Here is a 72089-nt window from a genome sequence, read left to right on the forward strand (position 1 = left end):
AACTTTTATCCCTGACAGTTGCATTACGCTGCTCCTCTTTCGTCCTGATTTTCAGCCGGGTTTCCATGTTACCACCGGTTCTGCCGCAGGGAATACTCTGATGCCTGGTAAACTCTATCTTGTAATGCTGTCTCTCAGCGGTGATGTCCGCTCCTTGCCAAATTGGGAAACAACTAAATAACTGCGCTTCTTTCCTCGTTTGGATATATATCAGCTCTCTGCCCTCGGCGTACGCCTTTGAATCAAATTTGCCTTGGCCGTCGATTGCTTTCCGGGGTGACGTCTCCTTTGGCCGTCATTTTTTGATTAATTTCAGCTGTCGAGAGACCTGACATGCCGCTCCACCCTCCTCTCCGATCGCGAGCATTTATTGTTTCACATTGGGGATGATCCTGTGCCGTTCTCCACGCACGCCGCCAATGTACTACTCTGTACCCTGTCCTCATAACGCTTCTCTGTCCAGACTGACCTGTTTTCATTACGCGGGGTCTCCACGCCCTCTCATCCATCCAACTCATTGATCCTCGTATTCTCACTCGTAGATTGATCATGATCTTCATTAATGATTTTTTCCAAGTCCGTCCACTCCCTGCACCCGCGCACCGCTCTCCATTGGTTGTCTACCGTGCTGCCACGACCTTTACATCCCCAGTTCGCCATGAAATCAGCCGCGCGATTCCCTTTCCTTCTGACGTGATTTATTATTTTGTATTCAATCCTTTTCAATAAGTCCGCTATCTCCTAGACAATTCCGACCGTTCGCCAGCTACTTGTGATCTTCTCCCAGTCTCTTCCATTGCTGAGCTTCTTCAGCATCTCCACCGCAATCTGGGAATCCCCAACAATTTCTAAATTGGTGTACCCATTTCTTACGGCAATTCGCAGTCCCTGGTGAATTGCCCAAAATTCCGCCTCATTGTTCGTCATTTTTCCACCCCAATCTACGTAAATCCATCTTACCTGCTTATCACTGTCCCAGAAAATGCCTCCAAAACCAGCTTCGCCCGGGTTCCCTTTCGAAGCTCCGTCGAAGTTTAATTTGATGAAGCTTTCTTTGGGATAGCTAAATTTATCAGGGCTTTGGGTCCATGCAATATGTCTGGAATTCTGCTTATAATGAACCATCTCAAATTTTAGATTTAAGTTGTTCAGGATTCCCTCCTCAAACTGGTTTGCCTTCCAATCCTCCACGTCCCACTTCTCAACCAGGATTGTTTCCCTCATTAATTTGACTGCTCGTCCCCAAATTATTTTTGGATCCTTTGATTTATTCTGGAACACTCTGCGATTCCTCTCTTTCCATATCATCCATAGCACGAACCCTGAGATAAGATTCCATGCTCTGCTGACAAGTTTACATTGAAATTTCTCTTTATTCCACTGGAAAACAATTTCATTGAACTCTCTGGGACCTACCTCAGATTTACCGAATATTCTACTAGTATCCATCCAAAGTTTCTTAGCGAACGAGCAATTAACCAGTAGGTGATTTCTAGTCTCCCCTTCAGTGTTACAGAGACATCATCTAGACGGACCACTAAATCCTTTTTTTTGAATTCTATCCCAAGTTAAAATCTTATTCTTAGTTGCAAGCCATATGAATATGGATACTTTCGGCCACCAGTTGTTTCCCCAAATAATCTTCCAATCTAAATTCTCCTCAACTATGGCTTGCGTATCTGCTAAGTAGTATGCCTCTTTGGTAGTGAAAGATCCTTTCATGGAGTTCCCCCACCTAAGGAGATTCTTTCCAGTGCGGGCTCTAATTTTCCTGGAATCCACCTCTTTCATGTAAGCTTCTTGTTGATCTTGACTAAGCTCCCTGTCCCACTCGGTCGGTTCGGTCCATTTTCTCCAGATTCCATCCATGCCATCTGCTTTCCAATAGTCTTTGACACATTTTCGATCTCCTTCTATTCTTTCTTGAAGCTGTTGTACCCCCTGAATTCTACTCATTATTTCTTTCTGCTGCCACTTGTCATCCCAGAAATTGGCTTCCTCTCCACCTCGAATCTCCCAGAATGTATGATTCTCAACCAAATCTCTGTTTTGACAAGCAAGGTCCCAGATTGCTGAACCTTTGGGGGTTTCTCTCTGTCTTAAAATCTCAACTGTTGAGTCAGGCATATTGTATTTAGTTTTCCATATGGCTTTCCACAGATCATTGCCCTCCCTTAACCAGCGCCACCAGAGCTTTGCTCCTAACACTTTGTTGAGTTTTTCAGGGTCCCTCAAGCCCAATCCTCCTTTTTCCTTTCTCTCTGTTAAATGATTCCAAGAAACTAGGGCCCATTTTTTCTGCTGGTTTGTCCCTCCCCAAATAAAATTTCTTATGATCTCTCTAATCTTCGCACAGACTCCTAAAGGGGTCGCCATTATCGACAAGGGGTAAATGGGGATAGCTTGGAGGACTGATTTTGCTAGAACCACCCTTCCTGCTATGTTTAATACTCGAAAGGCCCAGTTTGCCACTTTGTTTCTCAGCTTATCTAGGACTCCTTGCCAGTTTTTCATCTTTTTGGAAGTAAAGTCCAATAAATTTCCCAAGTATTTCGTAGGTAGCTCTCCTCTCTTAAAGCCCAACAATCTTATAAGGTGAGTTTTGACCTGTTCCACTATATTAAAAATGAAGATACATGACTTATCTCTATTAATTTCCAATCCAGAAGCTTCAGCAAATAAATCCAGGATTCTTTTAAGGTGTCTCACTTCCTTAACAGTTGGTTTCCCAAATAACATGATATCATCAACGAATTGTTGATGAGTTAAGGGCAGATTATTTCCCCAAAGCTATAAACCTTTGATTTTGTTCGCTGCTCGTTCTTTTTTAATAAATCGACCCAGACCTTCAGCTGCTAGAATGAAGAGAAACGGAGATAATGGGTCTCCCTATCTAATTCCTCTAGACGCATTAAAGGTTTTCGAGGAGTACCATTAACAAGAATGGAAAAATTCGGAGAAGAAATCAAACTATGAATCCACTTAATCCACCTCCTGTTGAAGCCAAAACTTTCCAGGACTTCTTCCAAATAGTTCCAGTTCAGTCTGTCATAAGATTTCGACAAATCTAATTTAATCATCATACCCTTTTGCTTTTTCATTTTTAGAGAGTGAATGACTTCTTGAGTTACTACTAGGCCATCTAGAATTTGTCTACCTTCAACAAAACCCGTTTGTTCAGCAGATATTAACTTATCTAGAAGGGGTTTTAATCTTTTGGCGATCAAGGATGTTATGATCTTGTAAATAACATTACACAAAGCTATGGGTCTAAAACCATTCGCATCTTCTAAATTATCACCCTTACGAATCAGAGCATAGAAAGTAGAGTTAATGGCAGGCCATACCTTTTGGTTCATCCGGGATTCTTCTATCAGATCTAGGATTTCTTTTCCCAGAAAGTGCCATCCCGCCTGATAGAAATCAACTGTGAAGCCATCCGGACCAGGAGCAGTACCTTTCTTCATTGATTTTACAGTTTCCTCTACCTCTTCTAAGTTAGCATCTCTCATCAGTGCCTTATTTTGGTCTTCTGTAACTAAACGAGGAATGGCCGAACATATTTCCTTTATTGCTCTCGTTCTATCAGCTTGAGGTTCTGTTAGGATACCCTCTATGATGATCCACCAGAACTTGCTCAATCTTAGCTTGCTCCACTACTCTATCACCATTTTTATCTTTGATGGATAGAATCCTATTTCTTTGTCTGTGTTTGATCATAGCCTGATGAAAGAATTTTGTGTTCCTTTCTCCCTCCCTTAACCACTTTATTCTTGATTTTTGCCGCCATAGAACTTCTTCCTGCTTTCTTCTTTCTTCTAATTTTCCAAGAGTTATCCCTTCTTCTCTAATGCTCTCCTCTGTTCGGCCTTCCATTATCATCTTTTGTTGAAGAGATTCCATTTCCCCCTCTAGTTTTTGTTTGTCTTCCATAATGTTACCAAATTCTTCCTTGTTCCATTTCTTAATTCTCCCTTTCAACTCCTTCAGTTTCAATTGAAACGTATGCATCTTTCCTTTTCCCTGCACAGTACTTTGCGTCCACCATTCTTCCACTTTCTTTATGAATCCTGGGTCCCTTAACCAGAAGGTTTCAAATCTGAATGGTCTCCTTCCACGATTTCTTTTGATATCCACCTCTAGTCTAATAGGCCAATGATCAGATCCAAGGGATGGTATGATCTTTGCTTCGACGAAAACATCCTTGTTCATAATAGCTTCTGATACTAGGAAGCGATCAAGTCTTGATGCTATTTGGTTCTTGCCTCCCCTCCTGTTGTTCCAGGTGCAAATCCCATTAATAGTCTGGATGTCTACTAATCTTAAATCTTCTATCATTTCATTGAACATATCCATGAAGTGGTCTAACTTCCTTATCCCTCCTTTTTTCTCCTCTAGGGATCTGATTAAATTGAAATCGCCTCCTATGATCCAAGCAGCCTCTGGATATATTCTACGGATTATTTTCATATTATTTATAAAACTTTCTTTTTCACCTAGAGAAGGAGGGCCATAAACCCCTAAAATGACAACCTTTGCCTTTGTTCCTACTATCCTACCAATGCCTGTAAGGATTCTATTCATGTTGGTCCAGCCTTCTAGGATGATATCGTTTGGATTCCACAAAATTGCAATACCTCCCGCAGAGCCAATAGCGTCTTGCCCCATAACTTCGTATTGCAGTTTATTTTTATCGATTATTCCTTCCAACTGTTGTACTGTAATTTTTGTCTCCTGTAAAATCATTATTACGGGCTTCTCTTTTTTCAATTTCTCTTTCATATATCTCTGTTTACCTTTACTATTCAAGCCCCTAATATTCCAACTGATGACAATCATTTAAAACTTTTGATAGGAGGGGAACAATACCTCTGACAGAGGTATCACTTTGCCCGAGTTTATCAACGTTTCTCCCACGGTCTGAATGGTTTCACTCATCATTTTCCGACCTCTTTTCCTACTGTTTTTGCCAGAGCAGTCCATTCCCACATGTCCATTCCCCTGTTCATTTCCTGCAGTTATCTTCTTATCCATGTTCTCCCCTTTTTTTCCTTATACTTCTAAAATGCTTCTTTATACAGTTGTTTCTGCTTCTCAGGTATGAATCTATTATCTAGATATTTCCATTCCTGAATTAATTGTTTCATGATTCTCTCCTCTTCCACCTCACTTTCTAACTGGTTTTCCACTTCCATCTGGGATTGCATTGTTGCATTTTCTGCCTTTTCTTCAGCCAGTTCCTCAATTGTTTTCCCCAAATTTGCGTCTTTTCCTTTATTTTCACTTACAATTTCCATTGGTGTGTTTCCAGGGTCTTCATCATCCTCCAGATTTACTTCGTAGTCCTCGTTCTCGTTCTGTAGAATTTGAAACTTGTTTTGACTTGTTGTATGGATGGGCTTTTCTTGTGGCTGGGATTTGGGTCCCTCCTTGCTCTGTTTCTTTCTTCTTGTGACCTGTTGAAAACCCCTGTCTGCCTCCTCCATTTTTCCTGAATTTCTCTGATATTCCTCTTGATTTCTCTTTGACTCCTCTTCCTTATTCAGAGGGCATTGCCAATATAGATGACCATACTCATGGCATTTGCGGCACCTGAACGGAATATGTTCATAATCTATTGGCTGTTGCCAGATTTCGTCATGATATTCCAGCTCAATATTCTCTGGGAGGGGTTCCGTTATATTCATGTAGACACAGATCCTCGCGTATGAAGTATATTTGCCTCGTTTTGTTGCTTCTGCAATTTTAACAAAACCCCCAATTGTGTTCCCGATTCCCTCTAGAATTTCAGGGTCCCAGAATTCATCTGGGAGCCCGAACAGTCTAACCCAGATTAGGGCGTCCAGCATTTTTTCCTTTTCTGGGTTATATCTTTCTTCCCAGTATTTCATGAACAGTCCCGCATTATTCATGAAGTACGGTCCTTCTTCGAAAACCCTATCCTTGTCCTCCAGATTCGTGAAGATGGCTGTGAAAAACCCTTTTGCTCCCAGTTTCAGATCTATATGGCCTTTTGGTCTCCACATTTGGTCAATCCATCTGTATAACTCCTTCTCAGTTGGCCAGTAACCTATGAATTTACATATCAGGGCATGGTCCTTCATGTAGCAGTTGTATTCCTCAAGTTTGTTGCAGGGAATGACATATCTAGGTTGTTTTTGTGCCCTTGGTAGGCATTTTCCTCCCATCCTTTTCTGCCATAGGTTGCCCATCACGGGTGCATAGATTTCCTTCTGGTTATGCTGCATTCCGCTTGCACTGGTCTCTCCTGCTACCACATTTTTAAAGGAGGGGATCTCTCCCCTCCCTTGTGGGTTTTCCATTTTCCCTTCAGCTCTTGTCTCTTATTATTTACCCTCACTTCGCTGCTGGAAAACTGTTTGCTTAAGATGCGGGTGTTGCAAAATTAGCTTTCTCAATCTACCTTCTTTGCCTTCCTTTGCCCTCTGTCCCGCGAATTTCGCCTATCAATCCCGTCTGCTGCGCCGTCTGCAAAACCCTAGCTGCGCGCCCCCGGCTCCATCCTGTGCATCAAATTTTTTTTTCTTTTTTTTTCTTTTTCGTTGAATCATTTATTATGATGTGTTGATAAATATACATTTTCTTGAGCTAGCATTTAGTGAAAAAGACTATATATATATATATATATATATATATATATATATATATAGTCTTTTTCACTAAATATATATATATATATATATATATATATATATATAGACACACACACATATTGTTGTGCAGACGTTTACTACAAGTTTGATGAAGCCTTTCAGAATCTTACAATTATTTATATGATATCTCTATTGGTGTTTTGACATTCATTTTGTATATGTTTAAACATTGACGCCATTATTTTATCTAGTTTTTTCATGTATGAACTACAATAAGTAGTTATAACATATGATTCAAATACAAATTGAGCATCAGTATTTGTAGCCGATATTAATGGAATATGCTATGCAAAGCTACTAGTCCATATGTATATTGGCTCTCTTTTCAATATAATTGTTCTTTGTTTCAAAGTACATTGGATTAAATGGATGTAATCACATTTTCTTATACCCTGTTTTTCAAGAAAAATATCAAATGTACATGTCTAATCATGTCACATATTTTCTAGTGCATCAAATATCATCCTTCCATTCACGCTTTTTGTTGTAATATCTAATTTCCAAGGATCAAGTATGTGCTTCTTTCGCATTGGTGGAATTGGAAAATTGACCCTACAATGCATCTACTTTCTTTTCCTACAAGTTTGACGATGATATTGAATAGTTTCCATATTTGTAGGTAGTTTAATTGAATCATATCATGAGTATTTGTAAATTAAACTTTCAATTTCAATGTTTGTGGTTGTTTTAAAGACAAGAGCATTCTTTATCCATATCAATCCATGTTCATGTTGGCTTTCTTGATTTTGTAATTTGTTCGAAAAAATAGTCAATGGCATCACCAAAGTACTTGGATTCATGTAAAATTAACTAGCATAGATTCATTCTACTTCCATAATATCACACACAAGTAATGGGGTCATTTCTAATCAAGGTATCAATATCATCTTCATCTACTTTACTTTCAATTGATGATTTTTTCTCTCAATTTATTTGTTGCCAATAATTTATTAAAGGATCCCAGAGATGTTCAAAACTACTAAATGAAGCAAAGAAAGTTGGTGGAACCAATTTTCATATAATTGCATATAAGTTCTTGTGAAAATGCAAAAATTAGTTTAGAAATGTTTGTATTTGTCTAAGATCCATATACACAATGTTCTATGCCAAGACGCACTTCAAGTTTTATTTTGTTCTAGCATCTTTAGTTGTTAGTTTTTTTCCTTGTAATTGTCATTTTCTCAGTCGAGTCCAAATACAATTGAATACTTGATTGAGGATAATTCACATTGTCTTGTAAAACAAATTCATTATATGATACACAAAATCATGATCTTGATGCAAAATTCCCATCAAGCAATATCATGGTATCTAGAGATTTTTGAAATATTGCCTCCTCAATTTTCCCATAGAACAATGTTGGAAAGCTCTTCACTTTCGAATATCTATCTTTGAATATTCCGAAAGGCCTATAACATTCACAAGGATGAATATTTATTTGATTATTATAAATATCATAAATACTATATGAATCTCTACTTCCATGTAATGGTGTTTTTGTGGTCATATTTTCATCAATATCATCATTGGTTTTTGCATCTATCTCACATGCATATGCATTTTTGTTCCAATCAAAGACTTGTTTCTAATCTTCATTTATTATGACATTCTGTAGTTTGTAAAGTAGAGCTTTACACAATCATTTCAATGCCTTCATGACTTTATGAACACATATTTTCCTAACAACAAATATGATTTTAAACACTAAACATCTTTTAATTGCCACAACCATTATACTAGATTAATTTATATCATGAGAAAGTGAAATTTGGGTTCGAGATGTGTTGGCAAGTACATTGTTTAGTCCACCAGTTAATGCCAATTGTGGTTTTCTAAAACCTTTCCAAGTTCTTGTATTTGCAAAAATGGTAATCTTAGTGATATTATTTTTTCTTTCAAGTCATATTGTTCTTTCATTATGGATATTTGATTATTCTTCATAATACATTCTAGAACTGCAAATTTGATAGTTTTGTCATTATCTAATGCTATTTTGTAGTTTCTGTATATACACTTATTTTTGGACACATTGGTCAATTATTTTTCTATAACATCTTTTTTAAACCAATTTTTATTGCATATTGCACAATCATATACATGCACATCTTGTATTCTTTTAAAATATTGGCGTTCGACCACTATTTCGAATGTATAATAGAACATATGTAACAATTTCTTACATTTATTTGAAAATATTGTATCGTGTATTAATTTTGGTCTCTTAGATGATTTTATAATTAGACCTATTTCAACAAGATCATTGTTTCTTATATGTTTTTTAGGTTTATTCAATGAAAAACATGATCTCTTGTTTCCATTGATAAGCTTTGAATTAAGTTCCATAGTATCTTCATCTATGTATATGTCTTTAAAGCTATTCACATTATGTTTTTCGTAAGGTGCTTCTACATATTTCTTTTCTTTAGTTGCTTCAATGTAACTTAAAGTGTCTTTCCCCTTTCTATTTCTTTCAAAGCTTCAAAATGAAAATGATTAATATTCATACAAAATTGTTATCGCATCCATGATTTTCTAGCTAGATTTTTTTTTTAAACATCCTTGTTTATTATATGTTTTTTCTGTAACTTGATGCAATGATAACCACAATCTCTTGTTTTCTTTGATAAGCTCATTATTAAGTTCTATGATATCTTCATCTATGTTCATGTTTTTAAAGTCATTCACATTATCCCCATTATGTTTATTATAGGGTTCTTGTATATATTGTTTTTCATTCACTGGTTCAATACCCTATAAAATGGTTTTCTTGCATACTATTTCTTTAAGAGGTTCATAATGAAAATGATGTATATTCATTCAAAATTGCATAACATGCAATAATATTGTGTCTTCCTTGAATGAGGAAAATTCAGTTATGAAGGTCATTGTATCAACAAACCATATGTATATAGCCATATTCAAGACATAGAGTATCAAATAATAAACACAAAGGCCACCAACTATCTTTCCTTTTTCATATGGCACTGCCAATTGTATCATATATCCTTGCCAATCTACTATCCCATGGAATTTCATAATTGCATTTTCATTCATGCATTTTCTATGCATTTTAATGCAAACGAATCACTATGCATGATTTCAATGAAAAAAGTCCAGGCAATTATGCATCATAAATAGAAAACATCATATGCAGTATGTTTCAATTGACATATTTCTTCAAAATAACTTTCACCATAAATACTCTTGAACACAAACAATTTCTCAAAGCTATGTCTCCCCCTCATTTCCTCTATTTGCATCCATTTATGTTCCTTTCTTTTGTAATTTGTTATATTCATTATATTTTCATGAACAGTTCTTATTAAACATTTTTCTTACACAAAATTGATTCAAAATGTATAGCAATTGGATTTTGTCATGGAACAATATGTTGTAACTTTATTTGTATAAATTTGAATCAAAATGAAAATAAATTTTCATCCATTTCTTTGACTAAAGTCTTATCAAAATTTTCATCCATTTTGATAACCAATGTATAAAAAATATGTCCCGCGTAGTCCTTGTTCTTCCACATTCATAGAAGTTGAAGCTGATTTTGTCATCATTTCCAAATAAACATTTGGGGTATTTATACCATACATCTCTATCAATGCATATATGTTCAATTTGTGTTGATAAGATAATACTTGTTCAATGTTCCATTCATCAAAACAATTCATGAAATGTTATATTGTTCATTCTTGAAATCCTATTGACATGTATCTAGAATGCAATAAATTTGACATAGCACCAAATAAGCAATATCCTACAACATATGCAAAATATTTTAAATGAAATATAATATGTTGGCTTAGAATTGTATCCATGCACTCTCTTTTTATAACACGCATATGCTTCTTCATTGAGGCCTTAGCAATCATGATTCAGACATGTTCCAAATTTACTATGAGTTATTGCTCCACAATAAGCTCAACATAAAGAACATTAAGGGAAAGGGACAATGTGATATATTTATAGACGAGAAAAATATAAGATAAAAGAGAATATACACATTGATAACATATGTAACAACTAGATTTGGAAGTTAACTGTAAGAAACTAAGGTGTGGTTCTAGTCAGCTCCACTTACCCTTATGTATATTATCAAAATGCTCTAAGGACATGCATTCAAAAAAAAGGAACCACGATGTATCGGATAAAGATATCATAGAATATTTCCATGTCTTTGAAAGAAACTTCTTTGAAATTAACACAAAGTTTATTATTGGTCACTCTGAAAACTAATAAAATGTCAAACTAGTAGAGAACATAGCAAAGCACTTTGGAAGAAACCATTTGTAACAATCTCCCTTGAGAATTAATCGAGCATGCATTAGCAATGTGCATGCCAAAAAGTGCATGATCAACACTTGGCCAACATAATTTCTTCTCCTCTTATTATCCTTGCAATATTCTTATTGGATTTTCATTTGGACATTTTGTAGCATAATGTCCAAACACATGGCAATGAAAACACTTGATCTTGCTAAGATCCTTCCTTTTCTTTCCTCCATTATGACTAGACTTGGTCTTGCCTTAGGCCTTATTTCCCTTGGCTTTCTTCCATTTACCAACTAAAACAAAGTTCTCCTCATCATTTTTCATAATTGATATTATATCCCTCGTGTTACTCCTTATCTCTTCCTACACAAGATTTGACCATAGCCTCTCCAAATCAAGGAGCTTGTCTCTGCCATTCACTACATCTTGGAAACTATGCCAAGATTTGTGAAGCCTAAGAAGAGTAAGGCTCACAAGATTTGTTGGTGGAATTGTCTCTCCAACACCTCCAAGTTTATCCCTCACTTGGGAAAACCTATACATACATACACATATATATAGATATAGATATAACAATGAATGCATTATTTCCCATTCGAATGTTCCTCAATTTGTCCTTCAAAGAATTTTTTCTCGCATCACTACTGCTTTCAAACATATCAGTAAGGGCCTTCCACATCTGGAATGTTGTATTCTTCCCATGCAAATTTGGAACAATATGGTCTCTGACTCCTTCTAGGATCATCCTCCTAGCTTTGGCAATGTCCTTCTTCCATTGAGCCAATTGTTGTGCATCTACTATAGGAGGTTGAGAAATATCAATCTTGATGTATTCCAAAACCCCATTATCATCTAACACAACCTCCATTATGTCCTTCCATGCACAAAAGTTCAAAGTCCCTTCTAGGGCATGCTTTGTCCTCAAAACATAGAATGGCATGGTTTCTACACCTGTAGAATTCCTACACTAATTGATCTTCTGTCCAATGCACTTTGAATTTGATCAAAGATATCAACCTCTATCTTTTTTTTAGGTCTAATACCATGTAGAAAATCCTTGAAACCTTGCAATTTCTAATGAGAGAAACTAATCATAAAAGACACAAGATTTCTCTATCAAAAATCTGCATAGAGAAAAAATTGAATAGAAACACAATCACATATAGAACACAAAATATATTTGGGGAACCCAACTGGGAAAAACCCCTACATGCTTGTTTTGAATCAACTGAGCAATCTGATATATTACATAGAAACTACTTCAAGCCTAAAGCTCCCTATAATATTGATCAACTCTGTACAAGAATTTCCTAATACTTAGGCAGATAAGGCCTCCTAGGAGCCTCTTATTTCCTAGTGTAGATTTTCCCCTAATAAATAGGAAGAACGCCTATTTCCTTGCGTAAAACCCAAGAGAAAAATCTCTTCTTGACTCCCAAGCCTGTACACATAAAATTGTATAGAATAATGATTACAATTGTTTCTTCATTCAATCTCAATAGGAAATTCGAATTGCATGACCTATTAGGGCTAAATTTAGAAGCTACTACTTGTTGACTGAGAGTAAGTTGAGTTAACACAAAGTCAACTACTCAACTAAACTCATGTCTATCTCTATTCTAGAACTAGAGATTAGTTAACTCCACTAGATAGTTAATTTTAGCCATCAACTAGTCGATAAATCATTGCATGGCTTCTAACTTGAATTAATTGACTATAACTCAATGATAGGCCACATCACACGTGTTAATTGAAAGTTAACTCAAGCAACTATGAGATTGAATTCAAATTGGCATCTTTGACTAAGGCACGAGTTAAAGAAGTCATTCCTTGCTACATTTTCAACATCACCCACCCTTATTTCAGATGTACAAACATTGCCGATGAAGGTTTCTATTAAAGAGAAAAATCTATATCCATTCAAGCTTTTTTCTTCCACACCTTCACACTCAAATCCACTTACCATAGTTTTGAGAACTGGACATGGGATCAATCCCTGCGCGAGAATAGGCAATTCCCTACACATAAACAACACCGATACAAACAACAATTGCAATTGCTCTCAAAGTCAAGATTCAAATTTTCGAGTTCAAATCTATCCATTCGTTATGTTTATTAACAATAAATTTTGGAATGAATCTTTTATTATTATTTTAGCTAAAGTCAAATTATGATAAATGTGTCCTCCCACAAATTTTTAAAGAGTTTGCATTGGTAACGTTATCAAATGAATACACTTTTGACTTTATTTCAAATAAAGTTTATGCATGGGTATTGTTATCAAAAAAAATATTTGATTTCCTCTGCATATTAAATTTTGAAACATTGTTTAAGCTTTTTCATAGATAGCATAATCAAAAATAAGTATTTCTGGAAGGAATGTGGTGGTGCATAAGAATATTTCGTTATGATTCCTCCGCACTCCGCACAATGTATCAACGTTACTTCCCCTACATCACCACACGTCACACAATGCATTAGCTTTATGGAACCGCATCAGCTCTTTGCATCATTAGGCAAACCACTAGTAGTATTAGTACTAGTGTTAAAGTAGTCATCGAAAAAATGCTCGTCGCCCTCGCTTAAGCAAAGGACCTACTCAAAGAACAATGTCAATGTTAGTGTCAAAGTAATCACTAACATAACGACCACTCACAAAATTCTCTGTTTTTTTTTTTTTAAATCATTTGTAAGGAACCAAAAAATATCCAAAATAAATCTCTCTCCACTAGGGGAATTATCACATCAAGAATCACTCAACCAATGAAAAATTAGAAATAAAATGTCTATCATTTAGGAAATTATTTTTAAATTTACAGAAAATTTAAAAATATTCAACATTTTCACAAAACTTTAGTTAAAATTACAAAAACTCAAAAAATAAAAAATAATAAAAAAACACTTCTGGTTTAGTGTTCTTGTTTAGTGTTATACCGGACTAATAATATGCTCCTATCAAAAGAAGAACGTAAGCATAGAAAGCACAAGAATTAATATCGAATATTAGAAACATTCTTCGAATCCTCGTTATATTAATTGTGCTTAGAATAGTAATGATAGCCTTTTTGCCATATTTCATGAACCAGAATAAAATTGGAGTAAAATGACATAAGGGCTTGACTTTACCCATAGGCTTTTGTGTTGTCTTTTGTAAATGGATATTAACCTAACCTTGTTGTGAAGGGAAAAAATATAGAGCAAGGCAAGAAATTAAATAGGCATGCGAAGAAGATATTTTGTTTAGATTCAATTGGTAAAAAATGATATCAATTAATCTTATTTTCTCTGAATTTTTATAAAATATCTATATTGTATTATTTTCATGTTAAATAGGATTCGGTTATAAATCTCTATTTCATTATATAAGAAATCACTGATTCTATTCTATTTTCTCCCATCTATTCGGCACAAATACCAGATCAAAGTTGTGGGGTATATTTATAATCCCTTGAAGTCGTAGGTTGCACTCGACATTATGTTTAATTATTGTGTGCTTTTATGACTTCATTGCAGAAATGGATCAACCAAAATTTGGCTTCTCTCGAGAGTCATTATGATAAAAGAGCAATAGCTTTAAAAATATTAAAGAAATAATAAGTATTTATTTACGCCTATCAAAGTAGATTGATTTCTCAATTTTTTTTATTATGTATGATTTAAGACAGTAAAAAACCCTGTAGTAGCTCGTCAGTAGAATAGGTGTAAATAGATTTTTAATTCTATTACCTGCCTAATTGGGCCAATGACAGTTGTGAAGTTTGCATTCGGTTACAAATGCCATAGTTGTTGATATTTAAATTAGAATTAGATCTCTTTAAAGAATTAGATAATTTTGTTGTTGATATTTGACTCAGAACTAAATTGTCTCAAACAATTAGATAATTTCGGTCCTTTTTAAAAGAGGAGATTGTGCTAGTACCTCATTTGGGAGCTAATCTCTGTCAATTATTCTTATTCTTCTGCACAGTAAACCATTTGAGCTCCCTAAGCCTCAATAGTAGGACTCCAGCAATGTGGAGGTTGTGGCAGTGAGGCAGTGAATCATCTAAAGCATTGGGAAAGAGGTGAGGCGGTCACTTCTACATGTTTCTACTAGCATGTACATTTCTTTGTATTATCAACTTCATGTTGAATGCCCATTATAAACTATTTGCTTGCATGCTAAGAATCATTGTTATTCCTGATTCATGAAACTAGCTTCTCTATGGAAAACAAATTAGGATCGATCCTTTAGTGGCATAGTAATTAGGGACTTTCTTTCCTCTCTTCTCCTTTCATTATCTTCACTCAAACCAACTGCTCATTTCTCATTTACAACAAATTGTTTAATTGTCATATTTAATGCTATTTATTTGGATATTATACCACCTAGGCTACCAACTTCATGTCGTGCATGTACATACATGGAAAATTTGGCAAACACAAAGAGTTAGATCAAAGCATACAATTATTAACCATATTACCTATTTCAAGGTTTATGAACTATTCTTCTCTCTGAATTCCTGCAGGTGACAACATGAGATGCTCGAGTTTTTTAATTTTTAGGATGAAGTATCTTTGTGTTCCACTTTCGAGGAGTCCTGAGGTTCTTGTCGTACACACCTTCGGCTAGAGGCCTCACAATAGGCTTCAACCTCGTATAGCTCTGTACATTCAAAACATTTATTGAATTATTCCATTGAGCCACCATCGAAATCATGAGGCATTCTGCATATTCATAAGTCCCTATGCATCTTTTTTTCCAAAGTGATTGTTCATCTGATAACATTTGTGCATTCTATCAGGTCTTTTAATTAATTTAGGGCAAGCTTTGAAATATGAGGTTATTGAGGCCCGCAGAAAGATATCTCTCGAGTTTACCTTGAAATATTACCATGAAAGAACAGACGACAAAAGAAAAATATATGAACTTCCACTACAATAATTTCTACATGCTTATTCTTTACTTGTCGTTTACTTAGATATTAACGATAAACATGATGAACCCTATGGTTTCTCTATGTTTGTTGAGTCTATAAATATTTGTATGGATAGTTGCATATTATAGAAGTAAGTTGTAACATTTTGACTGAAGTTTTTAATATGTATTAATAAACGCTTATTCTCTAACTCTGGCCAAGGATTTTGGGTTCATAATACGTATAAGAGTTTGGTTGATACTACTTAGACGGATACAAAGAGTGAGTGGGGTGGGAAACCAAAGTCTTCAATGTTCTTGACATGGGAGCTCTGTTATTTTCCATATGTTTTTTTCCTTAACACTCGTCCATTCTCAATGTGTTACTTTTGTTTTAAGTTCCGGTGTTTCATAATGTTAAGTCATTTAATGTTAAGTCTCTTGATCCATTTAAATGGTAGCAGACTGGATTCGAGGTCGGATAAAAGCAAATACATGGACAGAAAACTATATCCCAAAACTACCTGCAGTGGACGAGAAAGGTAGAATGGTATGGTCAATGTTGTTACATTTCCTGTTTTTCGACTATTTTTTTGAAGAGAGAAAGAAGTAGACTTTTTTATTCGGACAGGCCAAGAAGAATAGTCGAATTCTAATGTTCTCTAAGATCTAGGGACTGAGGGTACGTTTTTGTAAACCATTTTAAGCTTAAAATACCTAATATTTTGCATCAACAAAGGCATGGCATTCTACGTTGTGAATTTCAAAAACAAGAAAGGAAAAGTCGCATGTGTACAATTGGAGCCGATTGGAAATCCGTCGCATTATAGACATGGTGAAAGGTAAAGAAAAATCTGTCTCTTTTCCAAGTAGGTGTGATGTTTTTCAAAATTTTCACGAGACCCTTCTCATAAAATTTCATGAATAGAAAAATACCTTTGGTTCGGTTCAAATCATAGACAATGTGCACCTCTCTCACAGCTGTGCTTCTATAACCAAAGCTTCATGACTAGAAAACTGTGAGTCTTTGGCCCGGATCATAAACCGTTTGTGTAGTTTCTTTTGTTTGGCCTAGATCATAGAAGTCTCTTCTTCCATACTAAGTCCTACAACTCAAAGAGCCTTATGAAGCCACAACCCATGAGAAGGACATATACACTTGAACTCAAAGCCAAACTTAAACCACATGGTGGAGTCAAAACCTTGGCTGCGAGTCTTGTGTGTAACTTCCACCAATTGATATCGTCGCTAAGTATAATGAATATTACAGTCATCACATTACCATGTATACGACATCGAAGTTCTCGTGAGACTCGTTAAAATGTAAAAGTGGACCAAATGCTACACCATACCAACTTCTTTACTTCATAGCGTTACTCAGGTGGACGTTTTACTCATGCATTTTGCCTAATACTATGTGTATTTCTATGATGGGCGCTTAAGTTTCGTATTTTAAATTAGCAACCCACATCATAAGATATATTCAATTGAGTCATTTGTCACTTGGTGTACAACCTTAAAAAAAACCACCAATTCCAAACTTAAAAGATATTTGCTTTTAAGTTACGTGATATGTTCTTTGACTATTTGATAGGTTACAAAGTGAAAAATATTTACTACCTTAATATGGACACATGACCTCTACCATTGAAGGAGGAAAGCAACACCTCCTTCCTCCGAGAGACATTTTTTAAAACAAATTAACTGAACTCAGATACCTATTGATATAGTTAAATGTCACGGGAGAATATTTACTACCTTAATATGGACACATGACCTCTACCATTGAAGGAGGAAAGCAACACCTCCTTCCTCCGAGAGACATTTTTTAAAACAAATTAACTGAACTCAGATACCTATTGATATAGTTAAATGTCACGGGAGATTAGTATAGATACATCTAAAATGAGTGGAGAATAATTAAATTTATTTAGTTGCAAATTTATTTTAGAGTGTAAGAAATTATGTGTAATTTTTTATTGTTTAAATTGTATTTTTGAATGATATATAGAAATATATACATAATTTTTTAAAATAATGTATAAAATATTTTACATAACACTTAGTTGAGTTATTTTGATAAGTGTAAAATAAAATGTTTTTGTTGTTATTAACATATTTTTAAGTATACATCAATATTATTTCATATTAAGAATTTTATTTATAACCCATATTGCATATTTTATTATATACAACATTAAAATATTTTTTTGAACATTTTTTTTGTATATATAAATATATATAAAGTTGATAGAAACATAAATTGGTTAACATAAATCTTCAGAGAGTTTATTTATATCAAAAATGTTAAAATATTTTTGAAAAGTATAATGTTTAAACATCTTATTCACATGTTTTTTTTACTTCTAATTACTTTACAGAGAATTATATTAGCCTTTAAGTCATATAGATGATTAATTAAACATGCATAGCATATATTTTTTTTGTCAACTCCATATGTGTACATGAACATAAACATATACTACTTAACATAGACATACGGCCTTCATATTACACTGTCAAATAAGTCTTTTGACTCAATGAAATATATTGATATGTACACAAGGCATCTATCTTTGAAGAAGGAAATAAACGTCTCCTCGTTCCCTGAAACAATTTTTTAACAAATTTCGAGAACTCAAAAACCTAGTTATATGTTATGAGTGAGAGTAGTATGTGGCATTTTCTCCTTTTAGCCAATGGTGCAAGTCTCCTCCACATCTCCCAGAGTAGACTCTCGAGTGCGAGGCTAGATATGTGAACAATAAAAAAAATTATTCAACGGACTTGTGCCACACTACATATGTTTATATGTAGTAGGTATTTCATTACAATAGATTTTCTATATATTACAAGTATTAATTTTAAAAATAAAATAAAATAATATTGTTATGTCACTGCGCATATAAAATTATATTGTTATGTCACTGCTTGCGCAGTGACATCTATTTTTGTCGGAGTTTGATTAGTTATGCCCATACAAGTAAAATTTTTCAACATTCCAAAGTTTACCCTCAAGTTTTGAGTTTTTATAACTAATTACATCAGCCCGCCACCGTTTGCCCACACATTATCTCGAGAATGGACGTCAGTGAAAACTAGCGGAGCATACGGTCTTACAAAACTATAAATTCCAATCTTTTCAAAATGCTGTAAGTGATTAACCTGCTGTCAATCCGAGTAGCCACGTAGTTTTTCGTGGGTTGTTTGTTAGGGCTTTATGAAAAATAAGAATATGGAGCGGTGGTTCATCTTCTCAGCCAAATGAGGAAGGTCAGGAAGTGGCCTCCTCTGGTAATGGCGGAGCCAGGCCCCTGTTAATGTTGTAGCAAATGGGCCATGGGGCAGAAATTACAATTATTATGTGGCTTGCATCTCCTCATTTTACTTCAATGATAATATCATAGTTCACTAAAATCCTATTTAGTTTGTTTTCATGTGCTTGTTGCATGACCAAAAATAAACCTGACCTTTTTAAATTGTGATTGAACTTAAAATTCGGTGGAGAGGTCTCACTTATCATTATATGTTGATATATTTGTGAAATTTTCTCTCTTCATCCTGTAAGTGATTTCTTCAGTATCAGTTTTTCCTGATATACCACTTTTGTTGCAGTTACAAAATCTTTACAATTCTAATATATGTTCATAACATGACCAAGCCTGAAATAATAATCCTTACGCCAGGATGATTTAAACAAGTATTTCTGAAATTAGCACCTTTTAAGTTTTGAGTTTTAGAACTATGGCTTTATGGTCAACTAGATTACTAATGTCGCCTAGGTATTTTTAAACTTAAAACCACATGTTTTACTAAGAAGAATTGAAATCTGATAGGGTCTTGTCCTCTTATTTGATTTGTTGTCTTTCTGAGAAAGATGTATGATAACCTATTGCATTAATTTGAATGTAATCCTAGAAAAAATTATCGAGAAGTGTGAAAGTTGAGCTTACTGTAGTGTTTAATATTGCTTTTGTTAAGGTGGTCGAATCAACATGGACACAACGGGGCTTCTGCTGCAGAGACCTAACCGTGTATAAAGGGTTATGAAGAACTGCATTCATGTGTTTCAAATCACATCAAACAAATGGGAATAAGGAGGATCTTGAATTATGCAGTTGTATTATTGATTCTAATGCAACAAACAATGGCGAGTTTAAGACAGTGAGTAATGTTAGCCAATTATAAACCCTCCATATTCTTATAAGCCCTTAACAAAGATGAGTCAATCCTTCGTTTCCTTATCAACATTTCTTAAAATGTTGATTCTATTTTTCAATTTCTGGCACTGATTTTGTGTTTTGTTGTATGTAATCCATGTAACATTTTTCTATGGCAAGGATGGTATCTATGATCTCAGTGTTGTTGTTTCCAATACAAGGGTGACAATTAACGAAAGGACTTCTTTTTGAATATTTTTTGGGAGGTACAAGAAAAAATAGCACTATTTGTGTTAATCCTTTTTATTGTTCAAGACTTGATAATCTAGAAAGAATTTCATTTTCTGTGTTGTTACCATCATTTCTTAAAATGTGAAAGCTATGAAGAGTGTAAAAAGGAAAGCTACTTGATAAACATTGTGTAACATTTTTTATTTTCAAATTTCAACAAATAGCACATGAAAGGGTACTTTCAGTGGGGCTAGAGGATGGGAGTTTTGGCACGCCATATGAATTGATGTATGGGCATGCAAGATTCCTATCGGATGCATTGTTCATAAAAAAAAATATCTTGGTGATGAAATAATTCCTTGGAGTGTGTTGGTCAGTATTTTATTCATTCAGTTTTCAATTGTGAAATAATAGAGCTCAATCTCTTGGTGAATTATTTTGAAATGGGTTAGCGAGTTGAAAATAGTTAATAGGTCACATTCTCCTAAGCCATTGAGGTATTTCACTTAGCCACACTATAGAGACCTGGAGACTTATATAACAAGTAAATAGATATGACAAGGAAAAATGTACCTTGAATAATCTATGGGAGCTGCTCATTGTCTCTGCCTGGTTTGATTTACCAATGTTCAATTATTTGGTTTTAGAGCCCAATTGTGGATGTTGTTTTAGCTCGTGGAATGATAAGTACATTCCATACACATTTCCCCCTAGTGTATCAATGGCATGGGATGAGGTACTAGGGGGATGCACATGAGTCGGATGGAATAATGCATGTCCTTCTTCATTTCACACTAGATAAATATGATTCAGACGATGTGAGGGGAACATTGATTTACATGATTAAAAAATGTTTCCCAGAGTCAGGAAGCTTCCCATCAAGTGAAGGTAACATGAGGGACAAGCTTGTGCAATGGTGCTATGGTGCACCTGATATTGTGATGTCTCTTCACAAGGTAGCACTTGTAGGACTTGAAATTTCATGGTTAAGGCTACATGATTAGTTAAGGATGTGTATGTTACTCATAAAAGTTGTAGTCTACCTTTCATCTACCTCTCATATTTTGATAGGATTTTACATTGAGAAAGAGTTAAAGGTTCATTTTTATATTTTTCTCTTTTTGTTTTCACTATTAAAAGGCATTTTCTTTTTATCAAGTGCTTCCAAGGGAACCTGTCTTTCGTCAAGATGCAATTCAGGTAGATGAATCGGTATGGAAGAAGGGTCTTCTAAAAAAAGATGGACTATGTCATGGTGTTAGTGGAAATGCTTACACATCTCTTGCCCTTTACCGCTTAACAAAAGAACTATATCTTAATCAAGCAAAGGCATTCGTTTGATTCCTTTATAACAATGGATGAGACTTATTTTATCTGGCTATATGCATGGTGGATATCATCCATACTCTTTATTTGAAGGCTTGGCAGGGATTGCATGCTTATACTTTTATATGGTGAAGCTTGAGCAGTCAAGGTTTCTTGGTTTTTAGTTCTAAAAAATGGGCTTGTTTATTTATCATTTGAGGAGTTTAAAGAGATTCTAAATTTCCATGGTACAGTTGTAACATCCACATGACATTTAGATGCCCACTACCTCAGTAGTCTTTCCTTGGAGGGGTATACCGCGTACAAGATGCAGATAGATATACTCTTCCTTTGTAACATTTTCCCTTGTAGTGTCTTTGCTGAGTGAAGCTGTAAAATAATGTTGATGTATATTGACCGATAGTGTTTTTGTGACCACTATAGTCACCAATAAAAGTTTGTCATCAATCCTTGTTAAATTTTGCAGCTTGAAATGTTTTATTAAATCTCTATTTTCTTATAGTTACAACAACCATGAGATTTTTCAAATGTATTTTTACTCACTAGCCTTTTTTTAATTTGGGCACAAGGCACATATTTAGTTATGTTGTTGGATATCCTTTTCTAAGTGGACTCCTTTATGGATTTTTCTACAAGTTGTAATGTATATAGATCTTATTAGAGATTCTTCCAACTATTATGTTTATCCATTTTCCATCTCACCAATTGTAACAACCCTGGTGAAAATTCCATGTAATAAAAAGTCAATAAAGGAAAAATAATAACCACAGTTATGGGACACTTATTCCAAGATGAATGTTGGGAAAAACATCCTAGTTTGGGTGCTAATTTCAGTGATTATGGCTAAGGAAATTGACAAATATAATGGCAAAGGATTTGGAAAGGAAAATTGGCATTTTTGGCAATTTATTTATGAAAATAATGGAAATTACGAGAAAAAGAAGGTGAAATGTCACATGTTGCACGTGAGGAGGAAAATGAAGGAAAACAATGAAAAATGAAGAAAATATAGGCCACATTGATAAAAAGGCTTCTGAGGATCAGTTGGTACCTTTTTTGTTAGTTTAGTTTTCGAGCTCTCTCTCTATTCTCTCTCTTACACACTCTTAGACACTTAAATTTTTCTTGGAGAACTTCATAATTGGATCAAGAAAGGCAAAGAAGTAAAAGAGGAAGCAAAGGTCAAGCAAGGAAGAGAAGGATTAAGAAACTACAATGGGTTTACTTACAGATATCGATTTGCAGTATGATTTCTTTGCTAGATTTGGCATGCATGGTTATTGGTTCTCTTGTTGTCATTGGCATGGGTTTTTCCAAGTGTGACAATGCTCTTCAGCCTTGCCTTCCCATTTTAGGATAGACTTGAGGTGATGGGTTCTCATGTTTTGGTGGGGCTGGATTGTCAGATGGATTCGAAACTGAGTGAGCTAGATCTCTGAAAGAAAAACCTCATGGCCTAATGATCCTTGAACCAAACTATGGATTGTGGTAAAGCCACTGGCCTAGAACCCCTAAACCAGACTATGGGTTGTGGTAAATCCATGTATTGTGTGGCTCAGTGGACCTAGGAATGCTCGACTACTGAATGACTGGATATACAGTAAAGCATAGAGGTGGTTGCCCATGATTAGGCCTAGTAATCCTTGTTAGTGAATGGTGGGATGTACAGTAAATCCTGGAGTGTGGGGTCTCGATCATGGCCTAGTGACCCCTCAATCAAACTGTGGGTTGCGGTAAATCCTAGGGACTACGAGGCAATAAAATTCCTCATGGTGTAAGTGGAGAAATATGGTCGCATCCATGCTCATTCAATTATTATTTTTGGTTATGAGTCCCACATTCATGGTTGGAATATGTCACATGGGTGATTGGCTGAAGAGAGACTTACCTCAACCAATCTATAGTCCGGTGGAACATGGTAGTCTCATACCGGGTTTGCTTTTTCATTCATCAATAACAATTCCTTTCCTTCATATTTTATGTGTAAATGTATTGGTTCATTTGTGGCAAATATGGTTGTTGTATCCTCATTATTTATGTTGTTTATATGTTGGTTATGAATATGTCTTATGACAGTGAAAATGTATGGTTCTCATCATGTTTTGATTTGTAAATGATTAAGCAATGAATCTATGACCTAATAGATGATAATGCAGCTAATTTGATAAGGCATCAATGCTTCTTAGTGATTCTCAGATAAGTATAAGACCCCTATGCTCAAATATGTTATTAGGACTTGTAGAATGCATATTTGTGACATGTTTGATGAAATTCCTATCATGGCTAGTAGGGGTCCATTCAAGTCTTTGTTCAATAATTTGTATTGGCATCATTGTATCTATGTTTCTTTTCATTTATGTAAATTCCATGGAGTTCTGGATAGTGAATGGATCTTAGCCCTAGAATTTGGCCTTAAATCTCGCAGTCGCTGGCAAAAAAAGGCTACAGTTCATATTCAAGCGGGCTTATGGGAGTGATCGGGACCCTCAGTCTCTTGGAGGGCTTGGCAAGGGAGTGACTGGGCTCTAGGTCCTTGAAGTGTTGAGTTTCCTCAAGGGTTGGTTACCTAGAAATGCGAAGTAGCTCCTGGAGGTTACGTAGGACGTGTGGATGGTCAGTTTTGTTGTGTTTCATTGGTTCCACTTCCCTAAGGTGACCTAGGAGATTGAATTAGATCATAGTAGCCTCTCGTCACATGTTTACCCCGGTTGGCCGGTTAATTGGGTAGATGTGGGAGGAGGGTGTTACACAGTGGTATCAGAGCATGGTTCACTCCTTGGACTAGATGGACGGTGTGTTGGTCATGCATTAATGTCAATTGCATATATGTGTTCTCATGTTTGTGATCTATGTACTGGCTGTGCATGCATGGTGTTGGTTATGGTTACAGTGGTGTTTCCATGTGAAAATTGATGGCGTTGTTGTTTTATGTGTTTATCATGAGTTTATGTCGGTTATGCACTGAATATGCATAATAATGTTTGTATGTATTTTGTATGCATGCATGTTATCCATGTGTTGATTATGCATACATTGATATGGGTGTGGTTTTCATGCATGAGGTGATGATGTGTTGTTGATATGGTCATGAATTGATGATTGTACTATGGTTAAGATGATATTTGTATTCTATTATGACTATTTTTATACATGTATCGTGCTAATCCGGCAATTCTTGCAGATGAAATATCATCCCCATGTTATACTGAGATATGTTGGTTTGCTTATGATTTGGTTTAGCTGACATAGTGTGCCTTGCACGAAGTGATCAAGATGACTAGCAAGATGGTAGACTACAGGGATTATCTCTATGAATCAGATGAGCAATGTGATGTTGGGAACTCTTCTGACTTAGCAAACACAATGAGTAGTTTGAAGGAAGAAATACGGAGTTTTAAAGCGGATAATGATAGAATCATGCAGGCACAAGAGAAACAAGAAGAAGTCAATTACGCAATTCTTCAGAGTTTGTCAGAATTGCAGAGACAAGGGCCACTCTAACTCAGCTATGGACAAGAGGATGGGAATAATGGGACATATGGTAGTCAGTCTCATAGTGGTCACAAGTCATATAGAGATGATATGATCAGAGATGGTAGATTCTTGGATTCTCCAGGTAAGAGAGGTGATGGACACATGTACTATTCTAGTTCTCGTTACGACAAACACTATGATCATCATCGTTATCACCCTTACAGGAGGAGTGATAAGGGATACTTTCTAGATGAATTTAAGAAATCAAAGCCGCCTAGTTTTGATGGAGAGTTGAAGAAGCCTGACGACGTAGAGGCTTGGTTACTAGGCATGAATAAGTTCTTTGAACTGCACGAGTATACAAAGAATATGAAGGCCATAATAGTTATCTTCAACCTCAAAGGGAAAGTTGTTATCTGGTGGGAAGATGTAAAATGGGCTAGAAACATCAAGATAGAGGAGATGAGTTGGCATGAATTCAAGACTCTTTAGAAATAAGTACTTGTTGGAAAGGTACTACGACAGAAAAGACATGGAATTTTATGAGCTAAAGATGGGATCGATGACATATGAGGAGTATATGACCAAGTTGTTAGATCTATTGAGGTATGTACCATATCTTAAAGATGAAAAGGCTAAAGTTCAGATATTTGTTAGTGGATGTCCATTAGCATTTAGAGATCATATTGAGTATGATGAGCCTCTGTCACTTGAAGAATTTATTCTTAAACTAAAACACTGAGATGAGCAATCAAAGTGTAAAGGAAATGGAAAGGTAAAGTTAAAGGTAAATGGTAGCCAAAAAGAGTAAGACCTGAGAATGCATAAGAGAAAGAGAATGTTGCACCACATAAGAAGTTTAATGCAGCTAGATAGGGACATGGGTCACAACGATAGAATATATGTGATGGTACAGGATATTTGGAGTGTTGGACATGGGGTAAGGAGTATCTTAGGAAGTATTTTCCACAGAATCAGGGTGGTAGGCCTCAGATCTATAGTGACCAGTCCATTTACTTTGTCCACCATTAAAATTATTATGGGTGATGTCTTGCGGGCTCAGTTGTATTGTGGGGTCCACCCGCTGTAGCAAGAGCCAATATTAATTCTCTTCGGCCAGAGTCAATCACCTCGTCATTCTGACGTCTCTAGCCTAGCACATCCCTTTTGCACAATATTAGTAGCCTATTGGGCTCCATCCAGCAGGATGATGCTATTATTACGTCATCTGTAACATGTGTCAACCTATGATAGGTGACACATGTCACTCAAAAATGGCTTTTTGGGTGCCCAAAAATTCCAAAAATGACTACCACATGTCCATTTCCGATTGGACCATGTCATGCTGATGTCATCATCCATGTCGTCTCGAAGAACTAATAAGATGTTACACATGTCCAGTAAGAGGAGAGAGAAAAGGTCATGGAGGTCTTTGTTTTTTGGCAATTTTGTTTGTTAATTAGAAAACCAACGGATTCAAGAAATTCTTCCCTTGACACCACTCCTCACTCTAGTGTGGTTTGTGGTTTTTAGAGGAGAGGTCCCGGGGTGAACCTCCATCGTTGATATACGTGATCGCTGGTGTGAGAAAACGCCTCCCTTGACCGCCAAGCCTTTCTAAAGGGTTGTCTTAGGTGCTATTGGAAAATCGCCACATGGCCTGGTGCTTACCTCGCAGTGCTTAATTGTGTACTCTCCAAACAAACTTTTGGGAAATCATTCTCAGGCTCGCCCTCAGTGGGTTGAGCTGTCAGAGTTGGGACCTCTACTTAACTCCCATTGGACCACGTTATATTGTCGCGTCCCCACCAAGTGGGCTCCACCCACTCTATTGCATCTGACGCTTTACTTCTGTGTTCTCTGTCAAATCGGTTAGGGTACGCTTGTTGGGCTACCTCTACCGGGCTAGAATGTTATGTGGGCTCTGCCTATGGCCAATGAAAATTATTCCCGTTGCTACGTTGTTAGCCACGTCTTCCCAAAGCTTTGCATAGAGGTTCCTCCAACCTTTTCGCTAAGTTTGGCACTTAAGCCAACTTTAGCTATGTGCCAAAGACTCACCCAAACAACTTTTAACTATTCTATCATGGACTTAAGGTCACAAAACTTTGACTGGCTCTTTTTCAAACTAGGAGGCGATTTTCAAACTTCCACATACCACTAGAAAGCTCTTTCAAATCTCTATCCATCTGACTGGGTTTCACCTACATCTGAGATGATCTACTACTCTAAAACTGGCTCCAAATCCTCTGCACCATTCTTATTCGTGATGATATTCTTTTGATTGATCCTTTGCCATTCTTTTCCTTTTCCACCTTTGCCATTTCCTTTTCCTTTTCCTTTTCCTTTGCCAATAATTACAACACTGTTTCTAGTGCTTTGCAATTTCCATGCTTTCCTTTGTCACCTTTGTCACTTTTTCCTTTGCCACCAATGATTTCCATGTTTGACTTTTCCAATATTTGTCCATTTTTCCTTTACCTTTGCCTTTTCCATCAATGACAACATATTTCCAACACTCCATTTATATATCCTTGAAGTGATCATGTATTTACATAAATAGTTTGTCAAATTAATTTACCCCTTGATTCATCTACTAAGGAAAATTTCACCACATAGCCTTAGATGGTATTTCTTAATGCCTACTTGTGGAAGTACCTTGTGTTACAATATCTTACCTTGAGCCAAGCACTATGAGACTTGAGGAAGCAATGAATTTCTTCTTTTCTATAGGTCATGGACACTTGATTTTCCTATTATTTTTATTTATTGGAGAAACTCTTCCAAGCATTCTTTGTCCTCTATATAAATTGCAATTATGTTAACTTAGAGTGGTTCTCTTTTAATTCCTTTAATGATGAAAGGAAGGATGATTTTTCCAATTCTTTAAGGAAATTTTTGGTTTATTTTATATTTTTCTCTTATATATAGGATGGAGAGTTGATTATTGATATATTCCAATCCTCTTGAATAACATTGCAGACAAGCTAAGTGATATTAAAATGAAAATGCATGGGACGTAGCCCCCTTTTTTTCCTATCACAATAAATATGGGTTTATGATCCAAAACAGTAGGAGGGGAGTTAATGGATTGGTTTTACAAATTCAGTGAAATATCCTAGTATCAAGTATCAACTTAATCTCTTTACTAAGTGATGAGGTCTAAATCTTTCATTCAATTAAACATATTTTCCTATATTAGGTTAAAACATAGTTACCGATCAAACGAGAAAATTACTTAGTACCCATTTTTTTGAGGTAGCAAAAGATCACCCGATCTTAATAAGTGGTGATTCAAAATAAACCTTTTTTTTAGCATATTTTTCGCACTTTAGATTTTCTTATGTATCAAGTATGAACATTTTTTTTTAAATGTGAGTGATTTTCATGTCGATTTTAAAAAGTATTGATCTAGCATCAACCCCTTGTTTTAAAGGGTTGATTTTTGATACTTTAAATTTTCTAATGTCTTCTTCTTCCCCAAGATATTTATTTTTATGTCTATTTTGTATTTGTGTGTTTTTTTTTTTCTTTTCAATTTTTTTTGTAATGAAATCTTCATTTTTTCGCATAGTTAAAAAAATTATAAAACGATCAATATTTTAAAGGTAGTATTTTCTATATGCTTATGTAATGTTAATTAATATTTCAATGCACATTAGATACTTGTCACTAGAAAAAACAATAATTTAAACATTTGACAAAAGAATACACATTTTCAATATAAATATAATGAAAAAAATACACATTTTGAGACTTTTTGTAAAAAATGATATGTCAAATAAATGATTTTTATGGGAAAATCCTAACAAAAAAGGCTTAAAAAGTAGATTTTTTATGAATTTTATGTTAAAAATTAATAGTAATCACAATTTTTTTACAAAAAAAAATGAGTTACATAAAAATTGAAATTAAAATCAAATAATACAAATATTGAACATATAACAAAAATGATCAAATTCTCATTCTTCTCATAAAATCTCAAAGTCAAAAATTACAAGTAAAACTAATGAATATCTCTCAAAGTTGAGCCTGATTTGCAAGCATAACTTAAAGGTCATCAACAATATCATATAATCCATGTTCATAATTTTCTACAACTTCATTATTTTCTTCTTCCACAATATTTTCTTCTTGAGTTTCCACATTTTCTTCTTCTAATGGATCTTTCATGTCTACAAAACTCTCAAAGTGTCATTTTCCAATTATTCCATATAATGGTGGTTGAGGTTCCTTATCATTTTTGTCACACGTGATTGATTAAAATCTCATTTGCTCAAACCAACTTCTTGCATTGCATCTCGAAGCAATTAAAGAGCATTAATTCTTTGTTGAATAAAATTGCATTGTAGTGGGTCTTTTTCAATCGCAATGCGATTTCTTCCTTTTTGTAGGCAACATGCTAGTGTTATACCTAATAATCAAGCACAAAAAAATATGTAAGTAAATTAGTATAAACACATAAAAACGAAAATAAAATAAAATATTAAAATTTAATTTTATATAATAAAAGTTCCCTGAACCTGAAAATCCAAAGAAAATCCAAAACCCAATCTCCTTCATCTGAACATAAATCTATAAGATAGTTAATCAATGATTGCGGTTTTTTATAAATGTTAATTATCTCTCCTTTTGCATCTTTATCCTCATATGTTAACTTTCTTACGGCAACATCATGAACTAGTCCTTGGCTATGACTCTTTCCATCTACTTGATTCAAAAGAATAGACATATAATTATCATTTTTTTTCCAACGCTTAACATGGATGAATTCACAATCACTTATAATTGGATGATCTCTGGAAGAAATAAGATTTGACTTTTTCCTATAACATGACATAGTAAAATTTCAATTAACTTGTACATATTTTTTTTAACATTAACCAAACATACAATTTCAATGTCTTACCATGTAAGTTGCATTTTTGAGTTTGTTTTTCGTTTGAAGCTTGTTAATAACATTGCAAATTATGTGTTTGAATGAAATGTCACAAATCTCCAAAGTGGTGATGTTGTGACTTTTTCAAAGCCCATAACCTCTTTATTAAAAGCTTGATAAGTATGAGGCTCACTATCATGTCCAATGTTTGGGAAATTGAAACCATGAGGAATGTCTGCAATAACCAGGGCATATTCCCTGTTAGGTATGATTTTTACAATGTCTTCACAATAACCTTGTATTATTTGATATTGGATAGTGTCCATCCCATTCCAAATTAAATTAGTAAGAGTAGGATCAAGTTCAACATTCCTAAGATGTCGTTTTCTAAACCTTTCCAATTTAACTTTTTCAATAAACTTTTGAAAGTATTAAGTACCCCACTCACATCCTTCTTCGACATGTTTAAAAAAATAAACAAATATAAGTATAAGTAAAAAAAAAAAAATACATATGAATAAAATGAATGTAAAACCCAATTTACCTTTTCCGATTCAAGATAAAAATATTTATCTGTTGATGTAGACCTTGATTCTAGTAGTTGCGTACAACATCATTCCAACTCTCTTCATTCAACATTCAAACCATATGTTCTTGTATTTTCATATAAATCTTATGACTCAATAAATAAAGCAAAAATTGTTAATATAGTGATATGTATAACAAATACTATCGTCAACAATATGTTATATTCAAAAGAAAATTATAATCCAAGAAAAAAATAAAAATAAGTCAACAAACTTACTTTTGAAATTATGAGCACATTTCATCATAACAATTCACCTGACTTTACAAAACATGGTATTAATTTTACTAGTTTGTCATCATTCACTCCTTGAAATTTTCTCCAAGGTGTGATAGCCATATCATCTGGAAGTTGTTTCATTTCAGGACCTGTCTTACAGTTGACACATATTATGGGTTTAGAATTTTTAACCTTTTGATTTTTTATGGCAATATTCTCCCTTATGTCAAAAATATCATCAATCAATTCCCATATCTCCCATGTTCTAAATTCCAACTGGAAAATGTTATCCATGCCTATGAATAATTCTGAATTTATTTTGCCACCTTTTGAATTGATTTTATCATGGATTTGATAACTTCTTTCCATACAACATTCCTTCTGAAAGCTTAAACTAACTTTTTTATTATCCCCACCACATTTTTCTACAAATTAATTATGAATAAATCTGACCCTTCGGATGAAAGTCATAAACATTATGATCACACGCCAATAAATTATGTTTCTGTTAAACCAACATAAATGATGCATTTCATTGTTTCAAAAACAGAGTTATTGGGATATTTCTCGATCAATTGTCTTTTGGCCTCTACTGAATGGTTCCCTCTAATTACATAATATTTGTATTCAAAACATTGTGTCCTATCAACAAGAACCACATAATCCACCACATATGCATATGGATTGTACCTGAACAATGTTTTCAAATTATGGACATGTAGGTGATGTGCCTTTCTAATTTGATATTGAGATTTTCCTTCCTCTAGCCTATAGAATTGGCTAACATTAAGCTGAAATGTTTTTCCACCATTAATTAATTTATTCTTCCTCAAGTGATATCGAATGGAATTTTGTTTTATTTTAATAATTTCATCATCTAAACTAGCACCAATTGTTATGATTTCTTTTCTGCCTTTAGAACTTTCACTTTGATCTTCATTGTTGCCTATGATTTGAACATATTGACCAACTTTTGATTTCTTCTTCTTACTAGTTAACATATATTCTTCTACATAAACAATCTCACTAATGGTGACATATTTTTCAGCTTCATCTTCAACTTCAATTTCCACATCTTCAAAAGAAACTTATTTGGCTTTTCTTGATTCACCCACCTTAGGGATTCTTTGATAATATTTTGTATGTACTATTGCAGTGTCATGGATTGTTACTATTTGCTTCCTTCTCCTTTATTCTTATGTCTTTGTATGGAAACTATTAATCACATTCATAATATTTGGTTTTAGATAATAAATACCCTCCAACATCATTGAAAGACTCTTAGTAAAATCATATCAAAGAAAATACAATATGTCAATGATCAATCATTTATAAAAAAATTAATGATCCTTACAATAATGCATAACACATAAAAATAAATAAGCATACTTACAATGTTATTTGAAATGTTGGTTGCGATGTCTTTACACAATGGTGTATATTCTTCATATGTATCATACTTGACCTTTGAGAGACGATATCTAACATTTTCATGTGTCTTGGGTAATTTTGCAAGAACATAAACAATGTCTACATTCGGCACCAAACATATGTTTCGTACTCTGCCCATCACCTCATATGGTTAACCCAAGTTAATTATACCACAATATAGATAGATATCTGTATTATCATCGGTTTCAATACTTTTAACATGCCATGTAAAATTTGTTTTATTTATTTCTCATGAATTCCTCCATTCGAAAATAATTTTGAATGTACTTGATGAGGCAGTTGTTTGACTTTTACGATGTTTTTCAGTTCGGCTATGTCTAACAGTATTCATAGAGCATCCAACTGCAACTTTAGATGATGGAATTGTTGTTCGTGTTCGAAAAATATTCACAAAGACCTTCCTTTAAAAAATAAAAAGAAAACAAATTAACAATATAAATGTTATTTAAAAAAAATATAAATATAAAAATAATTTAAATTTAATGTTAAAAAAAATCAAAATTTTTAACATTAAATTTAAATTTAAAAAGTTATATATATAGATAGATAGATAGATAGATAATTTATATTATAAAGCTATAAAATTGTTGTTATATATAAATTTGAAATTATAAAAACATAGTTATTATATATAAAAAATAATTTTAAATAATTTTCCCTCCCCCGCTTGCCTAGGCCCTAGTCCAGCAGCCTAGGGGCCATTGGCTTGGGGCTTGGCATACAGCAACCCCCTACCCGCCCAGGCCCGAAGTTAGCGGCACTTGGGCCACAGGCCAATTCTGTCTGCTTGGGCTCGGGCAGACCTGTTCGAGCTCGGGCAGACCTGCTCGTGCAAAAAAAAAAAATTATTAAAAAATATTTAATTTCATTTAAGAAAAATTATTTTAAAAAAAACTATATTTATAATTTAAAAAAAAAATCAATTAAAGAAAAAGATCAATAATTGAATTTAGGCTTTTGTGATCCATATCAAATTTTTGAAGATTCTTCGGCGAAAATCACATAGAGATACTTTTGTCTCTATGTGATTTTCGCCAAAGAATCTTCGAAAAAGATCAACTTATATATATATATATATATATATATATATATATATATATATATATATATATATATATATATATATTTATATATATATATCAACTTTTATATATATATATATATAGTTATTTAAAAAAAATACTAAAATAAAACAATAATTTCTTTAAAAACAAAACATTTAAATTAAAAAAAAAAAACTATATTAATATAGTTTAAAAAATTCAAATTCAATAAATGGTTTTTAGAAAAGATATTAATTAATTCTCTTTTTTTCGCATTTTTGGAAAGAAAAAAAAATCAATAAAATGATTTTTTCCTCTAGCGGAACAATTTTTTTTTGTTTTTACATGCAAAAATTGAAATGCTCCCCAATCGAAATTTTAAAAAATAAAAATAAATAATAACACCTATCTTTTCATTTCAAAGCCCTATAAAATAAATAAAAATATTATTTTTTCTATTAAAAATCCTACAAGTGGGTTTTCTTGTAAAACAACAAATTTTCTCCAAATTCCTTTTCAAGTAGTCAAAATAGAAGGAAAATTAACTTTTAAAATGCGAAAAACTCTCGTTGAATCTGTTATCAATGACAATACAACTCCTCCGCAAAATTGCTTCAAACTTTTTAATAAGACCTAGAAGACTTGATGTGATATGACAAATATAAACAATGAATTATATTTTATAGCGATGATTGTGTGATTATTTTAGCATTTCTCGAATGTGAGATTAAAATTAAATAAATAAAAATATTTAGTTAATATTATAGGCTTAGATTAGTTTTTATTCGTTGTGGAATAAAAAATAAAATATTAATTATAAAAGTTAATTTAGTTACGTGGTCAATGTTAAAAAATTTAAATAGAAAAATTATTTTAATTTTGAAGAAATACATTAAACGAAAATTTATGTGGATACTTTGAATAGAAAGTAGGGTGAAATTTTTCAAGACCAAAAGTTTAGTAATATGTTTTCAAGTAAATTTTTGACAAAAATTTTGGAGGGAAATATTTCAAAATGAAATTTTTGGAGGGAAAATTTTCAGCAAAAGATTTTGGGGAAAACTTTGGAGGGAAAATTTTCGGCGAAAAAAATTGGGGGGAAACTTTAGAGGGAAATTTTCAATCTCTAAACTATAAATTGTCAATGGCAGAGAGTGCATTTGTATCGTTCAACAACTTCTGGTTGAAGGTCATGGATTCTTCTAATAGTGAATTTTTTCTTTTTGTAGGATCAACATCTCCATGATGCAACAACACTATTCATTTTAATGAAGGTAACAAGAATTCTTTCACTACGAATAGAGAGACAAATTTTCCACTTGGTCTTAATCCTAAGGATGATGAAAGCAGCATTGACGAAGGGTAGCAAAAAAAATTTCCAGTGAATAGAGAGTCAATTTCTCCACTTAGCCCTAATCCTAAGGATTATGAGAGCACCACTGACGAAGGGCGGGATGAAGAATTTCTAGAAAATAGAGAGTCAATTTTTCCACTTATTCCTAATCCTATGGATTATGAGAGCACCACTGATGAAGGGGGGCGGGGGGTACGGGGGGATGGGTGAAGAATTTCTATAGTCAAATTTTCCACATAGTCCTAATCCTAAGGATTATGAGAGCACCACTAAGGAAAGGGAGGGTGAGGATGAACAATTTCGAGTAAATAGGGATTTGAAGTTTCCACTTAGTGCTAATCCAAAGGATTATGAGAGCACCATTGACGAAGGGGACGATGAAGAATTTTCATTAAATAGAAATTCAAAGTTTCTACTTCCTCCTAATCGCAAGGATAATGAGACCACCATTGATTAGGGGAGGATGAAGAATTTTCTGCAAATGATAATTTGACTATGAATAGAGAGTCATATTTTCCACTTAGTCATAATCCTAAGGATTATGCGAGAACCCGTTTTGAAGGGGAGGATGAAGAGTTCTTTCACATGATAATTTTAGAGCCAAATATGTGAATAATGAATTTTCTCTAAGTGAGTGTTTCAAAGGCACTCAGGTTTATGACGAATTGAATCCTCCAAGGGAGGATTTCAAAAGCACGAATGAAGATGGTGAAGAATTTTGTCTAGGTCAAGATTTCAAAAGTGCAAACGTTGGTTGTGAAGAATTTCCTTCAAGTGAGGATGGTAATGAATATTTTCCAAGCAATGATGGTGATGAATTTTCTAACTATGCTTATAATGGTCATAGTAAGTATAATATTCCACCTAATAATGTTGAAAATACTTCTATAGAGAATAGTGAAATGATGAAGACGTTGCAAGAAAATGTTGTATCTAGAAGTAGGAGTAGACATTTTCATATCAATCCTAAATATTCCAATTATACAAGGTTTTGGGCATAATATCTCACAAGTAGAAGTTCTATTGGTGATATGATTTCAAGTGAATGTTGTCAAAAGGATTGCTTAAAACATATGGATTTCAAGTTTGCTTTGGAGCAAAGGAAGAGATATTTTTCAATGAATAAAAGCGTGCAAAATTCATTTTTAGTGGGTTGCATGCAACCTACAGTAACATATTATGATTATCATATTAGGAATATATTGATCTATAGAAAGGCTTTCAAAATGTTGCATTCAATTTGTAATTTTTATTTTTCAAGAATCCAAGAAAGACTTGAAGATGATCCTACATATTATTCAGAAGTACATTATAAAAGAGAGGTTGGACCATGAACAATTACTGTAATGTCATGGATGAAAGACTTCTTTTCAAAGCATTAAGAGTGTATGCCAAATAAAGACACAATACATATTCTGGATAATTTCTCAAGACACAAAATCTACAACTTATATAGAGAATATGCAAAAGGTGTTTAAGGATATGGTAATTTTATTACATATTCATAATTTACAAGGACATGGAAGAACGAATTCAATAATGATCACATTCCTAAGAAGACAAGGATGGGGGTTTGCAATACATGTGCTTCTCTTAAATAAAAAATGGATAAATGTCAAGGGGCAGAAAGAGGTATGCATTCATAACATTATTTTTAAAAATTGGATAGTTATCAACTATAAAAATATATTTATTAATAGGTTTCTTTTATTTTATGTGCAGATTCCATTGCCAAATCATTTTAACAGCATCGCAATCAACAAACAAGTGAAAGAAAAAAAATTGTATAAGCATCGAAAGAAGTGTTATGATAATCCAAATAAATATTTGGGTTTGATAATTGATGGTATGGACCAAAAGAAAACACTTTTGCCACATTTTTTCCACACACCAAAAACTTTAAATGAGGAAATTTTTATTCACTTTCACTTGGTTGGTCGTATGGTCTTTAATGTGAAGATGTTGCGAAGGGTTTACTTCATAGCTCTAAATATTCATAATGATCCAAATCTTACCATAACTATAATCGATGGTGTGGTTTCTCATTGGTCTGGTATTCTTCCTGAAGTTTTGTATCTGCAATTAGACAACACAAGTCGTGAAAACAAAAACCAGGTTCTTTTTGGATATCTAAACATGCTTGTTCAATTGGAAATTTTTAAAAAGGTAAAGGTTGGTTTCTTTCTTGTTGGGAACACTCATGACCATACTGATCAGACGTTTAGTTGTTTTTCAGTAACATTGAGGAGGAAGTATGTTGGGATCTTGCCATCATTAATTGAATGTATTAAGAAATGATACATTCTAGAGCCTATTTTTCATGTGTTGGAAGAAACTATTGACATGCGAAGGTTTATTCTGCGATCACATGATGAGGAGAAATGCATTGAACCACTTAATGACATTAGCTTCCAACATCAATTTTGTATCAAAAAAGTTGATGTAAAAAAAATTATAGGGGGCAAAAAGTATTCAACAGTTGTAGAATGGGGGTCATTAAAGCTCACCTAACTAAATTTATTGCCACGAAGCGGCTGGTCTAGTTAGGTGAGCTTTCATGATAAATTTTGATTATCTTAAGATTCATTTCTCTCTTATTTTTTTTTATAAAGAATAAGTTTTTAATTTTGGTTTGGTTTAGTCTCTAGTAAAAAAAATGACATAAGATTTCTCAATCTTATTTTCCAATTTACAATTTGGAAGACAATACAATTTACCCACAAAAAAAAAAAAAAAAATTCCTATCACCTACTCCTTCCCCTAATCCTTAAATGAGTATGTTAGTTATATTTTGTAAAATCCTAATTATTTTTTTTAAGGAAAGTATACACTTTTCAATATAATATGTATGCATTAGTTGTAGTACTACCTTTTGAGAATATTGGCAACTTGCGAAATTTCATTTTTAACTTTACTGTGTCATTTAATTCCTTATTAGTCCCTGCCATCTAGCAATGGCCAGGGACTATAGTAATCGTTCCGAGCGATGTTAACATTAATTCACCTGCTTGTGACCTGCTTCTTATCGCCGGTTGAGGGAGTATATCCAAAGTTTTTTCGTATATAATAATTCACCGTGTTATTTGGCCTCTTCCCGAGGCTAGAGGCAAAAAAGCATAGGTTATAGGCGGAGTACAGGTAATTACAACAAGCTGCTGTTCACTCGTGCATGAAGTAATGCTAGCATTAATCCTCTAGCGTTTAATGTTAGAGATTAATACCACTGCTATTGTATGTACCCTGCTACAGCACGCTGTATGCTTGCCACCTCATGTAGCACCGCCGTACACCTGCAAGCTCATGCACCATCGTTACATGTACGCCTGCCACGGTATTTTGGTCATTGTGGCTTCTATAGTACCTAAGCTCATCGGCCCTGCGCTCCAGGCATAAATAAATGAAAGGGTAAGACTGGCTGGCTATTAATGTAAGCATTCTTCCTTCGTGACAACCTGTGGCCTGCGCAGGGAAGCTTATCAAAATTCCATGCATGTAAAAGACATCAAAGTGAAACTAATGTGTTATGATTTGATGCAGGGAAATTTGGCAACTAAGACTGTCTAGCATACCTGAACTTTGAAGCAGCAGCGAGCCTGGGAGTTTTAGCTGAACAGGAGCCGACTCGTCCATTCTCCTACCTGCTATACCAGTAAGTCCATTTAGCTAATTAATTCTGAAAGTCCATTCAGCTAATTAATTCTGATTTCGAACTGGTTCGCTGCTAGTCTGATGAAGCCTTCTGCATAATAATGGAGTCCAGTCGGGCTGGAAGCTGATTTTCCATTGCAGCAGTGCTCCAAACAGGATACAAAATGCTTTACCAGGTTAAAATCCTGCGATTTCTGCTTCACTGTATGAAAATTTCGATTAGTTATGCATTTTTATGAAGTTACCAGTCAATTTAGAAACCTGTAAAAACCTTATGCGGTACAGTGAAGGCCGCACAGATGACAATCGCAAAATTTAATAAAAATTCTGTTGGCAAATGAGAACAATTTGACTAGATTTTAGCTTAGCTGGGTTTCATGTGATATTTACATTGCTAACGATGACATGTTTTTACAGTGGTGTATTTATGTACATTAAAATTTAATAATTAATTTCAATACCATTGCATAATTTTAATACAAAATTAACAAGCTCAATCTATCCCTTGTTCATATTAGCATTATGTTACAATTTGTCAACTGAAACTTTAGGCAATGTAGAAAAAGGCAGAGTTCAAACCTGTTTTCGCAGAGCAACAGTTTTTTGTGTCGCGCTCCATCCATTATTGCAGAGAAATTGAACATGTTAGATACCCCAAGATTGAATCAGATCGGCCTTGATAGCGTGAATTAAGCGTGAATTAAGCTCAGTTTCAGCAACTTTACCTGTTCTTTCTAATTTCCACTCTTTCAGTCGCATTTGCTATACCGTTCTCGTGCACGTGACCTATCTTCCGTCGCTACCAGGAAAGGCTTGTTGATACCGATCTCTCTATCATTCCGCTTTCCTGACCGGAGCTCCTGACCTTCGCCTCCGGCCCTGAGCAGTTTTCTGTGTCTGGCTCCATCCATTACCGCAGAGCAATTGAACGTGTGGAGGAGCGAGGGGATATGTGTCATTTTGTCGCCGCTCCTCTTCTTTACGTGTCTTCTTTACGTGTCTGTGTGCTTGTTTTCCATCCATGTGTAAAGCACATCATGCCTGCACACGTTATTTGTTGTCTTCTTTATTTTCGAAGCTATTCAAAATGGGGCGACATTTATGAGCTAATTCCTTCACTGTTTATTTTTATTCTTATGATTATGTATATTATGTCTTTTATATACTCTTATAAAGGTATGTTTTTAGTGTTTATGTATATGTTTTGCCGTTCTCTAATCATGTGTTTATATACATTGTGTATGCGCTACAATAACTATGCAAACCAATAATTCATAAGCAGGCCTTTTATCGTAAGTATCAACTAAAGTTACAAGTGCATATTTTAAATAATAAAAAAGGCCGCAAGAAATCCAAAGTTAATAGTAACAAGAACTCTGCTTTCTTGTACAATATAAAACTCGAACTCCGTTTCTATAAATGAAGATTAAATCAGTTTATCTACACTAACCGCTGTAGCAATAAACGAATAAATTTTCATAATATACCTGAAAGTTAGCTATTAAAATACTCGAAGAGGCACATTTCAAACTCTAAAACCTTCTCTTCATTATTTTTTATTTAAAATGCCAAGTGATCTTAACAAAGCAATTGTCTCTTTAGTAATAAATCAGATATTCATGGATTTCTAAAGCTTGAGCTGCTTATGGCTGCAAAATGTTTCCCTCCTTACTCCCAAGCTGGGCTCTTGAAACTCTTGCACTCTCTGGATTCTCTGAACCTAGTTCACTGCACGAAGATTGAGTCCCAGCAATGCTATCAGATAAGTTAGTGAAGTTCAAGGAATTCATAGGAAAAATACAAATTGCTACTACTACTGTATATGCTTGTATATGATAAGTAGACAGAGCAAGAAACTACACAGTAACATAGTTACACCGTGGGTATGAGTTGCCAGTCAGTATGTAACTTGCATTGATTCAATTGCTGGAAGCTATGTACTCAAAATACATAATTACACAGTACAGTATGAATCGTATGAGTTGCTAATTAGTAAGTAAATTGCATTGATTCAATTTCTTGAAGCTATATAATTAAATATAACTAAAATAGATACCAATGTTAATATTAACTCACACATGCATGCATGACTGAAGCACTAGCATGACTAAATTAGAACTCTAGCATGATTGACACTTCCTAAATTTAGATTGTAAGTAAACTGCCTGAGACTACATGCTGACCGAGAGTAATTATCTCCAACAGTATATAAATAGAATCAAACCTGCGTATGGTTGTATCATCGCAGCAGTCCAATGGGTGAGTTTCATCATAATTCTGTTGATTCGTAAAGCCTTGAATACAATCATGATAATCAAACCAGTCATCCAGCCACATGGTCTCTAGAGGAAGTTCGGGAAGAATATGAAGACATTCTTTGATGCTGCTTCTGTCCATGAAATCTGATATTAAAGGTTCTTCAGCATCGAAACCCACGTCATCCTTGCACTCTTAGCTTCTGCAAACTGATATTATCATTTCTCTCAGTCTCCCACTCATACAAACTATTCGGTAACTCAGAGGCACTGAGGAATTTGAACCACCTTGTTGTTGTAGCAAGATTAACAGTATCATTCCATTCCATATCATGCTGTGGGCTAGATAAAAAACTATCCGAACTATGTGCAGGGACTAGCTGCGATGCAGCCTTTCTTGTTTTGATGCAATGTTTCTCTCCAAATGCAAAATTTCTTTTAATACGAAATTATTTGTATAATTTTAAAAAGACATGCATAAAACCTTCCATAATAAAATATGCTAAGTGTTTTTTTGAAAGTGTACAACTTTAAATATAATAGATATATATTAAATGTAGCATTTTTTTTTTAGAATACTAGTAACTATGGAGATTTCATTTCAAATTTAACGAAAAACAGTGATCAGTACTCACAGACAAGGTGAACACATTTGAAATTAGGTTCTGTGAACACATTTGAAATTAGGATAAACATATGAAATTTCATTATTTGCGCAATAATCAGATGAAAAGCAAAAATAGAAAAAATAAGGCAGAGATTAAATATTTGTGTCTGGTGCCTTGTTTCTCCAGGATTTCTCAACAGATTTTAACCGACGCTAGCAACCCCCTGTGATTTTGTTGTCTGTTTTCCCAGGCAGGTGAAAATGGGTGCATTCGCCCTTCTATCAAGCTGGATTGATGCTGCCACTAATCCTACATACAGAAAGAAGCATAAACAATTTCAGGTATTTCATATTGTTTGTGACCTCAGCATGGGAATAAAGAGTTATTCTATCCATTAACTGAACCTAATTTAAGAAAAAAAGCACGCCACTACTAATTGCTCTTCGAAAAGGAACATTTACCCAGAAAGGGGGTTTTTCACGCCTGATGAGATCAACATTAGTCCAGCAAGATTCATCAACGAAGTCCATGTATTCGCCCTTGTCTTTCAGGGGAGATGCTGCGGTTATGGACGAGGTGTAAGTGCAAGCGCTCAGAATATCCAGACTCCCATTCACCGCGGCTTGGATAACACCAGTCTGAAGCGCAAAAAAGGGAAAAAAAAAACAGAAGTTAAAACCCCATACTCACAAAGTTGAATGGGAACCCTAAATAATTATTTACCTCTTTACCTCTGGATCTTTGGTGTAATCCGTGGGAGTGGCCATGTGAACCACGAAGTCACAGCCATGAACGGCAGAATCGAAGCTGCCCTGTGCATTAATGTCAGCTTTGAAAAGCGTAAGCCTCTCCGTGGCTCCCGGCAGCGACAGAATATGGCGAGTTGAACAAACCCCAGCAGAACCCCAGCAGAAGCTAACATGCAACGGAATGCAATAAAGAAGGAAGACCAGGCGCAGGGCCAAAGGCAGCATAGTACAGAAAAGACGATGAGCTCGGTTGACTGCTTTGCTCGACTCATCCGGTTCAGGCGTTCCCTTATGCAGCAAGGGAAAGTGGGCGGGGAATCAGCATCTGTTGTGCATGCAGAGTGACACCTCCCGCCATGCAAACATTGACCATACGGCCGACACCTGCGAAAGAACAAGCACGTTAGCAGCGAAAGAACAAGCAAGTTAGCAGACAACGAATTGAACACTTAACATTAAACATTAAGGGATTAATGTCAGCATTAAAACTAAACCGCACACCGTCAGGGAGACTTGAATATGGGTAAGTATCAGTTTAACATATGGTCCGGCCTCTTCCGCCTCGGGAAGAGGCCAAATAAGATGGCCAACAGAAGATCGGCTGCAAACTTTAGCATATAAGTGATAATACCACTAAAAAACCCCGCGATTTAATGCTATCTCCCCGCCGAACGGTTACTATAGTCCCTGCCGGATGCCAGATGGCAGGGACTAACCCTGCCATCTGGCAATGGCCAGGGACTATAGTAATCGTTCCGAGCGATGTTAACATTAATTCACCTGCTTGTGACCTGCTTCTTATCGCCGGTTGAGGGAGTATATCCAAAGTTTTTTCGTATATAATAATTCACCGTGTTATTTGGCCTCTTCCCGAGGCTAGAGGCAAAAAAGCATAGGTTATAGGCGGAGTACAGGTAATTACAACAAGCTGCTGTTCACTCGTGCATGAAGTAATGCTAGCATTAATCCTCTAGCGTTTAATGTTAGAGATTAATACCACTGCTATTGTATGTACCCTGCTACAGCACGCTGTATGCTTGCCACCTCATGTAGCACCGCCGTACACCTGCAAGCTCATGCGCCATCGTTACATGTACGCCTGCCACGGTATTTTGGTCATTGTGGCTTCTATAGTACCTAAGCTCATCGGCCCTGCGCTCCAGGCATAAATAAATGAAAGGGTAAGACTGGCTGGCTATTAATGTAAGCATTCTTCCTTCGTGACAACCTGTGGCCTGCGCAGGGAAGCTTATCAAAATTCCATGCATGTAAAAGACATCAAAGTGAAACTAATGTGTTATGATTTGATGCAGGGAAATTTGGCAACTAAGACTGTCTAGCATACCTGAACTTTGAAGCAGCAGCGAGCCTGGGAGTTTTAGCTGAACAGGAGCCGACTCGTCCATTCTCCTACCTGCTATACCAGTAAGTCCATTCAGCTAATTAACTCTGATTTCGAACTGGTTCGCTGCTAGTCTGATGAAGCCTTCTGCATAATAATGGAGTCCAGTCGGGCTGGAAGCTGATTTTCCATTGCAGCAGTGCTCCAAACAGGATACAAAATGCTTTACCAAGTTAAAATCCTGCGATTTCTGCTTCACTGTATGAAAATTTCGATTAGTTATGCATTTTTATGAAGTTACCAGTCAATTTAGAAACCTGTAAAAACCTTATGCGGTACAGTGAAGGCCGCACAGATGACAATCGCAAAATTTAATAAAAATTCTGTTGGCAAATGAGAACAATTTGACCAGATTTTAGCTTAGTTGGGTTTCATGTGATATTTACATTGCTAACGATGACATGTTTTTACAGTGGTGTATTTATGTACATTAAAATTTAATAATTAAGTTCAATACCATTGCATAATTTTAATACAAAATTAACAAGCTCAATCTATCCCTTGTTCATATTAGCATTATGTTACAATTTGTCAACTGAAACTTTAGGCAATGTAGAAAAAGGCAGAGTTCAAACCTGTTTTCGCAGAGCAACAGTTTTTTGTGTGGCGCTCCATCCATTATTGCAGAGCAATTGAACATGTTAGATACCCCAAGATTGAATCAGATCGGCCTTGATAGCGTGAATTAAGCGTGAATTAAGCTCAGTTTCAGCAACTTTACCTGTTCTTTCTAATTTCCACTCTTTCAGTTGCATTTGCTATACCGTTCTCGTGCACGTGACCTATCTTCCGTCGCTACCAGGAAAGGCTTGTTGATACAGATCTCTCTATCATTCCGCTTTCCTGACCGGAGCTCCTGACCTTCGCCTCCGGCCCTGAGCAGTTTTCTGTGTCTGGCTCCATCCATTACCGCAGAGCAATTGAACGTGTGGAGGAGCGAGGGGATATGTGTCATTTTGTCGCCGCTCCTCTTCTTTACGTGTCTGTGTGCTTGTTTTCCATCCATGTGTAAAGCACATCATGCCTGCACACGTTATTTGTTGTCTTCTTTATTTTCGAAGCTATTCAAAATGGGGCGACATTTATGAGCTAATTCCTTTACTGTTTATTTTTATTCTTATGATTATGTATATTATGTCTTTTATATACTCTTATAAAGGTATGTTTTTAGTGTTTATGTATATGTTTTGCCGTTCTCTAATCATGTGTTTATATACATTGTGTATGCGCTACAATAACTATGCAAACCAATAATTCATAAGCAGGCCTTTTATCGTAAGTATCAACTAAAGTTACAAGTGCATATTTTAAATAATAAAAAAGGCCACAAGAAATCCAAAGTTAATAGTAACAAGAACTCTGCTTTCTTGTACAATATAAAACTCGAACTCCGTTTCTATAAATGAAGATTAAATCAGTTTATCTAAACTAACCGCTGTAGCAATAAACGAATAAATTTTCATAATATACCTGAACGTTAGCTATTAAAATACTCGAAGAGGCACATTTCAAACTCTAAAACCTTCTCTTCATTCTTTTTTATTTAAAATGCCAAGTGATCTTAACAAAGCAATTGTCTCTTTAGTAATAAATCAGATATTCATGGATTTCTAAAGCTTGAGCTGCTTATGGCTGCAAAATGTTTCCCTCCTTACTCCCAAGCTGGGCTCTTGAAACTCTTGCACTCTCTGGATTCTCTGAACCTAGTTCACTGCACGAAGATTGAGTCCCAGCAATGCTATCAGATAAGTTAGTGAAGTTCAAGGAATTCATAGGAAAAATACAAATTGCTACTACTACTGTATATGCTTGTATATGATAAGTAGATAGAGCAAGAAACTACACAGTAACATAGTTACACCGTGGGTATGAGTTGCCAGTCAGTATGTAACTTGCATTGATTCAATTGCTGGAAGCTATGTACTCAAAATACATAATTACACAGTACAGTATGAATCGTATGAGTTGCTAATTAGTAAGTAAATTGCATTGATTCAATTTCTTGAAGCTATATAATTAAATATAACTAAAATAGATACCAATGTTAATATTAACTCACACATGCATGCATGACTGAAGCACTAGCATGACTAAATTAGAACTCTAGCATGATTGACACTTCCTAAATTTAGATTGTAAGTAAACTGCCTAAGACTACATGCTGACCGAGAGTAATTATCTCCAACAGTATATAAATAGAATCAAACCTGCGTATGGTTGTATCATCGCAGCAGTCCAATGGGTGAGTTTCATCATAATTCTGTTGATTCGTAAAGCCTTGAATACAATCATGATAATCAAACCAGTCATCCAGCCACATGGTCTCTAGAGGAAGTTCGGGAAGAATATGAAGACATTCTTTGATGCTGCTTCTGTCCATGAAATCTGATATTAAAGGTTCTTCAGCATCGAAACCCACGTCATCCTTGCACTCTTAGCTTCTGCAAACTGATATTATCATTTCTCTCAGTCTCCCACTCATACAAACTATTCGGTAACTCAGAGGCACTGAGGAATTTGAACCACCTTGTTGTTGTAGCAAGATTAACAGTATCATTCCATTCCATATCATGCTGTGGGCTAGATAAAAAACTATCCGAACTATGTGCAGGGACTAGCTGCGATGCAGCCTTTCTTGTTTTGATGCAATGTTTCTCTCCAAATGCAAAATTTCTTTTAATACGAAATTATTTGTATAATTTTAAAAAGACATGCATAAAACCTTCCATAATAAAATATGCTAAGTGTTTTTTTGAAAGTGTACAACTTTAAATATAATAGATATATATTAAATGTAGCATTTTTTTTTGAGAATACTAGTAACTATGGAGATTTCATTTCAAATTTAGTGGGCTATTTAGTTCAGTTCATTTCAAATTTAGTGAGCTATTTAGTTTTTTTGTTTTGATGTAATATTGCTCTCTAAATGTAATTTTTTTTTTAATACCAAATTTTTTTTACAATTAAAAAAAATGTAGTTAAAATAATGTACTTTTAAGAATTAATTTTCATCATATACTTTGTTTTAGAGAAAATTATAATTAAAAATATGTATTTATTATTTTATATAAAATTATTATTAAAATTGATTTTATATATATATATATATAGTTTGCTAGGTAATGTGAATATTGAGATGACTTTCAAGCTTAACCCATGATTTGAGTAGGTTTAACTCGTGACTTGAGTAGCCACAGTCTAGAGACATTTAAATTGTCAAAATTATCTGGAATGACACCTAGCATGGCTAGATTTTGCTTTGCTCACTCACACCAGTGACATTTTCACCATTGTTTGCCTATTTTTCACAACTGAATGCCTTAATAAAACACCCTGTCACCTAAGTCACCTGACACATGGATTCAGGACACGTAGGATTCGAGATTCGTGGTGTCGGATTCGGACACGCTGACCCCCTCGAACAGGACACATAGGATTCATTATATATTATTTTATTAATATATATATATATATATATATATATATATATATATATTAAAAATTAGATATTTCTTACACAAATTTTAATTAATGATACAAATTTATTGATTTCAAACATAGATCTTCATCTATAGCTATTAGCATGCATAGTACATAAAAAAATTCAAATAAATGTTAGTGGTACTGGTCACATAAATGATAAATCTATTAAAAATTTAAATCATGATTCATAATTCATAACTAAAAGACAACTTACAACCACAAGATAGTAAGATAAACACACTGACAACTGTAGTTTTCTCATTAAGTCATCAAATCAAAATGTGTTACATAGGTAGTGCTGGTGCAATGCCAATGGCAAATAGAAATAGTCTAATAGAAAATATAAAACAACTACATGTATACAAGCCTCAAGGCATCAATCAGCAATAGCATCAAAATCAACATCACTGTCCTCATCATCATGGTCCCCACTACTCTCTTCTGCATCCTCCTCCTCCCCTGTATCCATAGTCGCCTCTCCATCTGCTGGTGTGGAGGTTGACCCCTCTAAGTCATCAAATCTAACAGGCTCTAGCACTGGATCATTGAGATCCATGTTGGCCAATGCCAACTCAACAGTGGTGTCCAGACCCATATCATCAAGAAAGACATCCCACATCTTTGTCTTTCCCCTCAACCACTCTTCCCTCTGCCTGTAAATAAGATGAAGGTTGGTGCACATACACCATTGTCTCTGCCCTGGACTGCTCAAGCATGCTCTTCTTCACATTATGCAAATTCCCATATGTGCTCCAATTCCTCTCGCAACAAGAGGATGAAGTCACCTGAGAGAGGAGCCTCATGGCTAACTGCTGAAGAGGAGGGCTTATTGCCCCATGATTTGCCACCAAGAATAAGGCTTCTTTGCCCCCCTGTCTCTAATCACATCATAACCTCCAAATCGACCACTACCAGTGGAAAACTCTACAAAGGCATCCTCCACCTCAGCAAGCAATGCACTATCCTGATAAATCCGCTTGAATGCATCTTTCCTCCCCTGTGATAATTCACCATCCATGTGAGGAGGGAATCTGCGGGAAGGTCCACCATTCAGCCACTCATGGCTGTAGTATTTGGGGTTCAATGAGTGAGCCAAACAATGTAAAGGTGTACAATTCTTGTCCCATCTGCTGCCAAGAATATCATGTATGGTATCGCAGAAGGCCTCTGGTGATGTCTCATACTCGGGGCACTCACTCTGTAGAATAATGCTCCTCACAGACTCAATCATGGAATCCCATCCTTCATAAACCTCTCCTAGGATGGGTTTGTCTGTATCCGCAACTCGAAGAAAAGAAATGATAGGGTCCATGATCTGAATAATTAGATCTACCCTCTCCCACCAAGCATCATCTAACACTGTGTCCTTCACTCTTTTAGAGGCTACCTGATCTGTCTTTCTCCAAAAAGACCAAAACTCAGAAATAACCATGGACCCAAGAGCGGTCTTTACCTCCTTCAACCTCTTCAACATCATGAATGAAGATGCAAATCGTGTATCAGCAATCTTCAACAATGATAGATTGTTGTACTCCTTGTAGATAGTGAGGGCATTTGTATGATTTTGCACAAAGTTACGGATATGTCTTGCATCCTCAATAATGCTTCCAATCCAAAGCACATCAGAAGCAATGGATTTCAGTGCTAAGTTCAATGAATGGACAATGCAAGGTTTCCAAAAAACTTGTGGATATTTAGCTTCCACAATCATGCCAGTAGCCTTGCAAACAGGTGCATTATCTGTAATGATTTGCACACAAGAATCAACACCTACATCTTCAACAAATTTAATAAATAACTCACCCATAAATTGTGCATCCTTGTATTCGCCAAGTGTATCCACTGCTTTCATGAAAATTGGACCATTCAAGGAAGACACCATGAAGTTGATGATTGGGTGTCGTGCTTGATCTGTCCATCCATCAGAAACAAATCTAACCCCAGATGTTGGCCATGATGCTACAATAGGCTCAAGCATTTTTTGCACCTCTTTTTTTTCCTTCATCAACAATGTGGTTCTTAGCTTCTCTGACCCAGGAGGCACATACCTTGCTGGAGCCCCTTGAGTTAGAGCTCGACACATCTCAATAAATAAAGGTGAACGTGCAACATTAAATGATATGAAGTTTTGATAGAAGAAGAAGGCAATGGTGAGATCAAGCTCTTCCTGTCTCTCTTTTTGGAAAATATTGTCCACTGGACCAAGTGCTCTACTTTTTTATGCTTGTCCCCCAGTAGAAGTAGAACTCTCAAATGGAAATTTGGTGGTGGCTTTCCTAAAAAATGTAAGGGGGTCTTCATTCTTGGGTTTTTTTTTTATTTTGAAGCCACATGTTCCATACCAACATTGGCCTCCTCTTCCAATTCTTTTCTCTTTTGTGAAGTAATAGCTCTACAAGCTCCAATCCCACAACTAGGTAAAGCCAACAAATGTGATTTCACACGGTAATATGTGCTTTTCAAATAAATGTTACAAAAGTTGCATTTCCATTGCACATTGCCCCCTCCCTTTCCCTTGTTGTTTGGCCCATCCTCTCTTGTGACATATTTCCACAATGGATATTTATCATTGTCTTTAAGTCCTCTTCCCTCAACATTACTTGCAGCAGACTCTGATGATATTGGGGGAGGAAGGGCATTTCTACCCATGACATTCTTGCCCTTCCTTTGCCCCCTAACGGCTGCCTTTGATTGAGCCATGAATACTATTACCTGTAAAAGAAATGAACAAAGCATGCACAAATTTGTAAATAAAAAATCATATATAAACTGCTGTAAAAAATGCAAAAAAATGGAGGTGAAATGCCAGTCACATTTAACACACAAACTCACAAAACCCCTTGTATTGGTCACCTTGCAATCATAAGCAATTGCTGTGAATAGAGATGGAACTATTTAGAACAAAATTACTCTCTTGCAGGGGTTATTTTAATCACGGGGAAATAATGGAAACAATTTACAGAAGATCCATACCACCACAGCAACAGTTCTACTCGCTCAGGATAGCAACAGCTGCCAGAAAAAGCATGGAAGAAAGACATACATGACAAGACTAGATAACTACCAATTTGGAGCTGTGGTGGTCTGAATTTGATAGTATATCCCGAGGAAGAAAGACATACATGACAGGACTAGCTTCAAATTGTTTTTTTAAACGATATCCACCAAAAATGAGTGCCAAAATATAGAGTGTATTGTGTAACAATAGTAAGCAGGTGTTCAGATATCCGTAAACCAAAATATGGGCTAGTCAAAATGTTGAAGTTAGATAGGTCAGCACGTGTTCAGATATCCGTAAACCCCTCTCCTTTAATTGCAGGGGGCTTTAATGGTTAATGCTTAACAAAATCCTAGTTGTTAAGGATAGCATCCATCACTCAAACTTAACAGATGGTTTCTAAATGATTTATCATAAAACAGAGATAGTTTTAGCATGTCTTTTGCAAATTCAAGGTTGCCAGAGTATTCTGAGAATGGGTTACCAACGACCACTGAGACACTGTTCTCTTTGGTTAACTTCTATTAAAAATGAGCCATTTTGGGGGATGGATAGATCATCAAACAGTTTAGCAGAGGTCTATGGAACGCCATAACACTTGCCTCTTCTTGTGTGAAAGAAAATTAACATAAAAAAAGGATGTCTTGCCGTTACAATGCACATAATTAAATAGATTCCAAATATAAAGTTATTTCATTACAAATCGACCCCATTCATAAGAACCGCAGGGTCCATACTATTATAATGTAAGCCATTAATGGTTCACCACCCCATTCATTAGTTTATGGAAGAAATTACATTCTACAAATAGTGAGATCAGAAATGCACTTACATGGTGGTCGATTCTCCTTGTTGAATGCTCTACTCCCTGCTGCAAACCCTTCTCCACTTGCCAACAGCGCACAAAACACTTGCCAAATGAAAATATGCATGGCTGTAATGAGCAAACACACACTTTTCATACCCGTGCAGGTCGCTTTTTGAGCTTAGCGAGTCCTGGAAATAGGACACGATCGTGACACACAGATGAAAATCATGACACGACCTTGGATTCGACGAGTCAGGAAAGGACACGACGTGTCATTGAATTTGGACATGAATCTGGACAGAATCGTGTCAGATTCGCTAGATTCGGGATTCGAGGGGCCTTTAGGGCGAATCCGGTTATCTAGCCTGTCACCATCTATGAACATGAACAATTATATATATTTTTAATTTTATTTAAAAATATATATTAAATTAGAAAAAATTAATATAAATAAAAGACCAAATTCATTACTATTTTCAAATTTAATAAAGATACATTTCAAAATAATTTTTTTATACATTTCAAAATAATTTTTTTTTTATTTTTTTATTTTAATAAATTTTTTAATATAAAAAATAACTATATAGGAAACATTAAAAGTATGTATAAATAAATTTTAATCTCATTTATATGTTTTATATAATGCTAATGCTAAAAGGTTTAACATTATTAGTTAAAATTTAAAAAAATAACAAATTCCTTTTACAAAGTATAATGCAAGTTAAAAATTATAGTTTCTGACCACTTTTGTAAAGTGTGAAAAAAGAGTATAACACATCATTTTTAAAAATTCTCATTTTATTAATTAAATTATAGTATGTATATTTAAATAACCTATTATATTTTATATATTTTAAAGTAAAATTTAAAAGTAAGCAATGTGAACTATATATATGTATAATTCGAAATAAAGTAAAATTAAAAAAATAGGAAATGTGAACTCTATACATATATGTATAATTCGAAAATATTAGTGAATAATAAATTTTAGAAGACAAAAATTGTAAAATATATAATTTATAGTAGCAATGTGAAATATTAAATCATTTTTTTTTATAGTGTATATAAATGATGTCATGTATATAACAATTTAGTTGTATATTATATTATATTTATGTTTATTATTGTTATTTTTAATTTTTGATCACATAATTATTATAATAAGTGTTATATAATAGTGGTATCCTTGTCAAATAGATCTGAGAAAAACAATTAAAAACCTCTGTTATGTAGCTACGGAGCCTAATGCACTTGCATTCTGTGAAATTTGTCAGAAAATACCAACAACGAAAAAACCAAAAACTTACTCGTACCAAACTAAAATCCCCTTTTTGAATTGGATGCCTTATTCTTGGGAAACTGGTGAATTCAGCTGTATCGTAGTAACGTCCTCTATTCAGAAAAGATTCCAGATTGAACATAATCATCGCATAAAGCATTATTTATAATTATAAATGTTATAGTATGATGAATTTCACGAGATGTGGTAGCATTATACCATTGAAATGCTGGCGATGTCGTAGTCGGAAAACCATTAAAATCATTTACCAGTTTTATAATTAGAAGCATCAAAAAGATCTTAAACACAGTAAGCCTTAATCTTAGGACACCATATGACAGTGTGACAGGTTGCTTTTGTATAAAATGATTCTCAAATTGCTAAAGTTGGTTTTGATGTCAAAAATTTAAGACTATTTTTCTTCTTTCATCACAAAGGCTCCAGAGATCATATTTATTACTTTTGTTTTATAGTTTTATCATGTAATTTCAAGACTGAAATCTAATATCATTATCATCGAAATAAACAAGGCCAATGCGAGCCGGTATTTAGTGCCACTCTTCTATAAAACTAACCAATTTTTCAGTTCATTCACCATTTAGGAATACTGTAAATTTATTGTTAAAATGCGAATCTGATATTCCTACTGTAAATTTATTGTTAAAATGTGAATCTGAATGTCAGAGAGGATAACAGTGCTGTGTAATAACAAGAAACACAGCTGTAGCTGTTGATGCCGTCGTAGTTAACTGGTGCTGGTTCGACTTACAGCCAACTTGTGGGACTACTAGTAACAGCAATCCCCATAACGTTTCCCCACTTTGGCAACAAAAACTTTGCGGATTACAGAAATGGCATGGCATGTTCCAGGCATATACGTGTTCACTGACCATGCTTGTAATGCCCATCCTTTCCCATAATGGAAGGAAGGAATTAAGCCACGGAGTGATCTACAAAAGCCACCTCCTCTCAACACACTCAGAGCAGATCAACGGGATTTTGCAAACAACAAAGAAAGCGCATGCTTCTCAAATCATTCATTCCCTTCTCAAAATAGTAATGGACTTCTTTATTCATATTTAATAAGAGATAATGCTCTGTTTACATAGGAAGTCTATACATGCCATAAAAGATTTGGGTTCTCTGAGGAGAATCCCCCAATATCCAATTTCTAGCTCTCTTCCAGATTAGGAAAATAGCAATTACACTTCCAAATCCAATTCCCAGCCCCATTACCAATGCTATCAATGATATTTTTTCATTTACATGATGCCACCATTTTTGTACTTTAATGTGATTACTCTCTCTAGTAGTATTACTTTCACTTGTTGATTTTTCTTTTTTATTATATGGATTTAAAGGACATCTTATAAACCTAGTTCTCTTGAAATGAAGATGCATTGAAAGTTGAAAATTGTGTGCCTGATGGGATTAACCCCGAAAGTCGGTTAGATGAAATATTTAAAAACTTCAACCAATGTAACTTAGAGAGTTCTTCTGGAATTGGTCCAATCAAATTATTTTTGGCCAAATCCAACACTTCCAAAGTAGATATGTTACTCAGAGAGGTGGGTATTGACCCTTCCAATTGGTTCCAAGATAAATTGAGCAAAAACAAGCTACTCAGACTTCCTATGCTTGTGGGTATTTTCCCTATAAGATTATTGCTAGATAAATCAAATATAATGAGGGTCGATAGCACATATGGTATATTATATTCACTACCGATCATTTGAATTGTGATTTCTTCAAATATTGTATTTTCTGGGGCATAGTGATTTTTAGAAATCACCTCATTCTTTTGCAAAGATACATTGATTGCAAAACCTTGAAGCCTCTCAAGAGAACATGGGATTTTACCACTAAACTTGTTATTGGATAAATCCAATAAATGCAACTTGGTAAAATTTGTTATCCATTTAGGAATGGCACCATGAAAGTTATTATTACTAATGCTTAAAACATTCAAGTTCTGAAAAGATGCAAAGTAAGCCGGAAGTTCCCCTATCAATTCATTTTTACTTAAATCAAGTAGCTCGATATTGGTACAAGCTGCTAGAGATGTGGGCAAAGTCTTAGATAAGTTGTTGGAGTAAGCAGAGAAAGTAATGAGAGAAGCGCAATTACCTATGCCCTCAGGGATTGGTCCATTAAGATTATTTTTGGATAAATCTAAATTCTCAAGTGAAACCAAACCACTAATATTATCTGGAATACTTCCAGAAATATTATTATTATGTATGTCTATATCATTGAGAACTTTTAATTGACCTATGCTAAGTGGAATACTTCCACTTAAAATATTTGAATTCAAATCTATAAATGTAAGATTTATAAGATTTCCTATTCCTTTTGGAATTGTACCTCTAAGATTGTTATTCCCCAAAGACAGTGATTCAAGATGGCTCAAATTTGTAATGGCTTCTGATATACCACCACTAAAGCTATTTGTACCCAAATCTAGGTAACTCAACTGACTCAGATTGCCAATGGCTTCAGGTATGCGTCCTGTGAGACTATTTGAACTGAGAGATAGTAGCCATAAGAGGGGAAGTTGGAATATGCTCATGGGTAATGGGCTTTGAATTATGTTACCACTTAAATCCAGCACCACAAGCTTGCTGCAGTTCCCTATTTCAGAAGGGATAGAACCTGAAATATTACCCCTTCGAATATCATTGGCTTCGTCAGATTTACTGAAATAGAGAATCTCACTATTAATATCCAGATTTCTGAGTTTTCTCAAATTTCCCAATTGAGGTGGTAAGCTGTCGGACAACCGATTCTTCCCCAAACTTAAATACTCAAGTGAAGAGCAGTTTGCCAAAGCCGGAGGGATAGCACCCTCCAGATTGTTGAATGTGAGATCGAGTGACTCTAATTTCTGCAACAACCCCAATTCAACTGGGATTCTCCCAATCAAATCATTCGAAAAAATGTCGAGCTCTGATAGCTCACTACAATTTCCCAGAGCTGGAGGGATGTGACCACTTAATGAGTTCTCTTCAAGGTAAACGAAGATTAGACTTCTCATCGAACCAAAAGTGGAAGGGATGGGACCACTCAGCTTAGAGGGACCAATCGACAACTCTCGGAGAGATGTGCAATTGCTAATTGAATTTGGAATACTTCCACTAATACCAGGATTCTCGTCCAAAAAGAGATATTCCAACTCGACTAGATGACCAATCTCTGATGGTATGGTCTCTGTTATACTGTTATATATAAGGTCTATTGCTTTAAGACGTGTGCAGTTAAACAATGATTTTGGAATAGATCTCTCAAGCCAATTAAAATTGAGATCGAGTATTGACAGCGCTTTAAGTTGCCCCAATTCTGTTGGAATTTCTCTCGTCAAATTATTATTAGTAAGATTCAGCGTGTGCAATGTCCATCATCCCCTCATATACATTATATTTCCTCATCTCCCCAATCTCCCATGGCTCATAATCCCCCTCCCCAAAGGATTCCATCTTCTCCCTCTCATACCCACAGAATGGATCCCAAAGGCAAAGCTCCCTGTATTTCGATCACCCCTACCAATTCCCCTGGATCCTCACCCAATAATTCTTTTGACTATGATTTAGACCTACTTCTTAAACGTGCATCTTTGAAACTTTAGCCTCTTACTGTCCACAGACCTATTCGATCCCCTTCCCCTATTATTAGCCCAAATTCGGCTGGGAATATCATTATTCGACACAAAGAGAATCGGGGAAGTAGGCACTTCAGGGGTAGGAGAGGTAGATAGGATGTGCCAATTCAAGACCTTTCCCTAGTTGACATTACTATCTCGGAAATTTCTATTGATGGTATCTCTGATATGGGGCCTCTTAGAGCAAGCTGGCCTACAGAGGTTCAAAAATGATTGACATTCTATCGATGAACATCTGAGGTCTCGGAGTAAGCCCAAAGTTTCTAGCCCTCAAAAATCTCTTTCTCTCCTCAAAATAAAAAATGCTCTTAATTTAAAAAACCATGCATGCCAATCTCAAATCTATTTTATACTTTAGATGCATGTTTCCATCATGGCATATGGTTGCAACAAACACGGTTGGTTTGTCTAGGGGTTTGGTTGTCTTATGGGATCCCAAATGGATCTCGGCGGTTGCATTTCAATGTTTTGTTAGTATCCTTATTCTTGCCTATTTCCGTGGTTCTCCGGAGCCCGTTCATATATTAAATATATATGCTCCATACAAAGATTGTTCTCCATTTTGGGAATATTTTCTCTCTTCGGAACTTCTTGAAATTGATTCCCTTTTAGTTGGTGGAGATTTAAATTGTACTCTATGTAATGATGAAATATGGGGCAATGGCAGGAAAAATGACCCGGTTGGGGGTTTGATTTGTGATGCCATCATACAAAATAATTTTGTAGATGTTCTGCCATCTAGTCTTGGCCCCACGTGGGACAATGGACGATCAAATGAATCTTTTCTGGCTAAAAGACTTGACAGATTCCTCTTACATGAGAGATTGATTGAAAGATTTGGTTCCCCATTGGTAAAAATCATTCCATCATTCATCTCCGATCACCATCCCATTTCTATCCATTGGAATTATATTGGTCGCAGATTTGGTTATCCTTTCAAATTTAACCGCACATGGCTCGCAGATGAACAGTTCAACAAATTCATAAATGAAGCCTGGCATCCCCCATCTTTTTCGCAACATGATCCCCCATGGCATTTTTTAGATCGATTGTCTTCTCTATGGAAAGGGGTCAAAAGGTGGCAACGGGAAAAATCAGCCTCCAATAGACTGGCTCTGAAGGAAATATGTAGGAAATTGGAGAATTTATCTATTCACTTTAAAGATCATTGTATGCCTCCTTCTATCCGTCAACAAATATGGGATTTAGAGAAAAGAAAGCAAATTATTAGCAATAGAAGAAGCTTCCTGGCGTCTTAAGAGTCGAGCTTTATGGCTCAAAGAGGGGGACAAAAATACAATTTTTTCCCATAGATTCGCAAATAAACGACGGGAAGCAAATACTATTTGGGAGATTAAGGATGAAGAAGGCATATCATATTCTTCTCAGGAGGCCATTGCTGAAGAAGCTGTGAAATATTTCAAACGGGCCTATAGCAGGAATATAGGTTGTGACATTGAGGATATATTATGGGGTATCGATCCGTATCCTACCATGTTCAATGAAAATCAAAACAACATCCTATTTTCTGAGGTTTCTGAAGAGGAGTTATTGGCTACAATGAAATCCTTTCAAAAAGACAAATGTCCGGGTCCGGACGGGTGGACTATTGATTTCTTCATCCATTTTTTTGACTTATTTAAATTAGATCTCCTGAATATGGTTGAGGAATCTAGGACTCATGGTTATATCAACCAATATATTTCCTCCACATATATAGCATTGATTCCAAAGAAGAAGGTCTCCACTTCTTTTATGGACTATAGGCCAATCTCTTTGTGCAACATTCTGTATAAGATTATTTCTAAAATTATTGCTGTCCGGATGAGGAATATCTTATCTATTCATTTGTCCCTTGAGCAACATGGATTTCTAAAGGAAAGGAATATTTTGGAAGTGGTGGCTCTCACTCAAGAATGCCTACATTCCATGCTGCTTTATTAAAAATTGATCTTAAAAAAGCATATGATTGTGTGGAATGGGGTTTTATTCATTGCCTCCTTGCTAAGATTGGTCTTGATGGCAGATGCTCCAGATGGATTATGGCTTGTGTGGTTGATGTTAATTTCGCAGTCCTTATAAATGGAATCCCAACTCCTTTTTTCAAGGCTGCCAGGGGTTTAAGGCAGGGCTGCTCCTTGTCTCCGCTTTTCTTCATTCTTGTTATGGACTCTTTGAGTCTACATATAAAGAGGGCGATTCTTCAAAATAGATGTAGGCCACTCCCTATTAGTAGGGGCATTTACATTTCCCATAGTCTTTTTGTTGACGACATTCTTCTATCAGCAATTCTATGCAGGGCATCTTGGATATGTCTACATGAAATCTTGGGGAAGTTTCAAAAAGCCACCAGTATGTGTGTCAATGAAGGTAAATCATATTTTCATGTCGAGAATGTCAATGGGGATCTTATCTCATTCCTATCTCATCTTTTCAATATTAAAGCAATTCCTATCCGACATGGGCTAAAATACTTGGGATTCAATCTGAAATCTGTTGGATATTCTGCGGCTGACTGGTCTTGGATTCCTGACCGATTTTATAAGAAAATCACCGCATGGGAATACAAATGTCTGTCCATTGGTGGTCATGCGATTCTGACCCAGGCTGTGCTGGTGCAAATCATGGTATATTGGGCACATCTCTTTTATATTCCTACATCCATTATCAACAGTCTAAACAGGATGACTGCTAATTTCATTTGGGGAGGTCATAAAGAACAAAAAAAATATCATTTGACAAAACTTGCGATGTTGGCCCGACCTAAAAAGATGGGAGGATGGGGCATTATGGACTTAAATATGTTTCGAAAAGCCCTACTTTGTAAATCCATGTGGAAAGCTATTATGGGGGAGTCTATATGGAGCAAGGCCATAAGAACAAAGTACATGGATAATAAAGATATGTCTTTCTGGTATAGACAAAGCTACATTGGATCCTCTCAGGGCTCTACTATTTGAAGAGGTTTCCAGAAAATAGAGCCCTTCTTCAGACAAAACTTGATCTAGAAATTTCAATCCGAGACAAAATATTATTGGTTTGGATGCTTTTGTAGGTGGGGATGGGAAGAATCATATTTCTTCTTCGTTACTAAGAGCATTGCACAACAGGGGTATATTTTTCTAGGTCAAAGCCATTCGCAAATGGGAGGGTGCCATTCCAATTTGGAAATCTGCAACTGAATTGCATCTAAGTGACGATCTGGGAATTCAATGGAATGCTATCACTTCTACTTTGCGGGCTCATGGTATTTTTCGCTCTGCGGACGAGGACTTCCTTATTTGGAAGGGGCATGGTGGCTCTTCTTCGGTTTATGTTAAGCACATTTACCAACATCTCCTAAATTCCGATTCTGAACAAATGGATCACATCTTTCCAACATCCTTATGGAAAACAGGCTGCCCCCTAAAGATCATAATTTTTGCTTGGTTGGTTTTCCACAACAAGAATCTCACATGGGAAAATCTTCAAAAAGGAATTGGAGTGGACTAGCTATATGCCCCATTTGTAGATCAAATACTAAGAACAACTTACACATTTTTTTCTTTGTCGTCAATCCTAGATGATTTGGCAGAATCTTTCAGTCCATTTTGGATTCAACAGAATCTTCTTCCCTTCCATACCAGAGGCTTTCAAAGGGTGGAGTGACATGAACATTGATTGGAGGCCCATTCCTTTATTGACTATTTGGGCCATATGGAAATGGCGGAATGGGTCTATTTTCAACTCCAAAAGGGAATCTCATTTTTCAGTGTTTGAATCTATCCTTCACTTACACAATGCACTAGGACTGACTTGCCATTCCATAGACAAAAGTGGGAGGAGGTACGGGGATTCCGCGCACTTTTTTTGATGGAGTGGCACAACACGGTACTTGTACCTGTGGAGTTTATATTATTCCAGAAGTTGGACAACAGATCGAAATATATTGGAATGGAGGTGCTGGATCCAACAATAAAGCAGAGGCTATGGCTCTTGCTGGTCTTCTATCTTTTTGTGACTTTCTAGACATACAAAAGCTTCAAATTTTTGGAGATTCAAAAGTCATCATCGATCATGTTCAGTCAAAACATGTCATAAAAAATATCAACCTTACAGGATGGCTGAACAGGATTGAGGCTTTATGGAGCTGCAGGAGGGACTACTCAATAATCCACATTGACAGGGATAAAAACAGGAGGGCAGATGCTCTATCTAAAAAGGGTCTTTCATCTCCACAAGAAGTCTGGATGATGCAGATAACGGTGGATAACAACACTTTCCAGATCCAGGATTTTTGCATGCCGGGTACATAATTTCCTTTTCATTGCTGTCAATCTGGTATGTATCTGGTTCCCACTAATTAGATTTCCTTTTTGAAAAATATTCTTAAATATTTGGCATCTGGGTCCGATTACTGCCTATTTGTTTTGCCTATATCTTATATTTCTCCATATGATCTATCTGTAGAAGAACAGAAATATTGGTTTTTTGTCCATTCCACATGATTGTGGTTTTGATCCACATATATCAGCTATATCTTGTGGTCTCCAAAAATCTTTTGCTGTACAAATTTCCTCTATATGAATATAATACAGAAATATAGCTTTTTTCCGTGCCGAGGGAAAAAAAAATTCAGCGTGTGCAGTCAAGAGAGACTGCCGAGAGATGGTGAAATTGTACCTTGTAATTGTAATTTAGCATTTTAATCCACGCCGAGAGTGTAAGGAAGGAGGTTCGTGGAAACAGCAAGAATTATGGAAACCACCCTTCTTGCGTGTCGGTTGCAAGTAATGCCATACCAAGAGCAGAACTCCTCTGAATTCTCAGCTGTCCAATTAGACAGCTTTCCGGACGGATCCGATTTGATATGATTTTTAAAAGACAGAAGAGCTTCCACGTCCCTCTTTTCGTGACGGACGATGGATGATCGGAATTCATGACCATCCTCCAACCTAGTGCGGCCATTCAAAACAAGTTCATTAGAGAAAGAATCAGTCCGGTGAGAACTGAATCCACCCACGGAGCCATAGACACGATCACCATACAATCCATCTTCCCGGGAATATGACTTCAACGTATTCCCAGATGTGTAATTAATATGAGTTGCACCTACGGAGGCAGCCACGATAAGGAAGCCTACAAACATCAGAAGAGGAGAGCAGCCCAGTCCAACAGCAATGAGGTGGAAGCCACACAGAAATCGCCGTATTGAGCGGGAGATTCTACAGTTGAATGGACGTATTGACTCCAGGTCGTCTGGAAGCAACAGAGAAATCGCAGTATTGAGCGGGAGATTCTAAAGTTGAATGGACGTATTGACTCCAGGTCGTCTGGAAGTCACAGAGAAATCGGCAATCGCCGTATTGAGCGGGAGAATCCAAAGTTGAATAGACGTATTGACTCCAGGTCGTCCTTGGCGGTCGTCTTGGCCAAGAAAATACAGAGGTGCATTGGGTGGGTTGGAGAGAGCTAAAGGTATGCCGTGTGTGAGATGGAAAATTTGATGGACAATAGTAGAGAATGTGAAATGGACGTATTGAAAGAGCACTCAAATGTGAAGAAAAATCCATACAATTTTATTGATATTTGGCTGACAGCTACAGAAAGCGAAAGGGCGCGAAGAAGCCCATGAAAGTTTGAAGAAATTCAGTAATTTTTAGTGAAGGCCTATGGCGGTCATTGGAATATAGGAGGAGAGCAGCTCTCACAAGTCCAACATCGATAACGTAAAGCGACAGCGATATTGGCTGGTTAGCTCTTGGTTCAATTGCCCGAAATGAACGTTATGTCGCTGCAGGTCCCAAATGCAGTTTCACTTTTTTGGAACCAAGTTGCGTGTTGCGTGTTAATCTAGGCAAAACTTTTGACTCCAAAAGAGATGCCAACCATTGATCAAAGCTTTTAATTGATGACTGGATTTACGGCATTTACAGGGTATACAAAGGTCACAACACTATGATTTGACTTTAATCCCCCTAATAATTTATTATTTAGGAGGAAGTAATTATTTTTTTCTTATAAAATTTGATGGCAGGAGTATTTAATAAAATTTGATGGTAGGGGTATTAAATCTTATTTTTGATGGTGCAAATCGATTCAGCACCATCAAAACTCAAGGACACCCAAAATTTTAAATCTTGATAATTGTATTGGAATTTTCAAAAAATTTAATTGGATTTTATCAAAATTTTACCAAAATTCCTATTATTGTCTGAGCAAATTTACAGTATCTTTAGACTACAAATTTATGTATAAATAAAATTAACAAAAAATAAAAACATAGTATAGATTTATTTATTTATTTTAATTAAAAATTATTCTTATTGAGTTAGCATGAAATTTAAGAAAACAAAAAAACATATATATATATGATGAATTAAGTAGTAATATTTTTTTACCTGAAAAAATTCAAAAAAATTATATATTAATTTGACATCTAATTATATTGCAATTTTAAATGAAACTATTTTATTATAATAAAAACTTGTAAAAATATGTTATACATATTTTTCACCTATTTAACATTGATTAACTTTAAAACTAGTGTAGATTTATTTTAACTTCATATTTATCAAATGTAAAGAGGGATTAACTCTCTTTTCACTTAAAAGAAGTTTGTACTTCAAAAGATATTTAGTAAATAGTAAATAGGGAATTAAAATTACCCTAAGCTATTTAAGTTATAAATTATAATTATTAATTTTATTTTATATTTTATTCTTATTTTTATGTAATTTTATAAGTAAAAATGTTTTAATAATAATTTTTTCTTTTAATTTAATTTTATTTTTTATGTAATTGGGTCAAGTCCCAATGTTAACAAAACAAGATAGGACATTACAACATTTCTTTGATACTAAAGTGGCTCAAAAATACCTCTAAACACAATTAATCAATTTTTAAATTAATATATGTGTTCCTTGATTCATAAAGGGGCAGACGAAAGATGGCATTACATAAAGGAAGCCTAACTAGAACTCGACGATGAGGCTCACTCAAGCAATGAAGAATTCAATAGACATATCTCCCATGGCATCAAGAGGTGAGCAAAATGGTGTCTTGACCCACTTCATCTCGTATCACAAATGACGATAGAGAGAAGTCATGTAAAATGCCATGAATGACTTAGAAAAATTAGAATGGAACAACACAATAACAAAGTTTGATAAATGACCGTGTTGGTTGGGACACCCAGATTGTTTTAGAATGAGAAATGATTGTGTTGACTATATAGACTTATGACTAGTAGTCCTAGTCTAGTGCATGACACATGGAGAATATGATGTCTAGCATCACTCCTTCTCAACCAAAGAGGAGATCCTCATTCCCCATTGACTAGGGAATAGATCCTTGCTCCTTCTCAAATATTTAAGGAGACTTATTACTCCCTCTCAAGCATAGAGGAGATTCCTTAATTCCTTTTAACTAGGAATACATAACCACAAGCTCTTTAGCGTGTCCTCATCAATACATCAACTATTGGTTCTTCATGGATATCTTCAAGTAGCTGCATGGCTCCTGGTTTCCTTTGTATCTCATCATATTAAGCTTTTATCTTTCTTAGATATAATGGAGCCAACCTTTTCATTCAATTTACAACATGGCTCAAGCCATCAACCTTTCATATCACTTTTCTCTAGTCATCATCGACAAAGACATTAATTGAAGTGCCCATGGAAGGAATTTGATCAACAAGCTACAATATCTTCTTAGTTGGACTTTTCATTGTCAACTATCTTTCTTTCTCTAGGATACCATATTGATGTTGATCAATATCATCATGTCTAAGTCATGTTATCTTATGGAAGAACCTTGTTTTTAGTCATTCTAAAGCATACTAAACTCCTTCTTCCAAGCATCAAGTAACCACATAGAAAACCTTTCATGCTTATGTTTGCAAACACATTCTTATGACCAACACTTTCTACAAAATTCCTGTAGACACGAATTCTAAATTTTATAGAAGAGTTATGCATGACTTATTCATCTAGTTATCCTTTCTTTGAATGAGCTTGATTCTTATCCTTATTAAAGATAAGTTTACCTCTCTAAGAGGAGAAATACTTTAATTATGATTTTCATACTACAACTCGACCATCTGCATGCCTTCGCCCTTCAAGACTACTATTTCCATACTAAGTGGAATATACTAGTCATGTCATATTGCTTCTTCCAAATATTAAAGAACCTTCCCTAGATGATGGTTCTTATTGGAGGATCCTAGTGATCCATTCTATAATATGACTACCTCTAAAATTATGTTAGAAAATACTTGGATGAACATTGATGTGCAAGATGATCCAAATCTTCTCATTCTCCCTAACTAGATGTCTTCTTTCAAATAAATTTGATCATGTGGACTCTAATTTCTTTACTATCATATGCTTCCTTCTATGATGCCATGCTTTGCGAAAACCAAGAATATTCTAGTGAATGCAATGATGCATGCTACTCTAACTACTACCTTCTAGTAAAAGAAAGACAAACTACAAATAAACATGATAGAGATGGAGCATATTTCAATACTATAGATCTGCAATATCTTCACCTTTTACCTTTTTCTCAGGTTCTTCCTTTTCTTTATCTATGTGAGCTCCACCCCTTTCCTTTCTTTTGTTGTTTTTCTTGTTTGGAAAATCCCTCTTAAAATTTTCTTATTCATTGGATTCAAAGTATTGTACCTTAGACATATTTGTTTTCCTTTGGAATTTCCAAAATTTCCTTTCTTCTTCTTGAATTTTACAATAGATGCTTGAGATGTTTCATTTGATTTATTTTCATCTTTTGCATTCAATAAATTTTCTTCCAAGATACATTAAGACCATAGTTCATCAAATAGAGTAGTATCTTTTCTTGAGTAGACACTAGTTGCAAAAATGCTTCGTTCAAGAGGCAATGCATTTAGTACACAAGTAGTCATTTTTGAATCAATGATGACTTCCCCAAGCCATTGCAAATGGTCCCTCAATTGTGATATTTTCATAAGATATGTGGCCCTATCTTCATTCCTTAATATCCCTATTTTATATAGTTGATTCCTCAAGGATATTTTCTAACCTCATGTACTTATAGAGTACAGGTTCACCAACTTATCATAGATTGATTATATGTACTCAAATCAGCAACAAAGGGAATGAGATTGTCCTTTATGGGTTTAATAAGAATCCTTTGTGTCATCACTCTCCTTTCTTGTATCTTGCTAATTCTCTAAGAACATATTCCCTAACTTCATTTCCTGGGAGAACCAAATCAATCCTTTTCTTCCATGCTATGAAGTTTCTTGATCCAATGAGCTTGTTTCTTTCCTTACATAATGAAGTAATTTGATTTGTAGAATGAGACATGGAGGAAAATATAGTACTTACTTTTCAAGAAAATTTCCTTCTTAATGATGCCTTCAACTATCTTGATGCTTTCAAGAATCTTCAAGAGTCTTCAAAGACATTCTTCAATGGTAAAGAGCCTTCAAGAGAAACATCAATATATTTTCTTAAGATGATGAGGCCTTCAATGAGAGCTTGATGTAGTATTATTCATTCTTGGTCAATAGGTCTTCTTCCTTAAACCTTTCCTTGCGTCCTTAGTAGATAATTCTCTTTGACAGGAAGCCTCCTCTTATTCCAACAAGATGATCTTCAAGTTGCCTTATCTTCACCTTAGCTCTGAAACCATGTTGGAGAATCTAATATAGAATTTATTTAAACAATTCTCCTTATTCTTAAAAATTTCTTGTGAGCTAATATTGTCTTCTAATTGATCTTTATCATATTATTTTCATCAAACAATTATCAAGAGCATAAACCATGAAGATCATAGAATACAATGAACACAAAATGTAGACCCCAAGTCAGGGCAAAACCACTCCAAGGGGAAAACCTAGAAAGAATCTCTTCTCTTCTTATAGAATTAGATCAAATGAGAAATCCAAGACCCAAAGGCAAAATCCAATACGTCCTCCAAGTACTAATTCATCCCTCCAACAATTCCTTATTGAAAAAAGCTTAAGTCAACAAGGTCAACAAAATTCAAACTTTATAATTTCTAGTCAAATCAAAATATTGAAACTATATTTTAGACTTACAGTTCAGACCTAAAATTTTAGGCCTCCTACAATAATATATAAACCCTAATTCCATATGTGTTAGAGAAATCAAGCACCAAAAATCATATTTTTCGTGGTTCTTTTGAGTTCTTCTTATCTTCTTTTCCTTCGCTCTTATTGCTTCCTTTTTATTGCTTGAGATCAAACTTATGAAGTGTGTACAATTTAGTCAAATATTCTTCCTCTACAAGTTAATTTGGTAGCCTAGTGAAAATTTCCAGTAATGGGACTAGACTCCTCTTTTCGAGAGGACCAATTTTGACTTTTAATGCACTTGATTTGGATAAGCGAAAGTGTATTTTTGAATTCAGGCCCACGTGAACACAAAAGGACAGGTTGGCCTAAAATAGAAGTTGGACACTCATGGAAGGCTATAAATACAAGTCAAGTGACCCTCATTTGGACATCATCATGATCATTCTTGTTTCTTTCTTTTGGCTAACACAGGTCCAAGGTAGCTCGCGCAGGTCCAAAATTGCAGTGTCCAAAGCTCACACATGTGATTAAGGTTTTTGGGTTCCAACCATAGTGTTGATGCATACATTTTTTGGTCATAACCATAGGCATGCAAGCCTATGTGTGTGGTTGGATAGTTCCAGCCACATGCACATCTCTCTCTGCCTGTGGTTGGAACGTAGGGCTTGAATTTTAAAATTGACCACAAATTTCGACAGTTGATAGCAAAATTCAACGATTGACCGCAAGATGTGACAACTGAGCATAGGCTTCTAAATCATGCTTTTGGCTATTATTATTGCTAGGCTCATCTCTTGGATTTTATGTAGTTAATTTTTCTAGATAGTTTTTTGGTTGAATATATGGATCATTGTACTCTCTCTTTACTGAAACATTCAATGGAAATCTAATAAGAAGACGAATTTGAAAGGGTTTTCCCCCTTGTCAGGTTTTCCTTGGTCTCCTACCAATCCTTCTGCCTTTATGTGTGAATGTTTTTCTTCTATTGTTCCTTTATGTCTTGTTGCATTGATGATGATATTGTTCTTTTTATATAAATGCATATGTTGTTGAATAACATTATGATGTTGTGGGTTGAATTCAATAAAATGCAATTATCTAAAGCAAATAATAATATAGCCCTAAGAAAAATTTACATGGTATCAGAGCTGGGTTGAAGAAAAGTAATTGAAGATCACCCCTATATAGACATCATTCATGGAAGCAAAGGAATATGGAGGAGACCTAAAAGATTTCTAGGGTTTGAAGGAAACCTTAGGAAATTTTGTTATTAGGGTTTGATAGATATTATGAGGTTAAGGTTTGGAAGAAACCATGGATTCTAACTAACGTTTGAGATATACAAACCTAGAATGATGAGTGTGAAGATGTTCTAGCACTTGTGACATTTTTTATGTAACCCTAAATGAAGTCTTAATTAGGCTTGGTTACTGATGAAGTTGGTTGCAATACATTGAAGGAAATAATGTGATATGGATAATGGATTGTAATGAATTTTGAAGGCTTGTTCAAGAGGGAGTTTATCTCCTCTTGTTAAAGATAAATATCTTTTAGATTTATGTTAACTCTTTGTGATATTATTCTTTTTTGGGTTTATTGTTTTGATTATTACTTATACTTCCTACATAAACATTTGAGTGTCTAATGCTTCTAGCCTCTAGATGAGATGTGACAAGTAGATTCTTCTCGAGGATCATTTAAGGTGCAGGAAGAAAAGAGAGCTAGTGCATGAAGAAAAGAGTTGGTGCTTGAAAAGGGAAGAAGTACCTAAATATTTTTTTTAAAAGTTTTCAAAGTAACATCTAGAAATTACAATATGCAAGTGCTATAGCTGCTAATGACAAATAGGAACTACAAGTTGCACACGTATCTGAATACTTTGAGGTATGTATAGTGCATTGTTTCAATGTTGTGATTAAGTTGAAATATTAAAAGGAAATTTAATACCTAAGGTATGCCACCTTCACAAATGACTCATTCATAAATATAAAAGTAAGTTTATTTATGGCACGTGTGATATATTGGTGCTCTTGATATTTGAAAATTATTTTACACTTTAGACATGATGAATTTCCTATATGCATTATTTTTTATATAATGCATATAAAAAGGGAACTCTAACTAAAAAAACATGAAAAACAGTGCTAAAAGAGAAATTTGTTGATGTTGGAATAACACTTTTTTTCTAGGGTAAATTTTCAACATGTTTTAAAAATGGCAGTGAAAACCAATTTTTGTGCAAAAAACACCCTCAAAACGAAAAGTGTTGATGCTGCAATAACACTTTTTTTTCTAGGGTAAATTTTCAACGTTTTGAAATAATAAGGTAAAAGAATTTATCATGACTCTGAAAAACATTAAAATTTCAAAAGAATAATGAAAACATAAAATTAAAAATTAAAACAATGAAAAAAAAACAAAAACAAAAAAAAGCTAAAAAAAAATAACAAAATGTAAATAAAAATATATATTAAAAACAAAACATAAAATAACAAAAAAAAAAAAAACAATCGTAAAAATGTTTAAGAAAAACAAAATTAACCTATAAAATATAAGAATTAAAAAACTAAAAAAAGTTAAAGAAATATAAAGAAATAAATAAAAAGAAAAGCATATTTTCAAAAAAAAATAATTCTCATAAACCATAAAATAATTTTGAAAAAAAAAAAAATCTATAAAATTAAGTAAAAATAGGAAATTTTACAAAAGCATTAAAAAAAACACTATTAAAAAAATAGAAAATTAACCAAAAAAAAAAAACAAACAAAAAAAAATTAAAAAAACTACTAAAATTAAGATTATATATATATATATATATATATATATATATATATATATATATATATATATATATAGATATATATATATATTTCAAAAAAAAAAAACATTATAAATATATTCGATTTAAAAATATAAACAAATTCATTTAACCTATATATATATATATATATATATGTGTGTGTGCCCCTTCGATCGCCTGTGGGGTGGGACCCTGGGCGGCAGAGCTACAGGTAGCCTCGTTGCCCAGGGTCGCATCCCCATGGGCTGTCAGTCGATTTCGGAAATTGGCCTGCCACCGCTCTAGGCCACGCCTCCACGGGAAATCGAGTGGTGGCAGGTCGATTTTGGGAATCAACTTACCACCACCTAGCCGCCCGTGGGGGCATGGCCCTAAGCGGTCGGGCAGTGGCAGGTCAATTCTAGGAATCGACCTGTGGCTGCCTAGGTCATGCCCCCACGAGCAGCCGAGTGGTGGCAGGTCGATGCCACAGCCCGGGCAACTCCCCCACAGGCAGCCGAGTGGTGGTAGGTTGATTTTGGGAATCAACCTACCATTGCCCGACCACCTGGGTCATGCCCCCATGGGTGGCCAAGCAGTGGCAGATCAATTCTGAGAATCGACGTGCCACCACCCGGCCACTCGGATCGCCCCCCCATGGGCTGTCGATAGGGTGTGGTCCTAGGCAATGGAGTTGTGTGCAGCTCCACCACCCAAGGTCACGCCCCCACGGTCAGTCAGGTGATGGCAGGTCAATCCTAGCCGCCTAGGGTCACACCCCCACGGCCGGCTAGGTGATGGTAGGTCGATTTTGGGAATCAATATGCCACCGCCCGGCCGCAACCCCACAGGTAGCCAACAGGGCGCAATTTTTATTTATTTATTTTAAATCAAAAATATATAAGTTGTTACAAATTTTAAATTTATTTATTTTTAATCAAATATATTCATTTTTTTAAATTTATTTGTTTTTTTTTTTATAATCTAAAATATATATTTTTATCAAAATTTTAAATGTTTTCTTAAAATCATATATATAAATGTTTATTGGTTTTTTAATTTTAATTTGCAAAAATATATAATTTTTTAAATTTTAATTTTTCTTTTTTTTAAATTGAGTATATTTTTGTTTTTTTAGGTTTTTTTTAAATGTTTTTAATCTTAATTTATTTATTTGTTTATTTTAATCTAGTTTGTTTTTAATTTTTATTTTTGCTTACTTAATTTTTTATTTTTTTATTTTTTTATCTTTTTTTCCAAATTTTTTATGGTTTACGTGATAATTTTTTTTTTTTTTTTACATTTTTTTATGTTTTTTTCTTGTTTATATATATTTTATATTTTCTTTTCTAAGTAATCAAAATTTAAAAAATAAAAATAAGACAACTAGAAAATTAAGTAATTATGATTTCAAAAAATTTAGACATAAAAAATTTTAAAGTGTCAACAATAAGCCCTCTTAAAAAAAGGTTGATGTTGCATCAACATGTTTCAAAATAAGCATGAAAATCACTAACATTTAAAAACAAATATTTATATTTGATACATAAGAAAATTTAAAGTGTCAAATATATGCTCTAGGCAAAAAAAAAATGTATTATGCATCACCACTTTTTAAAATCAGTTGATTTTTTTGCTACTTCAATGAGATGGGTAATCGTATTAGTTCCCGTTTCAAGATTTACATTGTTTTTTATGGATGTCGATATAGTTGAGATCTTTTAGGTGACCTATGCTATGTGGGAGACATGTAGTTAAGTTGTTTGAATTCAAATCCATGAATGTGAGAGGTTGAATATTTCCTTACGCCTTTGGAATTATACATTTGAGAATGTTTTTTTCCCAAGGAAAGTAATTCAAGATTTCTCAAATCCACATTGGCTTCTATAATTGTACCTTTTAGATTGTTGTTTTGCAAGAAAAGTGTTTGAATCTTTACCACAATTGCAATGGCTATGCTACAGATGAGCCTATTTGAACTAAGATCCATGACCACAAACTTGCTCAAATTTGTAAATTGCCTATGTTATGTTATTGTTGAGTCTATTTGAACTAAGTTCCATGGACACAAACTTGATACAATTACCTAGTTCAGATGGTGTGCTCCCACACAATTGGTAATGACCCAAATATAATGTTCAAGGGGAAGAACAATTTCCCATAGATACAAGAGTGGTGTTCTCCAATTTGTTACATTGTAAATCAAGTTACTTCAATTTCTGTAACCACCCAAGTTCAACTCAATTTCTCGCACTCAAATCTGTGAGATGAGAGGCACATTATGCAACTTAATATGACGATCATGTGTGATTCTGTCTATGCTCAATGTGGAGTTTATACATTTTCCTTTAAAATAAAAATAAATTAATTTTTAAATTAAAAAATGTCAGATATAATAATAATAATAAAAGAATGAATATAAATGTTTGGTTATAAAACAATAATATTTTGTCTTCGTGTGCTCACACTTTTCATTGTTTATATTACAACCTAGTATGAAGAAGATGTAGATGTTGTAAAAATATTTCATTGAAAAACTTTTAGCCATAAATAATCAAGGAACATAATTTCATTATTGATATCACAACCCAATAGGAAAGAGATGGAGACATGATAAAAATATTTCACTCTCATTCTAAGTTTATAACCTTTATAGTGAAAGATAAACTAATTAAAAATAAAATAAAATAAAATCTTATCTGTCAACTTTTGAGTGTGAAGAAGTTGTATCTTTTCAATGGTCAAACAAAAAGAGTAATTGAAATTTAAACAAATTCAATTTCTTTTGAATAAGAGGAAGATTTGTAGTTCATTTAATTCTTAATATGAGAGTAAGATATGACATTTAAAAATTTATTATTAACTCTATATATACCAAATGGTGAAAGGGATCAAATCTCTTTTCACTCGAAAATAAGTTTGCACCTCAAGATATTTGGTTCCTCTCGAATTTCGGTAGATCCATAATTAAGTTTGATCTAGGTTGATATGTGTGTGTATATGTTTTCTTCAGTTCAAATTGAATATATATCTTAAAATTTCATAATAATGTCACTTATTTTAATCCAAATTCATGAATGCAAGATATTTATTCAAATTTGAGAGGACATTTGAAAAAATATTGAATTCATGAATTTAAAACATTGAATGTAAACCTAGAAAATTATATATATATATATATATATATATATATAGCCCCAAGGGTTAGCTCAACTGGTTGAGTCCCCGTTGTTAAGTACCTCGTCGATCGAGAGCTCACAGAGTCAATTCTCCTAGACGTCCTTGGGGTTAGGCCCTATTAGTATTGCCGATGGACTTTAAAAGATTTCCTGTGGGGTTGCTCTGCCCATATTTTCCTATGGGAAAATATATATTCTCTAAGTTTTGTAAAAAAAAAAAAAAAAAAAATCACTTTCAAAATAAATTTTTAAAAAAATTATTTAATTCTCAATATAAAAACTATTAGAAAAACATATTCAATTAATATGTTAAAGAAGTATGGATGAATCTAGGTTGGTTATATATATATTCTCTAAATTTTGTAAAAAAAAAAAACTTTTTTCAAAATAAATTAAAATATATATATATTTAATTCTCAATATAAAAACTATTAGAAAGACATATTCAATTAATATGTTAAACAAGTATGGATGAATCTAGGTTGGTTATATATATATATATATATATATATATATTGGGAATAAGTATTCATTTGATATGTTAAAGTTGTATAGGTCGATTTACACTGGTTATTTTGGAATATAATATCATGTTCATAATCCTTAATAC

General features: G+C 34.6%; 1 protein-coding gene, 1 long non-coding RNA gene and 1 pseudogene across 3 annotated transcripts; 2 read left to right on the forward strand and 1 right to left on the reverse strand.

Annotated features, from left to right (window-relative positions):
* The first annotated feature begins 16306 nt into the window (after positions 1-16306).
* Positions 16307-21733, forward strand: LOC149194134 (lanC-like protein GCL1; annotated as a pseudogene).
* Positions 21734-37918: 16185 nt separating this feature from the next.
* LOC149194135 (uncharacterized) lies at positions 37919-38426 on the forward strand. Its single transcript, XR_016254517.1, has 2 exons — positions 37919-38225; positions 38302-38426. It is a non-coding gene; the product is annotated as an uncharacterized LOC149194135 (long non-coding RNA).
* Positions 38427-41473: 3047 nt separating this feature from the next.
* Positions 41474-42491, reverse strand: LOC149194136 (putative anthocyanidin reductase). 2 transcript variants are annotated; one of them, XM_089405045.1, is made up of 3 exons: positions 42338-42491; positions 41819-42220; positions 41474-41725 (listed from the first exon to the last, which is right to left on the reverse strand). In XM_089405045.1, the coding sequence occupies exons 2-3, from the start codon at positions 42059-42061 to the stop codon at positions 41492-41494; spliced, it is 477 nt and encodes a 158-aa protein (XP_089261171.1). In that variant the 5' UTR covers positions 42062-42220; positions 42338-42491; the 3' UTR covers positions 41474-41491. The 2 variants fall into 2 exon arrangements, with proteins under 2 accessions (XP_089261171.1, XP_089261170.1); XM_089405044.1 differs by lacking the exon at positions 42338-42491 and having other exon boundaries at positions 41819-42317.
* Positions 42492-72089: the final 29598 nt, after the last annotated feature.

Source organism: Pinus tabuliformis, chromosome 2_2 (assembly GCF_031772625.1).
Source record: "Pinus tabuliformis cultivar Carrire ecotype Pingquan chromosome 2_2, CPIR1, whole genome shotgun sequence".
NCBI lineage: Eukaryota > Viridiplantae > Streptophyta > Pinopsida > Pinales > Pinaceae > Pinus > Pinus tabuliformis.

Bases quoted from the DNA above. Each gene is read 5' to 3' on its own strand.
- LOC149194136 (XM_089405045.1), bottom strand. From the start codon at position 42,061: ATGCTGCCTTTGGCCCTGCGCCTGGTCTTCCTTCTTTATTGCATTCCG. The intron at 41,726-41,818 runs GTAAAGAGGTAA...TTTGCGCTTCAG, and splicing joins ATTACACCAAAGATCCAGAG to ACTGGTGTTATCCAAGCCGC.